This window comes from Salmo trutta, chromosome 24, assembly GCF_901001165.1.
Source record: "Salmo trutta chromosome 24, fSalTru1.1, whole genome shotgun sequence".
In the NCBI taxonomy this organism is placed as follows: Eukaryota; Metazoa; Chordata; class Actinopteri; order Salmoniformes; family Salmonidae; genus Salmo; species Salmo trutta.
The window spans coordinates 48,620,602-48,692,024 of record NC_042980.1 but is presented as its reverse complement, the minus strand read 5'-3'; the positions used below and the strand labels follow the sequence as shown (position 1 = coordinate 48,692,024).

The following is a 71,423-nucleotide window of genomic DNA, read 5'->3' as shown; positions in this document are numbered from 1 at the left end:
ATGGTATTAACTGTATATAGTATGGTATTAACTGACCCTGTTTATAGTATGGTATTAACTGACCCTGTATATAATATGGTATTAACTGACCCTGTTTATAGTATGGTATTAACTGATCCTGTATATAGTATGGTATTAAACTGACCCTGTATATAGTATGTATTAACTGTATATAGTATGGTATTAACTGATCCATGTATATAGTATGGTATTAACTGACCCTTGTATATAGTATGGTATTAACTGATCCTGTATATAGTATGGTATTAACTGATCCTGTATATAGTATGGTTATTAACTGATTCCTGTATATAGTATGGTATTAACTGACCCTGTATAGTATGGTATAACTGGTATATAGTATGGTATTATTTGATCCTGTATAGTATGGTATTAACTGTAATATAGTATGGTATTAACTGACCCTGTATATAGTATGGTATTAACTGATCCTGTATATATTATGGTATTAACTGTATATAGTATGGTATTAACTGATCCTGTATATAGTATGGTATTAACTGTATATAGTATGGTTATAACTGACCCTGTATATAGTATGGTATTAACTGATCCTGTATATAGTATGGTATTAACTGATCCTGTATAGTATGGTATTAACTGTATATAGTATGGTATTTAACTGACCTGTATATAGTATGGTATTAACTGACCCCTGTATATAGTATGGTATTAACTGACCCCTGTATATAGTATGGTATTAACTGATCCTGTATATAGTATGGTATTAACTGTATATAGTATGGTATTAATTGATCCTGTATATAGTATGGTATTTAACTGATCCTGTTATATAGTATGGTATTAACTGATCTGTATACTATAGTATGGATACTGTATATAGGTATTAACTGTATATAGTATGGTATTAACTGTATATAGTATGGTATTAACTGACCCTGTATATAGTATGGTATTAACTGTATATAGTATGGTATTAACTGATCCTGTATATAGTATGGTATTAACTGATCCTGTATATAGTATGGTATTAACTGTATATAGTATGGTATTAACTGACCCTGTATATAGTATGGTATTAACTGACCCTGTATATAGTATGGTATTAACTGACCCTGTATATAGTATGGTATTAACTGATCCTGTATATAGTATGGTATTAACTGTATATAGTATGGTATTAATTGATCCTGTATATAGTATGGTATTAACTGATCCTGTATATAGTATGGTATTAACTGATCCTGTATATAGTATGGTATTAACTGATCCTGTATATAGTATGGTATTAACTGATCCTGTATATAGTATGGTATTAACTGATCCTGTATATAGTATGGTATTAACTGTATATAGTATGGTATTAACTGTATATAGTATGGTTATTACTGACCCTGTATATAGTATGGTATTAACTGATCCTGTATATAGTATGGTATTAACTGACCCTGTATATAGTATGGTATTAACTGATCCTGTATATAGTATGGTATTAACTGACCCTGTATATAGTATGGTATTAACTGACCCTGTATATAGTATGGTATTAACTGACCCTGTATATAGTATGGTATTAACTGACCCTGTATATAGTATGGTATTACCTGACCCTGTATATAGTATGGTATTAACTGATCCTGTATATAGTATGGTATTAACTGATTGTGTATATAGTATGGTATTAACTGTATATAGTATGGTATTAACTGATCCTGTATATAGTATGGTATTAACTGACCCTGTATATAGTATGGTATTAACTGTATATAGTATGGTATTAACTGATCCTGTATATAGTATGGTATTAACTGTATATAGTATGGTATTAACTGATCCTGTATATAGTATGGTATTAACTGATCCTGTATATAGTATGGTATTAACTGGTCCTGTATATAGTATGGTATTAACTGATCCTGTATATAGTATGGTATTAACTGACCCTGTATATAGTATGGTATTAACTGATCCTGTATATAGTATGGTATTAACTGTATATAGTATGGTATTAACTGACCCTGTATATAGTATGGTATTAACTGACCCTGTATATAGTATGGTATTAACTGATCCTGTATATAGTATGGTATTAACTGACCCTGTATATAGTATGGTATTAACTGTATATAGTATGGTATTAACTGTATATAGTATGGTATTAACTGACCCTGTATATAGTATGGTATTAACTGACCCTGTATATAGTATGGTATTAACTGACCCTGTATATAGTATGGTATTAACTGTATATAGTATGGTATTAACTGACCCTGTATATAGTATGGTATTAACTGATCCTGTATATAGTATGGTATTAACTGTATATAGTATGGTATTATCTGATCCTGTATATAGTATGGTATTAACTGATCCTGTATATAGTATGGTATTAACTGATCCTGTATATAGTATGGTATTAACTGACCCTGTATATAGTATGGTATTAACTGTATATAGTATGGTATTAACTGTATATAGTATGGTATTAACTGTATATAGTATGGTATTAACTGTATATAGTATGGTATTAACTGACCCTGTATATAGTATGGTATTAACTGATCCTGTATATAGTCACCTTACTTCTCATGTTCTTCATATTTTTAGTTTTATTTCTCGTGTTTTTGTTCTACCTTGTTATCTTTAATGTTACATTGATATTGATTACTGCATTGTTGGGTTTGGAACTTGCAAGAAAGGCATTTCACTGTACTTGACAGGTGACATGAACTTGAAACTCTCTCTCTCTCTCTCCTCTCTCTCTCCTCTTTCACTTCCCCCTCTCTCTCCTCTCTCTCTCCTCTCTCTCTCTCCTCTTTCACTTCCCCCTCTCTCTCCTCTCTCTCTCCTCTCTCTCTCCTCTCACTTCCTCCTCTCTCTCTCTCCTCTCACTTCCCCCTCTCTCTCACTCTCTCCTCTTTCACTTCCCCCTCTCTCTCCTCTCTCTCTCCTCTCTCTCTCCTCTCACTTCCTCCTCTCTCTCTCTCCTCTTTCACTCCTCTCTCTCTCCTCTCACTTCCCCTCTCTCTCACTCTCTCCTCTTTCACTTCCCCCTCCTCTCTCTCTCTCTCTCTCTCTCTCTCTCTCTCTCCAGGCATGAGGAGTTGCTGTCCCAGGGAGGTTTGTACTCTGCTATGTGGCTGAAACAGCAGCGCAGCACAGCCAAGACAGAGACATACAACTCGAACCCAGAGGGTCAGCAGCAGCCCACTACTCCCCACCACGGTCCCTGAGCCAGTATCCCAGCACAGAGCTAACCAGAGAACAGAGGAGTAGATTGAGCCAGGATAGAGCTCAACCATCTGAAGGAAAAGATTCAACTCATATTGTGGCATTTTGGGCGGGTACGGCGAGGTTCTGAGTCGAGTTTCAAACTTTGCATCCTAAGGACCAAAGCAAGACACATTACTGCTGCTCCAAGAAAAGCTAGTTACACGAGATGGTAAATTTACAAAGCTAGTTACACTAGATGGTAACTTTACAAAGCTAGTTACACTAAATGGTAACTTTACAAAGCTAGTTACACTAGATGGTAACTTTACAACACTAGATGGTAACTTTACAAAGCTAGTTACACTAGCACAGAAAAAAAAAATAATAATGTATGAAAAAAATGTATGAAATTGTATGAAATGTATGCATTCACTACTGTAAGTCGCTCTGGATAAGAGCGTCTGCTAAATGACGTAAATGTAAATGTATGGTAACTTTACAAAGCTAGTTATACAAGATGGTACATTTACAAAGCTAGTTACACTAGATGGTAACTTTACAAAGCTAGTTACACTAGATGGTAACTTTACAAAGCTAGTTACACTAGATGGTAACTTTACAAAGCTAGTTATACTAGATGGTAACTTTACAAAGCTAGTTACACTAGATGGTAACTTTACAAAGCTAGTTGGTAACTTTACAAAGCTAGTTACACTAGATGGTAACTTTACAAAGCTAGTTACACTAGATGGTAACTTTACAAAGCTAGTTACACTAGATGGTAACTTTACAAAGCTAGTTGGTAACTTTACAAAGCTAGTTACACTACATGGTAACTTTACAAAGCTAGTTACACTAGATGGTAACTTTACAAAGCTAATTACAATAGATGGTAACTTTACAAAGCTAATTACACTAGATGGTAACTTTACAAAGCTAGTTACACTAAATGGTAACTTTACAAAGCTAGTTACACTAGATGGTAACTTTACAAAGCTAGTTACACTATATTTAATGATAACATGTGGCTGGTTAAGCTGTGTCAAATACCCTCAGACCAAAGATGATGAATTGTTGTTCATCTGTGTGTTAGAGGAAACACTCCAACTTTAACTGTCAATCTACTGTTGTTTTATTAAACTGATGATGACGGACTTTTATTAAAAACTTGATCAGTTGAACATCATCCATAAGTACATTGCAATAAATACAAACGTACCTCCTGCTGTGTCTACAAAAGTTTATTTATTTTTAATATATTCATCTGCTTACACAAGCTATGGCTTTAAAAAATACACAGAAAATGTATATTTAAAATCCAGTTTCCATTGAAATTCACGAAGCAGTAACACACAGTACACTTTCTGGTATATAGAAAAGCTTGAATTTCAATTTTTTTTTTTAAAGCCGAGTGGAATTTACATGAAAGATATGGGGGGCAGTAACTTATTGCTATCTATTGTGAGACCTCGGGTGAGTCAGTTTTGCCATGTAAAGATCGGCTATGTCCCAGACCTGCTGTTCACCGGACGTGCTACCTGTCCCAGACCTGCTGGAACTCTGACCTGTTCACTGGACGTGCTACCTGTCCCAGACCTGCTGTTTTCAACTCTCTAGAGACAGCAGGAGCGGTAGAGATACTCTCAAAGATTGTCTATGAAAAAGCCAACTGACACTTACTCTTGTGTTACTGACTTGTTGCACCCTCGACAACTACTGTGATTATTATTATCTGACCCTGCTGGTCATTTATGAACATTTTAACATCTTGACCTGTTCTGTTCTGTTATAATCTCCACCCGGCACAGCCAGAAGAGGACTGGCCACCCCTCATAGCCTGGTTCCTCTCTAGGTTTCTTCCTAGGTTTTGGCCTTTCTAGGGAGTTTTTTCCTAGCCACCGTGCTTCTACACCTGCATTGCTTGCTGTTTGGGGTTTTAGGCTGGGTTTCTGTACAGCACTTTGAGATATCAGCTGATGTAAGAAGGGCTATATAAATACATTTGATTTGATTTGATGTATTCATTCAACAATGTATATTAACTTGAACTTGTGACTCTCACATCCATACATCGCCACATAACAACATGTAGATAGAGAGATCGCTAACGTTGTCATGACGTTGCCCTCTTTGGACACAGCGAGCACCATCCCCCTACCTCTGCACCATCTCCCTCTGTCTCCTACACCCAGGCTGCTGTGGTCAGAGAGGTCGTAAATTCCTGGAGGAGATTATCTCCTCATGGCCACAGTATATATAGAGAGAGTGAGTTTTCATAGAGAGAACAAAGGAATTTCTTCCACCTCACAGAACTGGAGGTCTGAACAATATTTATGTTCTGGAGAATGTATAAAAGATCGGTGAAGAATCCAGCTACGAACTGGTCTGTTTGGCACAAGTTTGTGAAACTCATGAGAGACAAAACCGCCACATTACCATAACCATGTTTATAGAAGAGTCTCAGGTATGAGACTTACATCTAATGGTTGTATAAAATGAATGAATAAGGATGAAGCTATTTGTGAGATGATGGGATGCTATGTAATGATGTTAATGTGAGAGAATTGTATTTCTGTTTAAAGTTTCACTAAGTCCTTGGCACGCCCCCAGGGGCACAGACAGGACCTGGCGTCATGAGATACTGTTTTTCTATGTCCCGAATAAAACCCCACCTAGGTTTTCTATCACCAGACCAGCTTACCTTGATACCGAGAGGGCCAAGGTTTGAGAGGAGACCAAGCTTACCTCAATTACGAGATCGCTAAAGGTTGCAGACCATGCATTTCTCTTGCTGAACTTTTAACCATACCTTGTGGTTAAACTCTTAGACTATCGATACCGACAGAATAAGAACAAGTCTTTGATATTAATTACTAGTCTGCAGCTAGGAATTCGGTATCATTGAACGCGAAGACCGACAACCGCCGAAACAGCTATTCTATAACGACATGAATGAATGTTACTCTGAACTATCCATTCTAACCACGAGAGAGAGAGAGAGAGAGAGAGAGAGAGAGAGAGAGAGGGCGGACAGACTCTCCAACAGAAACAAACTTTCCAACAGAGATCCCGATGACACACTGAGCGTAAATATATATATTGATTGCAATTGTTCCCGAATGAGTGAGCGTTCATGTGCAAAGGGTTAGCATTTCAATTGTTATAATATTCAACTCTGTAGTGTCTCCTCAGCTGACCCCCACTCCCCTTTTGTCTAACAAGCCGCCATGCCGGTTTTGCCCACTAGGGCACATTCCTCTATCATTTCCTTGTAACTATATCTACTCTTTGTTTGTGTGCATTTCTGTGAATTACCTAGTTAGTAAATAAATGATTTTAAGACAATTGATGTATGGATGACTCATAGTGAAGACTGGGTTCGTGCAGATAACCAACAATTTACAACGTTTGGAATGAGACCAACGTGAGGTAAAGAATAATTAATTAATTCGAAGACTAATTGATCAGATATTAAAATATCTGAAAGTTATATTAGGAAAATTATAACTTTGTAATCTGAATATTTTCCTTGGTGCCCCGACTTCCTAGTTAATTACAGTTACATGATTAATCAGTTTAATCGCGTAATAATAATTACAGAGAGCTATTTGATAAATAGGTCTTCAGTTTTAATGATGCCAAAGACACAACAACGTCAAAACATGTAGCTAGAGAGATCGTTAACGTCAAAACATGTAGCTAGAGAGATCGTTAACGTGAAAACGTGTAGCTAGAGAGATTGTTAACATCAAAACATGTAGCTAGAGAGATCGTTAACGTCAAAACATGTAGCTAGAGAGATCGTTAACGTCAAAACGTGTAGCTACAGAGATCGTTAACATCAAAACATGTAGCTAGAGAGATCGTGGAGGTGGGGGTATCCCCGACTATTGCCATTCCTGCGTCTGTCTCCCGAATCGTTTATTCCAGCGTGACAAGATATTAAATTCCTTCTCTTTTAGCCAGATCCTCTATTCTAAGCCATTACAATTATAACCGTCTATCCTTATTTCACCAATTACCACAATGAGATAGGTTTTCAATTCTATTCATCACATAATATGTTTATAAACATTTAATTAAAATAGTACCATAATGATTGAGTGTACATATTGTTGTACCATGGTATTTGCACTTTCTACTGAGTAAACCTCCAATTGTTCTCCACTATTCCACCCGCTAAACCCCCCCCCCCCTCCAAGTTGGATTGTCGTCCCAGTGACTGGCAGACCATGTCACGTCCTGACCAGTAAAGGGGTCTATTTGTTATTGTAGTTTGGTCAGGACGTGGCAGAGGGTATTTGTTTTCATGGTTTTGTGTATATGTTTAGATAGAGGGATATTTTGTGTAGAGTGTTTCTGGGGTTTATTGGTGTAGTGTTGATGTAGAGGGGGTAGTTGATTTAGGTGGTTCGGGGTGTGTGTGTATTGTAGATGGGGTATTTGATTTATGTGTTCCGGGGTGTTGGGTATGTTCTTGTGTTTGTATTTCTAAGGGGCTGTTCTAGTTTTGTATTTCTGTGTTGGCCTGGTATGACTCTCAATCAGGAACAGCTGTACATCGTTGTTGCTGATTGAGAGTCATATTTAGGGAGCCTGTTTTCACCTGTCACTTTGTGGGAGGTTATTTCTGTGTTTAGCTTTAGGCCTTACAGGACTGTCTATCGTCGTTGTGTTTTTGTATACGTGTTTGTTTTGATTGACCTTCTTTGTCCTAATAAAAGAAGATGAGTGTACATATATCCGCTGCGTTTCGGTCTCAACCCTACGACAATCATGACAGACCACCCTTGTCCACTTGGATCCTAGGGCCATTGTGAGATTGGGACCTATCCTTTATAAAGAGCATACATTGCCACCTACAGAACAGAAGCGGATTGACTGCCACAAGCATTTCCAACTCCCATACCTCCATTGCATTGTATACAGATATTTGTATATTTTTTTATTTATTTCCAGAATTAACAAATAATATGCCTTGTAATGTTGGCAGGTCATTCAAAGGATTATTACCTATAACCAGGATTGGCATTACAAAAAAATGTATATTTTTTACAAGCAATTATTATTTTGGCAAACAATTAATGTAATTCATCCTGTATTGTCCCTAACATCATTACCCCATAGCAGACAAACACACACACACACACACACACACACACACACACACACACACACACACACACACACACACACACACACACACACACACACACACACACACACACACACACACACACATGTAACCGATGTGAAATGGCTAGTTAGTTGGCGGTGATTCGCGCTAATAGTGTTTCAATCGGTGACGTCACTCGCTCTGAGACCTGAAGTAGGGTTTCCCCTTGCGTTGCAAGGGCCGTAGCTCTTGTGGCGCGATGGGTAACGATGCTTCGCTGGGTGTCAGTTGTTGATGTGTGCAAGGGTCCCTGGTTCGAGCCCGGGTTGGGGCGAAGAGAGGGACGGAACCTGCACTGTTACACACACACACACACACACAGTGCTAACAGTCTTTGTATAATGGGTATTGGTAACAGTGTGTAATGGGTATTGTGAACAGTGTTTGTGTAATGGGTATTGGTAACACGGTGTAACAGGTATTGGTAACAGTCTTTGTGTAATGGGTATTGGTAACAGTCTTTGTGTAACTGGTATTGTGAACAGTGTTTGTGTAATGGGTATTGGTAACAGTCTTTGTCTTATGGGTAACAGTCTTTGTGTAATGGGTATTGGTAACACTGTGTAATGTGTATTGGTAACAGTCTTTGTGTAATGGGTATTGGTAACAGTCTTTGTTTAATGGGTATTGGTAACAGTCTTTGTGTAATGGGTATTGGTAACAGTCTTTGTTTAATGGGTATTGGTAACAGTCTTTGTGTAACATGTATCGGTAATATTTTTGTGTAATGGGTATTGGTAACACTGATTAACGGTATTGGAAACAGTCTTTGTGTAACAGGTATTGGTAACACTGTGTAATGGGTATTGGTAACACTGTGTAATGGGTATTGGTAACACTGTGTAATGGGTATTGGTAACACTGTGTAATGGGTATTGGTAACAGTCTTTGTGTAATGGTTATTGGTAACAATCTTTGTGGAATGGGTATTGGTAACAGTCTTTGTATAATGGGTATTGGTAACACTGTGTAACGGGTATTGGTAACAGTCTTTGTGTAACGGTGTCATGTCGTGTGTGTAGGTGGCAGGGAAGTCAGGCGCTGGAGAATCAAACTTGGTATAAATGGAGTAGTTTAATAACGTAAAACAAAAACTCCAAAACCAAAGTACATAATAAAATAAACATGGGTACAAGAACCCGTCGCCCACCAATCTATAATCACGAGCATAACAACAAACAATCTCTGACAAGGACATGAGGGGAAAACAGAGGGTTAAATACACAACATGTAATGAATGGGATTGGAAACAGGTGTGGTAGGAAGACAAGACAAAACCAATGGAAAATGAGAAACTGATCAGTGAAGGCTAGAAGACCGGTGACGTCGACCACCGAGCGCCGCCCGAACAAGGAGGGGCATCGACTTCGGTAGAAGTCGTGACAAACGGGTATTGGTAACAGTCTTTGTGTAATGGGTATTGGTAACAGTCCTTGTATTGGTCTTTGTGTAATGGGTATTGTTAACAGTCCTTGTGTAATGGATATTGGTAACAGTCTTTGTGTAATTGGTTTTGGTAACAGTCCTTGTGTAATGAGAAGAAAGTGTGTTTTGTTTGGCCATTGTTTGTGTGTAGAAGTGCTTGTAGGTCAGGCATGTAAATCTTAAAACATAGTACGATGTATACCTTCTACTACACATCTTACACATAACCAGAAGTTACCTAACCCCTATGACTATATTGATTCCAATAGGCAGACAAGTGTTGCTATCGTGCAACTTCATCCCTTGAGCACATACACCTACATCATGGAAACTAAGTTCTGTTGTATGTGTCACGCTTGTGTAGAGAGACGGACCAAGGCGCCGCGTGCGTATCGTTCCACGTCTTTATTATATTGTGAAACTTAGCCCAACAAACAATAAACTATAAACAAACAACAAACCGTGACGACAGAGGTGCAACATGCACAAACTCAAAATAATCTCCCACAAACACAGGTGGGAAAAACAACTACTTAAATATGATCCCCAATTAGAGACACCGATGACCAGCTGCCTCTAATTGGGAATCATACAAAAACCCCAACATAGAAAAAAGAAACTAGAACACAACATAGAAAAAAATTAAGTAGATAAACCCCCCCAGTCACACCCTGACCTACTCTCCCATAGAAAACCATTTTCATTTTCACCAGCCTGACTTGACAACTATCAGTAGAATGTGTTATGTTGATGTCAAATTTAGGAAATATTTTCATAATACTGAACACGATACATGATACATAAGGCAGCATAAGGCAGCATGAGGCAGCAGGCAGCATAAGGCAGCAGGTAGCATAAGGCAGCAGGTAGCCTTGTGCGGATGACTAGCAACCCAAAGGTTGTGTGTTTTAATCTCATCATGAACAACTTTAGCATTTTCGCTACTTTACTACTTTTTAGCTACTTTTCAACTACTTAGCATGTTAGCTAACCCTTCTCCTAACCTGAATCATGTTAGCTAACCCTTCCCCTGTCCTGAATCATTTTAGCTAACCCTTCCCCTAACCTAAACCCTTTTAGCTAACCCTTCCCCTAACCTGAATCCTTTTAGCTAACCCTTCCCCTAACCTGAATCCTTTTAGCTAACCCTTCCCCTAACCTAAACCCATTAAGGTAACCCTTCCCCTAACCTAAACCCTTTTAGCTAACCCTTCCCCTAACCTAAACCCTTTTAGCTAACCCTAACCTAAACCCTTTTAGCTAACCCTATCCTGAACCCTTTTAGCTAACCCTTCCCCTAACCTGAATCCTTTTAGCTAACCCTTCCCCTAGCCTGAACCCTTTTAGCTAACCCTTCCCCTAACCTAAACCCTTTTAGCTAACCCTTCCCCTAACCTAAACCCTTTGAGCTAACCCTAACTTAAACCCTTTGAGCTAACCCTAACCTAAACCCTTTGAGCTAACCCTAACCTGAACTCTTTTAGCTAACCCTAACCTGAACCCTTTGAGCTAACCCTAACCTAAACCCTTTGAGCTAACCCTAACCTAAACCCTTTGAGCTAACCCTAACCTAAACACTTTGAGTTAACCCTAACCTAAACCCTTTGAGCTAACCCTAACTTAAACCCTTTGAGCTAACCCTAACCTAAACCCTTTGAGCTAACCCTAACCTAAACACTTTGAGTTAACCCTAACCTAAACCCTTTGAGCTAACCCTAACCTGAACCCTTTGAGCTAACCCTAACCTGAACTCTTTTAGCTAACCCTAACCTGAACCCTTTGAGCTAACCCTAACCTAAACCCTTTGAGCTAACCCTAACCTAAACCCTTTGAGCTAACCCTAACCTAAACACTTTGAGTTAACCCTAACCTAAACCCTTTGAGCTAACCCTAACTTAAACCCTTTGAGCTAACCCTAACCTAAACCCTTTGAGCTAACCCTAACCTAAACACTTTGAGTTAACCCTAACCTAAACCCTTTGAGCTAACCCTAACTTAAACCCTTTGCGCTAACCCTAACCTAAACCCTTTGAGCTAACCCTAGCCTAAACCCTTTTAGCTAACCCTAACCTGAACCATTTTAGCTAACCCTAACCCTTCCCCTAACCTGAACCACCTTAGCTAACCCTAACCTAAACCATTTTAGCTAACCCTAACCTAAACCCTTTTAGCTAACCCTAACCTAAACCCTTTTAGCTAACCCTAACCTAAACCCTTTGAGCTAACCCTAACCTAAACCCTTTGAGCTAACCCTAACCTAAACACTTTGAGCTAACCCTAACTTAAACCCTTTGAGCTAACCCTAACCTAAACCCTTTGAGCTAACCCTAACCTGAACCATTTTAGCTAACCCTAACCTAAACCCTTTTAGCTAACCCTAACCTAAACCCTTTGAGCTAACCCTAACCTTACCCAATAACCCTAACCCATAGAGCTAGCTACCTAGCCACCTAGATCAGTGGTTTCCAACCAGGGGTACTTGGCCTATCCACAGGGGATGAGACCATAGATTTACTGGTAAAATGCACATGGGGATTACTTCAGGGGTACTCCTGGCAGAGCAAAATTCAGTTGGTGGTGCAGTACGCAAAATAACTTTAATAAGACACAACAAATTGCAAATCGTAAAATATCATACAAATTTTATTTCGTAACATATCATACAAATTATATTTCATAACAATATCATACGAATTATATTTCGTAACATGTCATAGGAATTGTATTTCTTAACATATCATAGGAATTATATTTCATAACAATATCATACGAATTATATTTCGTAACAATATCATACGAATTATATTTCATAACAATATTGTAACGACCCTGGGTTTATAAGCGCGGAAATCGACTCTGCCGTGCGAGCATGCTTTTGCGGCACAGTCGATAGCGCGCCGGACTTCGGGCTTGAAGGTCGAGGGTTCGAGACCTGCTCCCTGCCTGTTCATTACAATATCATACGAATTATATTTCATAACAATATCATACGAATTATATTTCATAACAATATCATACGAATTATATTTCATAACAATATCATACGAAATGGACGATGGAAGTCCACCGATGGTTAATACGTACCATATGCGTACGAAACGTAACATTATAATAAACATGATAGTAAATGTTGTGTGTCGGGTTGACCTACCTAGAGGATAACTCGACATGCTCAGAGCCCGACGAGGGAGAGAGCCCCATCTAGTAGAAACACTTTTTATTGTGTGTGAAAACCACCACCACTACTACTGTTGCCACGCCGTCCCGGAGCAGGTAAATACAAACATTAGCAATTGTAACCATGTACCACTTTTAAATATGAAGTAACTAACTAGGTTTCTGATATTCGTTAATGTTATTTCGAGGTTGTTGGGTCTAGTTTATTGTTTTTTGGGGGGGAGGAGGAGGAGGAGGAGGAGGAGAAGTTGTCCTGAACATGTAAAGTTGTCCATATTTCACACCTAGCTAGCTAACGTTGCTAACGTTAAACTAGCTTGTTGCTAAGGCCCTTTTTTTAACGTGCTTCGGGGGAATTCATTTGACCTTTGACGACTTGAGACGAATTTCTAGTCGTCTAAAGTTAATCGATATGACCTATTCCATTGGAATTGATTCTGAATTAATGAATTTAATCTACCGGGTAGCTAACGCTAGCTGGCTAGCGAGTGTTTTGACAGCAAGTGACGGCTAGCTAACGTCAGCTAGCTTCGTGTTGAAACCACATGGCTGCCTACCGGTTCGGCTAACGTTTAGCTGGCGACCGGCTATTTCCCCGTACGGTACCGTCACCGTGCATTTTAAAAGTGCACAGATACATTCGGTCCTATTTAGCCGTGATACTTGTAAACTTGCTAGCGTATTGCTAAGCTAACGTTACCGGTGTTAACTAACTTCTCTCTGCTTACATTGATTGTCAAAGATCTTTAGCCACTTACTAACTAGTTAGCATGTTGGCTAACTTACCAAGCTAACTGTGAACTAGAATTACTTGCAATTTATCTAGCTGTTATTCCACATTCCGTTGTATTTATAGGTTCATATTGTCACTTAATCAGACCACTTGTGTCAACTTTCATTATTCCGTTTTTTTAATTTTTAATTTTTAAAATCTCATCAATGGATTTGTTTTTGTTTCAGTGGCATGGTGATCCCCTGGTTCCCTCAATTCCCTGATGTGTCAGCCAAAGTCCATGCCAGGAGGGTGTGAGATGGCACTTGATGGCCTCCAATGGAGCTGAAGACAAGTTGAATAGAAGGGCCTCTTGCTCCAGGTCATCAACACTCATTATTCGAGCCAAGTCAGCAGTTTTTCATACTACTGAAAGTCACACTAGATCCTTCAGCCCGCATGAGAAGAAGACCCTTCAGCCCTGTGCCAGTGTCCCCCGTACTGCCTCAGGGACCCCTCTACAACGTGCCTATAACCGTTCTGTGCCTCCTGCCGCCTACCTAGCTAACAAGCCACAGCTTTCTAGTAGCGCAGCTGCTAATTTAGCTAATGGTCGCTGTCAACCAACTGTTCTCTCTAAGAGTACACAGATATCCAGTGCTGACATTATCTCATACAGACATAACCCTGGTGTGTTGGAGCCAACCGTAAACGGCTATAGGCCCAGCTGCGACTTGGACTCACTGAAGTTAAGATCACGGATCTTGGCCCGTAAAAGAGCCTTGTCGCCACAGCTTGCTCCCTATCCAACGTGTCCCTGTCCACCAAAAGCAGAACGTGTCCCAGACTCGCAGAACAACGTTGCGGCACAGCCTGCTGAAAGCATCACCACCACCAGCATGCCCACCAATCAGTCAGTACCCTGGACCAGTGACAAGTTGAGAGACAATAGCAAAGGGTTTATGAGGCCCACTATGGGTAAAGTGCCTTCCTGTCCCAGACAGGAGACTACCCAGACAAGAGACTCAGCAAAACCTTTGTCCCCCCAGACCAAATCGGCCTCCTATTGCCGTAGGGGGGACAATGGGGATGGCAAAACCCAGACTAAGTTCACACACTACCCCTCCAACACTGTGCCTTTGCAGGATAGGTCATCCCACCACCAGGATGTGTCACTGGATCAGACATGGAGACTCCAGGACCCGCATCAGTTTGAGAGCCTGTTGGCAACAGACATGGAAGGTCACTCTCAGAGGCTGGGCTTTTGTGCTGCTGTCCACGGGGCTCTTGGAGCTCCTCATAACACATCAACAGAGAGGATCAGAAAGGTCAACTCTGAGGTGGAGTTTACTGAGGCTGTGAGGAAGTTTACAGAGTCACGGAGCGCCCTCACTCCTCATCCCAGGAACGGGACTGTTATTAGTTTTACTACTGGAACACCAGGGTCTAACGTGGATCCAGTCCAGATGGGCAAAGCAATGACTACTAGCCCTGTCAGCCATATCCCTGCTCCAGCCAAACCCTCTGTACCACTCTGCCTTACTATAAAAAACCAGGAGACAGAGCCCTCTGTATCCCCTGTGTCCATGGAGACCTCCAGTGCCTCTGGCCTCGACAGTAACACCACAACAGCCTTCATGGCACCTCTACCCCATGCAGGGATAACTCAGACCCAGTCCCCTACCCAGGCCAGTGCCACAGCTAGTTCTACTGCAGGGATAACTGAGACCCAGTCCTCTACCCAGGCCAGTGCCACAGCTGGTTCTGGTGCAGGGATAACTCCAACCCAGTCCTCTACCCAGGCCAGTGCCACAGCTAGTTCTACTGCAGGGATAACTGAGACCCAGTCCTCTACCCAGGCCAGTGCCACAGCTAGTTCTACTGCAGGGATAACTCAGACCCAGTCCTCTACCCAGGCCAGTGCCACAGCTGGTTCTGGTGCAGGGATAACTCAGACCCAGTCCTCTACCCAGGCCAGTGCCACAGCTGGTTCTGGTGCAGGGATAACTCAGACCCAGTCCTCTACCCAGGCCAGTGCCACAGCTGGTTCTGGTGCAGGGATAACTCAGACCCAGTCCTCTACCCAGGCCAGTGCCACAGCTGGTTCTGGTGCAGGGATAACTCTAACCCAGTCCTCTACCCAGGCCAGTGCCACAGCTGGTTCTGGTGCTAGTTCCTTCCCAGAAAACACCGAGATGGGTTCTGAGTCCGCCTCAGGTTCTTCTCAGAGTCAGAGGCCTTCTGTCACCTCGGTAACCACCCAGATATCAGCCATACACCTGACCAAGGAGAGGAGTGTCCTGTCTCTACAGAGGGGCCACAGCCCCTCCCAGTCCCCACCTTACCTGGGGGAAGAACAGCAGGCTGAGTCACCTCGGCTACCCAGGTCAGTTCTGTTCTCCCACAATACTACGAGCTGTTGTTAGACGAGATCGCGTAGCATGTTTTCAGAGGTGGAACAGGACTATATAAATCCATTCCGTTATTTGTATCAAGTAGATCAGTACTGAATGTATTGTCACGTGAATTTGATGAGAGGTCAGTGTAGGTGATAGGAGGAATTAAGCTCTGTTGTGTTAACTAGCTTTAAGTATTGATGTCTTGAGAGTATGTTCTGTCATGTCTGTTTGTCTAGGGAACTCAGTGAGTCATAGTAAAAAGCTTCACACAACCTATCATGTGTCTAGCTTCGTCTTTGAGTTTCCTGTCTGTCCGTACAGCCCGCAGAGTGTTGCCATGCAGGAGGATGGAGACAGAGGGGAGGAGGACTATCCTGATGATGAGCTGGAGAATGACTGCAGTGGTAGTGATGATGATGATGATGATGATGGTGGTGAGGAAGACCCCTTTAACTATTAATTTAAAGCCTAATCAACTAGACATGTAAAAATTACACCACTTAATTGGACCGCTGTAGCTAGGCTAACGTAGTTGAACCGCCGTAGCTAGGCTAACGTAGTTGGACCGCCGTAGCTAGGCTAACGTAGTTGGACCGCCGTAGCTAGGCTAACGTAATTGGACCGCCGTAGCTAGGCTAACGTAATTGGACCGCCGTAGCTAGGCTAACGTAATTGGACCGCCGTAGCTAGGCTAACGTAATTGGACCGCCGTAGCTAGGCTAACGTAATTGGACCGCCGTAGCTAGGCTAACGTAATTGGACCGCCGTAGCTAGGCTAACGTAGTTGGACCGCCGTAGCTAGGCTAACGTAGTTGGACCGCCGTAGCTAGGCTAACGTAGTTGGACCGCCGTAGCTAGGCTAACGTAATTGGACCGCCGTAGCTAGGCTAACGTAATTGGACCGCCGTAGCTAGGCTAACGTAATTGGACCGCCGTAGCTAGGCTAACGTAATTGGACCGCCGTAGCTAGGCTAACGTAATTGGACCGCCGTAGCTAGGCTAACGTAATTGGACCGCCGTAGCTAGGCTAACGTAGTTGGACCGCCGTAGCTAGGCTAACGTAGTTGGACCGCCGTAGCTAGGCTAACGTAGTTGGACCGCCGTAGCTAGGCTAACGTAGTTGGACCGCCGTAGCTAGGCTAACGTAGTTGGACCGCCGTAGCTAGGCTAACGCAGTTGGACCGCCGTAGCTAGGCTAACGCAGTTGGACCGCCGTAGCTAGGCTAACGCAATTGGACCGCCGTAGCTAGGCTAACGCAATTGGACCGCCGTAGCTAGGCTAACGCAATTGGACCGCCGTAGCTAGGCTAACGCAATTGGACCGCCGTAGCTAGGCTAACGCAATGAATCCAATGCTATACTTTTTTTTTCTCCTCAGAAGGGTCTGACTGCTCCTCCATGAAGGATGCCTCGTCCACAGCCTCCATACCTGTCCTGCCAAAGTAAGTTGAATCGTTTTTCTGTGATTTAAACAAATAAAAAAAAAATGGCGATTAATCGTTGACAATGTTGGAATGCTTTGTGCATTTTGAAGATATGAATTATTATCCTATTGAAATGGACTCTTGCTCTCAGGCATTTTGTTTTAGATTGATTGAGTACCATGTTATTACTGTTCTGTTATTTGTGTTACATATTTTGACAATGTTTACAATTCAACTGTATTTTGGTAATTTACAAGACCACAAGTTCACCTGGGTCAGACCAGAAATCTGAAACAGTTCGTAGAGTAGCCTACATCCCCTCACAGTGAAATGCTGAATACAACAGGTGTAGTAGACCTCACAGTGAAATGCTGAATACAACAGGTGTAGTAGACCTCACAGTGAAATGCTGAATACAACAGGTGTAGTAGACCTTACAGTGAAATGCTGAATACAACAGGTGTAGTAGACCTCACAGTGAAATGCTGAATACAACAGGTGTAGTAGACCTTACAGTGAAATGCTGAATACAACAGGCGTAGTAGACCTTACAGTGAAATGCTGAATACAACAGGTGTAGTAGACCTCACAGTGAAATGCTGAATACAACAGGTGTAGTAGACCTCACAGTGAAATGCTGAATACAACAGGTGTGGTAGACCTCACAGTGAAATGCTGAATACAACAGGTGTGGTAGACCTCACAGTGAAATGCTGAATACAACAGGTGTAGTAGACCTTACAGTGAAATGCTGAATACAACAGGTGTAGTAGACCTCACAATGAAATGCTGAATACAACAGGTGTAGTAGACCTCACAGTGAAATGCTGAATACAACAGGTGTAGTAGACCTCACAGTGAAATGCTGAATACAACAGGTGTAGTAGACCTCACAGTGAAATGCTGAATACAACAGGTGTAGTAGACCTTACAGTGAAATGCTGAATACAACAGGTGTAGTAGACCTTACAGTGAAATGCTGAATACAACAGGTGTAGTAGACCTCACAGTGAAATGCTGAATACAACAGGTGTAGTAGAACTCACAGTGAAATGCTGAATACAACAGGTGTAGTAGACCTCACAGTGAAATGCTGAATACAACAGGTGTAGTAGACCTCACAGTGAAATGCTGACTACAACAGGTGTAGTAGACCTCACAGTGAAATGCTGAATACAACAGGTGTAGTAGACCTTACAGTGAAATGCTGAATACAACAGGTGTAGTAGACCTCACAGTGAAATGCTGAATACAACAGGTGTAGTAGACCTCACAGTGAAATGCTGAATACAACAGGTGTAGTAGACCTCACAGTGAAATGCTGAATACAACAGGTGTAGTAGACCTCACAGTGAAATGCTGACTTACAAGCCCTTAACCAACAATGCAGTTCAAGAAATAGAGTTAAGAAAATATTTACTAATAAAGTAAAACATTTAATAAAAAGTAACATAAAACAATAACGAGGCTATATACAGGGATTTCCGGTTCTCAGACTATGTAAATAGTCTGGGTAGCCATTTGATTAATTGTTTAGCAGTCTTATGTCTCGGGGGGATAGAAGCTGTTAAGGAGCCTTTTGGACCTAGACTTGGCGCTCCGGTACCGCTTGCTGTGTTGTAGTAGAGAGAACAGTCTATGACTTAGGTGACTTGGAAGTCTTAGACCAATTTGACTTGGAAGTCTTTGACAATCATTGTAAGTGTCATTGATTTTTAACAGAAGGTTCAGTTCATTATAGTCTATAACTTAAAGATAACGATGTTTACAATACCAGGAAATCATGTTGTCGATCTGTACACTTGAAACAGAGCAACTTCTGACCAAAAAAAAAACACACACAAATGATTTGAGAGAAGTGCTCATTTATTAATCTGTGAAGACAGTAGTGTCATGATTTGTCCTATTGTGGCTAGATCTCTGTAGAATGACCATTCATAACTCCTATAGCCCTCTCAGTTAGGGCACCTGACATTTCCCTGGTACGATGATGACAAAACCCAAGAGAGAATTGAATTTTTTTCTTTTTTCTAGTGTTTGCTGCCGGTGAAAGGTTGAAAGCACAGAGGCTAGTGGAAAGGTCTCCCAATTGTAAATCGGTGATAAAAGTGGAACTATCCTTCAATAATGGGGACGTGAGTCTCTCTCTCTGTGTGGTCGAATAGTGCTTGGCCTGTGGGATCATTGTCATTCCGTGACGTCCAAGCTGATTGGGTGATTAGTATTAGGCCGTGTTGTGTTTTTCTTCACAGCAAAAGCCCATGTAGAGTAGGTCTATTACCTCCGATTTTAATGCCGCTCACTCTCAGTAGAGAGTCAGACTATAATTGTTGAAGCAGGAGGACCAAGCAGGAGGATCAACAGCGTCCTACATGACTGTCATGTGAGTAAAAAAAAAAAAAAGTATTTATTTTTTGTAGTTTTCTTTTCTTTTTTTCAATTCTTTGCCCAGAGAATTTACCATTTTATCTGACAAATGTTTTTTACTTTGAAGATGATGAAGAAGACTTTTGTAATCGAATGCGATTGGCGGTTTTTTAAATTTTGTATTTTTTTTATTGATTGATCTTGAGGGAATTGGTTTGGTTAGAAAATACTTTTAATTCAAAATGTCTCCTGCTTTTCCAAAGACATGGCCGACCGTGAGTTAAACGGTAGTTTTTCAACCTGTGAATTATCCTGCTAGGTGCCAACTAACATTCTTGTTTTATTCCATTGGACATTGATGACCAGGAAGTAGTCGTTTTGTCTGTGGCACAGTGGCAAAAAATGGAACACTGTGTTGAAAATAATAGTTGACGGGGAAGAAATCTGTTTCCAGACTCATCATGAAATGTTCTGTTCCATATTAATAAACAAGTATCTTTTTTATAGTCTGTTTTGATGATATTCCCACTGTTTGCAGATTTGGTACAGAGTCCTAGCTTTTAATGCCTCTGTGTTCCAGTATAACAGATGAGGAGCTGATGAGGTTACAGAGTCCTAGCTTTTAATGCCTCTGTGTTTCAGTATAACAGATGAGGAGCTGATGAGGTTAGAGTCCTAGCTTTTAATGCCTTTGTTTTTCAGTATAACAGATGAGGAGCTGAAGAGCCCTGAATTAGAGGATGAGGGGGAGATTTGGTACAGAGTCCTAGCTTTTAATGCCTCTGTGTTTCAGTATAACAGATGAGGAGCTGAAGCCAGCTCTGATCCCCAGCTTGTTCCCTTTCACCCCGCCTACACTGTACTTCAGCACTGCCGACCAGAGAGGTAAGATACCCCTTCACTGCCTTTTTATAACGGTAGACTGCTTTAAGGGTGTATCCCAAATGGCACACTATTCCCTATGTAGTGCACTACTTTAGACCAGGGCCCTATGGCACCCTATTCCCTATGTAGTGCGGTATTTTTGACCAGGGCCCTATGGCACCCTATTCCCTATGTAGTGCGGTATTTTTGACCAGGGCCCTATGGAACCCTATTCCCTATGTAGTGCGGTACTTTAGACCAGGACCCTATGGCACCCTATTCCCTATGTAGTGCACTACTTTAGACCAGGGCCCTATGGCACCCTATTCCCTATATAGTGCACTACTTTAGACCAGGACCCTATGGCACCCTATTCCCTATGTAGTGCGGTACTTTTGACCAGGGCCCTATGGCACCCTATTCCTTATGTAGTGCGGTACTTTAGACCAGGGCTCATAGGATGCCATTTGGGAAGCAGCTAGTAAACTGCCTGATAATGTTGGACTGTTTTAGGATTTTTGGGGGAAAATAAGCTTCTACAGAAAATATTTTTTACATTTTATTTCACCTTTATTTAACCAGGTAGGCCAGTTGAGAACAAGTTCTCATTTACAACTGCGACCTGGCCAAGATAAAGCAAAGCAGTTCGACAACATACAACAACACAGAGTTACACATGGAGTAAAACAAACATACAGTCAATAATACAGTAGAAAAATGTCTATATATAATGTGAGCAAAAAGTATTTCCGTCCAATTCTATCAGAGTATGAGTCCTATCCCTTCCAGTATGGAGGCTGCTGCCTCTAGTCCTATCCCTCGCAGTAGGCTGCTGCCTCTAGTCCTATCCCTCCCAGTAGGGAGGCTGCCGACTCTAGTCCTATCCCTCCCGGTAGGGAGGCTGCCGCCTCTAGTCCTATCCCTCCCGGTAGGGAGGCTGCCGCCTCTAGTCCTATCCCTCCCGGTAGGGAGGCTGCCGCCTCTAGTCCTATCCCTCCCGGTAGGGAGGCTGCCGCCTCTAGTCCTATCCCTCCCGGTAGAGAGGCTGCCGCCTCTAGTCCTATCCCTCCCGGTAGGGAGGCTGCCGCCTCTAGTCCTATCCCTCCCGGTAGGGAGGCTGCCGCCTCTAGTCCTATCCCTCCCGGTAGGGAGGCTGCCGCCTCTAGTCCTATCCCTCCCGGTAGGGAGGCTGCCGCCTCTAGTCCTATCCCTCCCGGTAGGGAGGCTGCCGCCTCTAGTCCTATCCCTCGCGGTAGGGAGGCTGCCGCCTCTAGTCCTATCCCTCGCGGTAGGGAGGCTGCCGCCTCTAGTCCTATCCCTCGCGGTAGGGAGGCTGCCGCCTCTAGTCCTATCCCTCGCGGTAGGGAGGCTGCCGCCTCTAGTCCTATCCCTCGCGGTATGGAGGCTGCCGCCTCTAGTCCTATCCCTCCCGGTATGGAGGCTGCCGCCTCTAGTCCTATCCCTCCCAGTAGGGAGGCTGCCGCCTCTAGTCCTATCCCTCGCGGTATGGAGGCTGCCGCCTCTAGTCCTATCCCTCCCAGTATGGAGGCTGCCGTCTCTAGTCCTATCCCTCCCAGTAGGGAAGCTGCTGCCTCTAGTCCTATAGATAGCTCTATTGTGTATATAATTTGAATCCAAATGACACCCTTCTCTCTTCATAGTGCGCTACTTTCTACCAGGGCGTGTAGGCAATGTGCTACCAATATGGGACTCATCCGTAGTCCTATTCCTGTTAGCTGTGTTGTGTTGTTTCAGTGGAGCTCCTGCCACCAGAACAGAGGAAGCTTCTCAAATGGAAGATGAGCACTGTGACTCCCAACATCGTCAAACACACCATCGCCAGGTCACACTTTAAAGTCACCAAGAGTAAGTTCCTCAAGGGGGCGGGGTTTGAAATCCCTCCGTCTTTTTGCCTATTGACTTTTTAAAAAAATATATTTTTAGAAGACGTCGTCTTGTATGTCTGTTCATATATGTGTAAAAGATTTTAATAAAGTTCTTGTTGTTGTTGCAGAAAGTCATGATTGGCTTGGCTGCTGGGGTCACCATATGAAGTCCCCTGGGTTCAAGGCCATCAGGGAATACCAGAAGGTAGGCTGGGAACAGGGTTGGAAATTAACAGCTGCCACTCGCTAAATATGGGTAGATTTTTGTCATTGTTGGATAGAAAAGTCTATTTGACCAGCCATGTTGGCACAGAGCATTTCAGAACTTTTTTGTTGTAGATTTTTGTTTTTGTTTGTTTTTTAAGGCCACATGTAGAAGTTGGTGGAATTGACAAAGTACTACTACAAAAGTGTGACTTTGTCCTTGTGTTTCTTTGCTCGTTACATTGTTTTCTTCACACTCTATAATTTTGTTTTTCAATGTTAGTTTGAGTTTGCTGCGGCGACCTGCTACCTAGGAAGTCATCACAGACAAGTGGGTGCCCGGGTTACCACGGTAACGGCCCCGTCCCTTTTTTTAAAGGGACAGCTGAATATTTGTCTCCGCCTAATGATTGTCTGTGATTTGAGCATGGATCACTCCTAAACTTTTTTATTCATGAACTTTTAGTCATTTGTTATCATTAAAACACTCATACTTTCATTGTTCTAGATTTTATTTGTGTGCGTCTACATAATGTACTCTTTGTAAAGCACGTGAGCGTGGTCCTAAACTCTTGATAATAGGTAGGCTGTAAAATTCAGCGTTTTGTTGCAGGGCCCTTGGTTGATTATTGATGTTCAGTTGTTACAACTGTATCTAAATGATTTATTTTAACATACATTGATGAAATTATGAAGTATACTCGTGAATCTCCCACCGTGGCTGAGAATTGCCAGGGACCTCACGACACGATGTTATCATGATACTGATTCGATATGTATTGATATTCCAAACATATTGCTCACCATACAGTGCATTTGGAAAGTATTCAGACCTCTTGACTTTTTCCACATTTTGTTACGTTACAGCCTTAATCTAAAATGGATTAAATCGTTTTTCCCCCTCATCAATCTACACACAATACCCCATAATGACATCACAATACCCCATAATGACATCACAATACCCCATAATGACATCACAATACCCCATAATGACAAATCAAAAACAGGTTTTTAGAAATGTATGAAAACCTTAAATATTACATTTACATAAGTATTCAGACCCTTTACTCAGTACTTTGTTGAAGCACCTTTGGCAGCGATTACAGCCTCAAGTCTTCTTGGGTATGACGCTACAAGCTTGGCACACCTGTATTTGGGGAGTTTCTCCCATTCTTCTCTGCAGATCCTCTCAAGCTCTGTCAGGTTGGATGGGGAGCGCCGCTGCACAGCTATTTTCAGGTCTCTCCAGAGATGTTCGGCCACTCAAGGACATTCAGAGACTTGTCCCGAAGCCACTCCTGCGTTGTCTTGGCTGTGTGCTTAGGGTTGTTGTCCTGTTGGAAGGTGAACCAGAGAATCTTGTTTCTCATGGTTTGAGAGTCTTGGGTGCCTTTTGGCAAACTCCAAGCGGACTGTCATGTTCCTTTTACTGAGGAGTGGCTTCCGTCTGGCCACTCTTCCATAAAGACCTGATTGGTGGAGTGCTGCAGAGATGGTTGTTCTTCTGGAAGGTTCTCCCATCTCCACAGAGGATCTCTGGAGCTCTGTCAGAATGACGATTAGGTTCTTGGTCACCTCCCTGTCCAAGGCCCTTCTCCTCCGATTGCTCAGTTTGTCCGAGCGACCAGCTCTAGGAAGAGTCTTGGTGGTTCCAAACTTCTTCCATTTAATAATGATGGAGGCCACTGTGTTCTTGGGGACCTTCAATGCTGCAGAATTATTTACTACCCTTCCCCAGATCTGTACCTCGACACAATCCTGTCTCAGAGCTCTACGGACAATTCCATGGGTTGGTTTTTGCTCAGACATGCTCTGTCAACTGTGGGACCTTATATAGACAGGTGTGTGCCTTTCCAAATCATGTCCAATCAATTGAATTTACCACAAGTGGACTCCAATCAAGTTGTAGAAACATCTCAAGGATGATTCATGGAAACAGAATGGACCTGAGCTCAATTTTAAGTCTCATAGCAAACGGTCTGAATACTTATGTAAATAAGGTATTTCTGTTTTTTTACTTTGAATACATTTGCAAAAAATATGGGGTATTGTGTGTAGATTGATGAGTGAAAATGTTTATTTAATCCATTTTTAGAATAAGGCTGTAAATCCTTTATGAATCTACTGTATATCTTCTGTGGACAGACGACTGAGAGAGATATGTTTTTATCATTCATGGAAATTAAATTGCTTAAAAGAAATTGGCTCCATATTTTAAAAATAATCTATGAAGGGATAATGCTAGCCTGGTCCCAGATCATGTCACACCCTAGGGATCTCGGACCAGATAAAAGCACCAGCCGAACAAGAATCATATTGATTATTATTGATTGGATCTGCATATTTACTTGCCTGTCTCTCTCTCCCTGTGTCTCTCTCTGTCTCTCTCTCTCTCTCTCTCTGTCTCTCTGTTCTCTCTAGTTAAACCACTTCCCTGGCTCGTTCCAGATCGGTCGTAAGGACCGTCTTTGGAGGAACCTGTCTAGGATGCAGGCTCAGTTTGGTAAGAGGGAATTCAGCTTCTTCCCTCGCTCCTTCGTTCTTCCTCAGGACATCAAGCTGCTGAGGAAAGCCTGGGAAGACAGTGGTAGCAGGCAGAAATGGATCATCAAGCCGGTAGGTGGATACTTTATCTAAATCAGTTTTGGGCTGCGTCTGAAATGGCTTCCGTTCCCAGGTGACGGTGCGTTTTCTCCTGGCTTCCGTTCCCTGGTGACGGTGCGTTTTTCTCCTGGCTTCTGTTCCCTGGTGACGGTGCCGTTTCTCCTGGGTGCCGTTTCTCCTGGCTTCCGTTCCCTGGTGACGGTGCCGCTTCTCCTGGCTTCCGTTCCCTGGTGACGGTGCGGTTTTCTCCTGGCTTCCGTTCCCTGGTGACGGTGCGGTTTTCTCCTGGCTTCCGTTCCCTGGTGACGGTGCGGTTTTCTCCTGGCTTCCGTTCCCTGGTGACGGTGCGGTTTTCTCCTGGCTTCCGTTCCCTGGTGACGGTGCGGTTTTCTCCTGGCTTCCGTTCCCTGGTGACGGTGCGGTTTTCTCCTGGCTTCCGTTCCCTGGTGACGGTGCGGTTTTCTCCTGGCTTCCGTTCCCTGGTGACGGTGCGGTTTTCTCCTGGCTTCCGTTCCCTGGTGACGGTGCGGTTTTCTCCTGGCTTCCGTTCCCTGGTGACGGTGCGGTTTTCTCCTGGCTTCCGTTCCCTGGTGACGGTGCGGTGCGGTTTTCTCCTGGCTTCCGTTCCCTGGTGACGGTGCGGTGCGGTTTTCTCCTGGCTTCCGTTCCCTGGTGACGGTGCGGTTTTCTCCTGGCTTCCGTTCCCTGGTGACGGTGCGGTTTTCTCCTGGCTTCCGTTCCCTGGTGACGGTGCGGTTTTCTCCTGGCTTCCGTTCCCTGGTGACGGTGCGGTGCGGTTTTCTCCTGGCTTCCGTTCCCTGGTGACGGTGCGTTGCGTTTTCTCCTGGCTTCCGTTCCCTGGTGACGGTGCGGTTTTCTCCTGGCTTCCGTTCCCTGGTGACGGTGCGTTGCGTTTTCTCCTGGCTTCCGTTCCCTGGTGACGGTGCGTTTTTTTTTTTTCCCCTGGCTTCCGTTCCCTGGTGACGGTGCGTTGCGTTTTCTCCTGGCTTCCGTTCCCTGGTGACGGTGCGTTTACTCCTGGGTTTGGACCTTTTTTTTTTTGTTAACCTGTCTGGGAACCTGGGATGCTTGCGTCCCACCCTAGTCAACAGCCAGTGGAATCGCGTCGCGCGAAATACAAATACCTCATAAATGCTATAACTTAAATTTCTCAAACATGACTATTTTACACCATTTTATAGATACACCTCTCCTGAATCGAACCACGTTGTCCAATTTCAAAAAGGCTTTACAGCAAAAGCAAAACATTAGATTATGTTAGAGTGCCATGCCAAAAATAATCACACTGCCATTTTCAAAGCAACTAGCATGCATCACAAATACCCAAAACACAGCTAAATGCAGCACTAACCTTTTGACAATCTTCATCAGATGACACTCCTAGGACATCATGTTACACAATACATGCATTTTTTGTTCGATAAAGTTCATATTTATATATAAAAACAGCATTTTACATTGGCGGGTGACATTCAGAAAATATTTTCCCTCAAATGCTTCCGGTGGATCAGCGCTACAATTTACAAAATTACTATTCGAAAACATTGTTAAAATTTAATATTGTCATTCAAAGAATTATAGATTAACATCTCGTGAATGCAACCGCATTGCCAGATTTAAAAATAACTTTACTGGGAAATCACACTTTGCAATAAACGAGGTGCTATGCTCAGAAAAATAGGCTAGGAGATACAGGTTAGCGCCATCTTGGAACCATCTAAAATCAAATATACAATTGTAAATATTCCCTTACCTTTTGATTATCTTCATCAGAAGGCACTTCTAGGAATCCCAGGTCCACAACAAATGTAGTTTTGTTCGAAAAAGTTAATAATTTATGTCCTAATAGCTCCTTCTTGTTAGCGCGTTCCGAAGGCTACTCATAATGTACTGAAGCGCGCTGGACTTGTCGTCACGAATGTGCAAAAAATATATATTTACGTTCGTTCAAACATGTCAAAAGTTGTATAACATAAATCTTTAGGGCCTTTTTCAACCAGAGCTTCAATAATATTCAAGGCGGACGATTGCATTGTCTTACTAAACGTTTCGGAACGAAGGGGTACCCATGGGCGCCCGCGTCATAGTAGTAATGGCCAACCTTCCAAGCCTCTCTTTCGGTCAGTTTTTACCGGAGAAGACTCAAACCACTTTGTAAAGACTGTTGACATCTAGTGGAAGCCTTAGGAAGTGCTAAATGAATCCTAACTCACGGTGTGTTTCATAGGCAAAGTGTTGAAGGTGATTTCACAAATCAGATTTCCACTTCCTGCATGGAATCTTCTGAGGTTTTGACTGCCATATGAGTTCTGTTATACTCAGACACCATTCAAACAGTTTTATAAACGTTAGTGTTTTCTATCCAAATCTACTAATTATATGCATATTCTAGTTACTGGGCAGGAGTAGTAACCAGATTAAATCAGGTACGTTTTTTTATCCGGTCGTGCAAATACTGCCCCCTATCCCCAACATGTTAAAGGAGTCTAAAGATGCGTCCGAAATTACATTTGGGACATAGCCTTGGTGTTTATGTTGGTGCTGGTGGTATAGGGGGATGTGTGTTGGTATAGGGGGATGTGTGTTGGTATAGGGGGATGTGTGTTGGTATAGGGGGATGTGTGTTGGTATAGGGGATGTGTGGTGGTATAGGGGGTGTGTGTTGTTATAGGGCATGTGTGTGTTGGTGCTGGTGGTATAGGGGATGTGTGTTGGTGGTATAGGGGATGTGTGTTGGTGGTATAGGGGATGTGTGTTGGTATAGGGGATGTGTGTTGGTGGTATAGGGGATGTGTGTTGGTGGTATAGGGGATGTGTGTTGGTGGTATAGGGGATGTGTGTTGGTGGTATAGGGGATGTGTGTTGGTGGTATAGGGGATGTGTGTTGGTGGTATAGGGGATGTGTGTTGGTGGTATAGGGGAGTGTGTTGGTGTATAGGGGATGTGTGTTGGTGGTATAGGGGATGTGTGTTGGTGGTATAGGGGATGTGTGTTGGTGGTATAGGGGATGTGTGTTGGTGGTATAGGGGATGTGTGTTGGTGGTATAGGGGATGTGTGTTGGTATAGGGGATGTGTGCTGGTGGTATAGGGGATGTGTGCTGGTGGTATAGGGGGTGTGTGTTGGTGGTATAGGGGATGTGTGTTGGTGGTATAGGGGATGTGTGTTGGTATAGGGGATGTGTGTTGGTGCTGGTGGTATAGGGGATGTGTGGTGGTATAGGGGGTGTGTGTTATAGGGGATGTGTGTGCTGGTGGTATAGGGGATGTGTGTTGGTATATGGGGATGTGTGTTGGTGCTGGTGGTATAGGGGATGTGTGTGTTGGTGCTGGTGGTATAGGGGGATGTGTGTTGGTGCTGGTGGTATAGGGGGATGTGTGGTGGTACTGGTGGTATAGGGGGATGTGTGTTGGTGCTGGTGGTATAGGGGGATGTGTGTTGGTATAGGGGGATGTGTGTTGGTGCTGGTGGTATAGGGGGATGTGTGTTGGTGCTGGTGGTATAGGGGGATGTGTGTTGGTGCTGGTGGTATAAGGGGATGTGTGCTGGTGGTATAGGGGATGTGTGTTGGTACTGGTGGTATAGGGGATGTGTGTTGGTATAGGGGATGTGTGGTGGTACTGGTGGTATAGGGGATGTGTGTTGGTATAGGGGATGTGTGGTGGTATAGGGGGATGTGTGTTGGTGCTGGTGGTATAGGGGGATGTGTGGTGGTATAGGGGATGTGTGTTGGTGCTGGTGGTTTAGGGGGATGTGTGTTGGTTCTGGCGGTATAGGGGATGTGTGTGGTGGTGCTGGTGGTATAGGGGATGTGTGTTGGTACTGGTGGTATAGGGGATGTGTGTTGGTGCTGGTGGTTTAGGGGGATGTGTGTTGGTACTGGCGGTATAGGGGATGTGTGTTGGTGCTGGGGGTATAGGGGGTGTGTGTTGGTGCAGGCAGTATAGGGGATGTGTGTTGGTGCTGGGGATATAGGGGGTGTGTGTTGGTGCTGGCGGTATAGGGGACTTTGTTGAAGCACCTTTGGCAGCGATTACAGCCTCCAGTCTTCTTGGGTATGACGCTACAAGCTTGGTACACCTGTATTTGGGGAGTTTCTCCCATTCTTCTCTGCAGATCCTCTCAAGCTCTGTCAGGTTGGATGGGGAGCGTTGCTGCGTAGCTATTTTCAGGTCTCTCCAGAGATGTTCGATCGGGTTCAAGTCCGGGCTCTGGCTGGGCCACTCAAGGACATTCAGAGACTTGTCCCGAAGCCACTCCTGCGTTGTCTTGGCTGTGTGCTTAGGGTCGTTGTCCTGTTGGAAGGTGAACCTTCCCCCCCAGTCTGAGGTCCTGAGCGCTCTGGAGCAGATTTTCATCAAGGATCTCTCTGTACTTTCCTCCGTTCATCTTTCACTCAATCCTGACTAGTCTCCCAGTCATCCCCACAGCATAATGCTTCACCGTAGGGATGGTGCCAGGTTTAACAATCCTTCCATCTCTCTGTCTTGTAACCTGCGTCTGCTCTGGGTAAAATAATCCTTCCATCTGTCTCCTCTCCTGTAGCCTGCGTCTGCTCGGGGTATTGGAATCCAGGTTATTCACAAGTGGAGTCAGATGCCATGCAAGAGACCACTACTGGTTCAGAAGTACGTCAGCACCCTGAGAATGATACTTCTAGTGGCGTGAATGGGATTTTATCCTGGTCCCAGATCTGTTTGTGCCGTCTTGCAATCTCATGACTATAGGAGTTGGCAAGACGGAGCAAAGCAGACCTGGGGACCAGGTAGTCTAGTCGGTGTGATTGACCAGTAAACTGAAAAGGATTATTATGACGGCATACCGTTGTTTCAGGATTGTCTCTTGAGTCTAAACGTTGTTGTTGTTATCTCTCTCAGGTATCTCCACAAGCCCTATCTCATCAGCGGGAATAAGTTTGACCTGCGTATCTACGTCTACGTGACCTCTTACGACCCGCTACGTGTTTACATCTTCCAAGACGGACTTGTCCGCTTCGCCAGCTGCAAGTAAGTCATTTGTGGTTTTTTAATATGTTACCCCCTATTTTCATTCTGTCACCCCGTTTTCAGTTATTTATCTCCGTTTTATTTTTGAAAGATTTCCATAAAGCCTGCAGGTATAAGGCTTCATAGCATGTTATAGATATGTTATGTAGCATGTATGAACTTTTTATAATGGCTCGTCTCTATCAACATGTTCCATTGGTCACTGGGACGGGTGTTCAGTGTAATGATTGGTCACTGGGACGGGTGTTCAGTGTAATGATTGGTCACTGGGACGGGTGTTCAGTGTAATGATTGGTCACTGGGACGGGTGTTCAGTGTAATGATTGGTCACTGGGACGGGTGTTCAGTGTAATGTTTGGTCACTGGGACGGGTGTTCAGTGTAACGATTGGTCACTGGGACGGGTGTTTCAGTGTAACGATTGGTCACTGGGACGGGTGTTTCAGTGTAACGATTGGTCACTGGGACGGGTGTTTCAGTGTAACGATTGGTCACTGGGACGGGTGTTTCAGTGTAACGATTGGTCACTGGGACGGGTGTTTCAGTGTAACGATTGGTCACTGGGACGGGTGTTTCAGTGTAACGATTGGTCACTGGGACGGGTGTTCAGTGTAACGATTGGTCACTGTGTTTGTTCTCCTCTGTAGGTACTCGTCTTCTATGAAAAGCCTTGGCAACAAGTTCATGCACCTGACCAACTACAGCGTAAACAAGAAGAACACAGACTACCAGAGCAATGACAGTGACAAGGCCTGCCAGGGACACAAGTGGTAACGATGTTTTATTGGATATTACAAACTGGGTGGTTCCAGCCCTGAATGCTGATTGGCTGACATCCGTGGTATATCAAACCGTATACCACGGGTAGGACAAAACTTTTTTATTTTTACTGCTCTAATTATGTTGGTAAAACAGGTTATAACAGCAATAAGGCACCTCGGGGGGGGGGTGTGATATATGGGCAGTATACCACGGCTAAGGGCTGTATCCAGGCACTAAGAACAGCCTTTAGCCGTGGTATATTGGCCATATACCACACCCCCTCGTGCCTTATTGCTTAAATATAAACCATTTGGCTGACTCTTTTGTCCAAAGCGACATACATTCATGCCTGCGTACATGCATAACATTACATATATAACATTACATACATGCATACATAACATACATAACATTAAATGCATAACATAACATTACATACATATAACATTACATACATATAACATTACATACACATAACATTACATACATACATGACATACCTACAGTTGAAGTGGGAAGTTTTACACACACCTTAGCCAAATACATTTCAACTCAGTTTTTCACAATTCCTGACATTTAATCCTAGTAAAAATTCCCTGTCTTAGGTCAGTTAGGATCACAACTTTATTTTAAGAATGTGAAATGTCAGAATAATAGTAGAGAGAATGATTTATTTCAGCTTTTATTTCTTTCATCACATTCCCAGTGGGTCAGAAGTTTACATACACTCAATTAGTATTTGGTAGCATTGCCTTTAAATTGTTTAACTTGGGTCAAACATTTCGGGTAGCCTTCCACAAGCTTCCCACAATAAGTTGGGTGCCTTTTGGCCCATTCCTCCTGACAGAGCTGGTGTAACTGAGTCAGGTTTGTAGGCCTCCTTGCTCGCACACGCTTTTTCAGTTCTGCCCACAGATTTTCTATAGGATTGAGGTCAGGGCTTTGTGATGACCACTCCAATACCTTGACTTTGTTGTCCTTAAGCCATTTTGCCACAACTTTGGAAGCATGCTTGGGGTCATTGTCCATTTGGAAGACCCATTTGCGACCAAGCTTTAACTTCCTGACTGATGTCTTGAGATGCTGCTTCAATATATCCACGTAATTTTCCATCCTCATGATGCCATCTATTTTGTGAAGTGCACCAGTCCCTCCTGCAGCAAAGCACCCCCACAACATGATGCCGCCACCCCCGTGCTTCACTGTTGGGATGGTGTTCTTCGGCTTGCAAGCCTCTCCCTTTTTCCTCCAATCATAACGATGGTCATTATGGCCAAACAGTTCTATTTTTGTTTCATCAGACCAGAGGACATTTCTCCAAAAAGTACGATCTTTGTCCCCATGTGCAGTTGCAAACCGTAGTCTGGCTTTTTTATGGCGGTTTTGGAGCAGTGGCTTCTTCCTTGCTGAGCGGCCTTTCAGGTTATGTCAATATAGGACTTGTTTTCCTGTGGATATAGATGCTTTTGTACCTGTTTCCTCCAGCATCTTCACAAGGTCCTTTGCTGTTGTTCTGGTATTGATTTGCACTTTTCTCACTAAAGTACGTTCATCTCTAGGAGACAGAATGCGTCTCCTTCCTGAGCGGTATGACAGCTGCGTGGTCCCTTGGTGTTTATACTTGCGTACTATTGTTTTGTACAGATGAACGTGGTACCTTCAGGCGTTTGGAAATTGCTCCCAAGGATGAACCAGACTTGTGGAGGTCTACAATATGTTTCTGAGGTCTTGACTGATTTCTTTAGATTTTCCCATGATGTCAAGCAAAGAGGCACTGAGTTTGAAGGTAGGCCTTGAAATACAGGTACACCTCCAATTGACTCAAATGATGTCAATTAGCCTATCAGAAGCTTCTAAAGCCATGACAACATTTTCTGTAATTTTCCAAGCTGTTTAAAGGCACAGTCAACTTAGTGTATTTAAACTTCTGACCAACTGGAATTATGATACAGTGAATTATAAGTGAAATAATCTGTCTAAACAATTGTTGGAAAATTTACTTGTCATGCACAAAGTAGATGTCCTAACCGACTTGCCAAAACTATAGTTTGTTAACAAGAAATTAGTGGAGTGGTTGAAAAACGAGTTTTAATGACTCCAACCTAAGTGTATGTAAACTTCCTACTTCAACTGTTACATAAGACACACACTACCAGTCAAAAGATTCAAAAGACCTACAACACCTTCTCATTCCAGGGTGTTTCTTTAGTTTGACCGTTTTCTACATTGTAGAATAACTGAAGACAACAAAACTATGAAATAACACATATGGAATCATGTAGTAACCAAAAATATATATATATATATATATATATATATATATATATATATATATATATATATATATATATATTATATTAGAGATTCTTCAAATTGCCACCCTTTGCCTTGATGACAGCTTTGCACACTCTTCCATAAACAAGGACATTTGTAAGTGACCCCAAACGTTTGAACGGTAGCACATGACAGGGTTTTCATTCTGAAAGGAGACTAACGTGTGTGTGTGTGTGTGTGTGTGTGTGTGTGTGTGTCCGTGCGCGTGGCAGGGCTCTGAAGGCGCTGTGGCACTACCTGGGTTGTAAGGGAGTCAACACTACGCTGATCTGGGAGAAGATCAAGGACATTGTCATGAAGACCATCATTGCGTAAGTCAGAGTTAAATACTGCCTTATTATAGTACATCTATAGTGTAAGTCAGAGTTAAATACGACAGTATATGTATGGTGTAAGCCTTTTTAATGAGGCACTGTATGTCCCAGAATAAGTTGCCCAATGACTAAAAAAAAGAAAAAAAAAAGGGACAAAGCATGGATCACGTGACACCGTTCATTCCTATGTGAAGACTCAATAGCTCATTGGAGCTAAATGAAGACAGATGGCGTCTCATGGGGACAGGCACAGTTTGAGCCACTGCAGGAAGTGATGGTGGAGGCTAGCTCATTGCTGCCCCCTGTCAGTGTGTAAAGGCAGCTACACACATCACGCAAACGGAGTAAACGGACCGTCGAATACAGTCTGTTACAAAATTTGAGCCACACATATGTACGCATGACTATACCACATGACCAAAAGTATGTGGACACCCGCTCATCAAACATCTCATTCCAAAATCGTGGGCATTAATATGGAGTTGGTCCCCCCTTTGCAGCTATAACAGCCTCCACTCTTCTGGGAAGTCATTAATATGGAGTTGGTCCCCCCTATGCTGCTATAACAGCCTCCACTCTTCTGGGAAGTCATTAATATGGAGTTGGTCCCCCCTATGCTGCTATAACAGCCTCCACTCTTCTGGGAAGGCTTTCCACTAGATGGTGGAACATTGCTGCTATAACAGCCTCCACTCTTCTGGGAAGGCTTTCCACTAGATGGTGGAACATTGCTGCTATAACAGCCTCCACTCTTCTGGGAAGGCTTTCCACTAGATGTTGGAACATTGCTGCTATAACAGCCTCCACTCTTCTGGGAAGGCTTTCCACTAGATGATGGAACATTGCTACTATAACAGCCTCCACTCTTCTGGGAAGGCTTTCCACTAGATGTTGGAACATTGCTGCAGGGACTTGCTTCCATTCAGCCACAAGAGCGTTAGTGAGGTCGGGCACTGATGTTGGGCGATTAGGCCCTGGCTCTCAGTCGGCGTTCCAATTCATCCCAAAGGTGTTCGATGGGGTTGAGGTCAGGGCTCTGTGCAGGCCAGTCAAGTTCTTCCACACCGATCTCGACAAACCATTTCTGTATGGACCTCGCTTTGTGCACGGGGGCATTGTCATGCTGAAACAGGAAAGGGCCTTCCCCAAACTGTTGCCACAAAGGTGGAAGCACAGAATCGTCTAGAATGTCATTGTATGCTGTAGCATTAAGAATTCCCTTCACTGAAACTAAGGGGCCCAAACCATGAGAAACAGCCATAGACCATTATTCCTCCTCCACCAAACTTTACAGTTGGCACTATGCATTGGGGCAGGTAGTGTTCTCCTGGAATCCGCCAAACCCAGATTCGTCCGTCGGACTTCCAGATGGTGAAACGCATTTCCACTGCTCCAGAGTCCAATGGCGGCGAGCTTTACACCACTCCAGCCGACGCTTGGCATTGAGCATGGTGATCTTAGGCTTGTGTGCGGCTGCTCGGCCATGGAAACCCATTTCATGAAGCTCCCGACGAACAGTTCTTGTTTGGAACTCGGTGGTGAGTGTTGCAACCAAGGACAGACGATTTTTACACGCTACGGGCTTCAGCATTCGGCGGTCCTGTTCTGTGAGCTTGTGTGGCCTACCACCTCACGGCTGAGCCATTGTTGCTCCTAGATGTTTCTACTTCACAATAACAGCCCTTACAGTTGACCAGGGCAGCTCTAGCAGGGCAGAAATGTTAAGAACTTACTTGTTGGAAAGGTGGCATCCTATGACAGTGCCACATTGAAAGTCATTAAGCTTTCAGTACGACCATTCTACTGTCAGTGTTTGTCTGTGGAGATTGCATGGCTGTGTGCTCGATTTTTATACACCTGTCAGCTCCTCCAAACGTGATCTCACACTGTCTAAACGTGGTCTCACATCAATCCCAATGCCGTTCCGGTATGCAGCAGGGGGTCTGGGCAGGGGGGGAATCACTTTACATGAAGATTACAATTTTCTCATTCGCTATAATGAGGGATCCTGTTTTCTGCAAACAACAATACCTGCAATACTGCGGTCGGCTTTGACCTTCCGTGGCTTCGATTGGGGGGGTAGTCGGTCTCCTCTGGGCATTTATGTCATTAATTATGCGTGTCTTGGTAAGCATGCAGGTGTAACGCTTTAGCTTGTTATAGGGCATATGAGTCTTTATAATGTCTTCTACAATGTTCTCTCTCTATCTATCATGTCTGACTTGTATGTACAGTTAACGCTTTATAGATTGATATGAGCCTTTCTAATGTTTTGTGTGTCTCTATGTATCAGGTCTGACCCGTATGTCAACACGCTGGTCAAGCTTCACCTGCGCTCCCCTTACAGCTGTCACGAGCTGTTTGGCTTTGACATCATGCTGGATGAGAACCTCAAGCCTTGGGTCCTGGAGGTCAATATTTCACCAAGGTAACAAACGGTACAGACCAGACGTTCTGTCTGATCGGAAGATTCCCTCCCTGTGGTAGGTAGCCGGACCTTTACCCGGAAAGGTATTTGGTTCAAATCTCAAGGCAGGTGCTGGGGGGAAAAAATAGGGGGGAATTGATCTGGGAACTGGGGTACTGCTGGGTTTACATCCTAAAGACATTTCATTCCCATATCGTTGGGCCCTTGACCCCACAACATGCTGTCTGTCCAGGGGCAACAGAACAGAAGATGGGTGTTCTCTGTCTGAGGGAGGGGGGTTGGAGAACAGTAGATGGGTGTTCTCTGTCTGAGGGGGGGTTGGAGAACAGAACAGAAGATGGGTGTTCTCTGTCTGAGGGGGGGGGGTTGGAGAACAGAACAGAAGATGGGTGTTCTCTGTCTGAGGGGGGGGGGGGTTGGAGAACAGAACAGAAGATGGGTGTTCTCTGTCTGAGGGGGGGGGGGTTGGAGAACAGAACAGAAGATGGGTGTTCTCTGTCTGAGGGGGGTTGGAGAACAGAACAGAAGATGGGTGTTCTCTGTCTGAGGGGGGGTTGGAGAACAGAACAGAAGATGGGTGTTCTCTGTCTGAGGGGGGTTGGAGAACAGTAGATGGGTGTTCTCTGTCTGAGGGAGGGGGGTTGGAGAACAGAAGATGGGTGTTCTCTGTCTGAGGGGGTTGGAGAACAGAACAGAAGATACCTGTACCAGGTATTCTATTTCCTGCTGATTCCAGAAAACCTCCAACAGGTTTTCTAGAAAACTTGGGGTTGTATTGGGAATTTTTGCAACCCTCGACACTTGTAATGGAGGCATCACTAGCGTTATTTATAGTCCCATCCCTGTACCTCTCACTGACTGTGCCGGTACTGTCTTCCTGACTTTCCGCTCTCCTGTCCTCTGTCAGTCTCCACTCCAACACCGCTCTGGACGTGGCCATTAAGGGCCAGATGATCAGAGATGTTTTGAACCTGGCGGGTTTCCTTCTGCCTCAGAGAGAAGAGGTGCTTCCCTCCTGCAGCTCAGCCGGCAGCTCCGCCAGCAGGTATGTAGAGAGTGTGTTATATGCTGGCTTCCACCATATCTTCTAGACAGTGTTTCTCTTATTTATGGTCCTGGGGACCTAAATGTTGACACCTTTTTACTGTTTGCCTTGACTCAACATCAAAACCATTGATTAGTGGAATCAGTTTTTTCTCACTAGGAACCAAACGGAAGCAAATGGAACGAAACCTACCTGAATTTGTCCAATAGAAACTGTTGTTTTTGTTTCACAACATTTTCTGTTTGGAGCAAACGGTTTCCGTGGCAAAAACGTTTTCTGTTTGGAGCAAACGGTTTCCGTGGCAAAAACGTTTTCTGTTTGGAGCAAACGGTTTCCGTGGCAAAAACGTTTTCTGTTTGGAGCAAACGGTTTCCGTGGCAAAAACGTTTTCTGTTTGGAGCAAACGGATTGCGTTGCATTGCGTTTTCTGTTTGGAGCAAACGGATTGCGTTGCATTGCGTTGTGGGTAATGATTCCACCCCAGGTGTGTAGTGTTAGGACCCTTTAATAAACACTGGACTGGAGTCCTCAGACAGAGACCACAGCCGGTTCCGTTTAGCTCCTTGGCCCCAATCCTTCAACGTCAAATCTGAAGGGTCTGGATTGGTTTAAACAGTGTAATCTGGAGGGTCTGGATTGGTTTAAACAGTGTAATCTGGATTGGTTTAAGCAGTGTAATCTGAAGGGTCTGGATTGGTTTAACCTCTATGGGACCCCCTTCCCGTTCTCATCCCGGTAACGGGATTGCTTGACAAGATAGCAAAAATCGAATAATTTCAATTTCTCAAGCAATCAACTATTTTACACCATTTGAAAGATAAACATCTCCTTAATCCAACCACGTTGTCCGATTTTCAAAAGGCTTTACGGCGAAAGCATAAAGTTAGATTATGTTAGGACAGTACATAGACAAAAAATTACACACAGCCATTTTCAATGCAAGGACAGGCGTCACCAAAAGCAGAAAACCAGCTAAAATTATGCACAAACCTTTGACAATCTTCATCAGATGACACTCCTAGGACATTATGTTAGACAATACATGCATTTTTAGTTCTATCAAGTTCATATTTATATCCAAAAACAGCATTTTACATTGGCGCGTGACGTTCAGAAAATGTATTTCCCCCAAAACTTCCGGTGAATCGGTACTACAATTTACAAAAATACTTGTCATAAACGTTGATAAAATATTAAACTGTTATTCAAAGAATTATAGATTAACATCTCCTGAATGCAACCGCATTGACAGATTTCAAAATAACTTTACTGGGAAAGCACACTGCAATAATCTGAGTACTGCGCTCAGAAAAATACACTACGCAATACAGATAGCCGCCATTTTGGAGTCATCTAAATGCATAAATAACATTAGAAATATTCACTTTAATAATCCTCATCAGAAGGCACTTCCACGAATCTCAGGTACACAACAAATGTTGTTTTATTTGATAAAGTTCATAATTTATGTCCAAATAACTCCATGTTGTTTGCGCGCTCAGTAAGCTACTCAAAATGTAGGATGCGCGAGGAAAATGTCACGACGAAAAGTCAATAAATATATATATATATATATATTTACGTTCGTTCAAACATGTCAAACGTTGTATAGCATCAATCTTTAGGGCCTTTAGAACGTGAAGGTTCAGTAATATTCCAACCGGACTCATGCATTGAAAAACGTTTTGGAACAGAGCTACCTCTCGCGTGAACACGCGCGCCAATGAACTGACATCCTTCCCTGGGTCACCAACTTCCCAGCCTTCTCAGTCTCTGTTCATCATAGACGCCTCAAACAACTTTCTAAATACTGTTGACGTCTAGTGGAAGCCTTAGGAAGTGCAAAATGAATCCTTACATTTAACATTTACATTTTAAGTCATTTAGCAGACGCTCTTATCCAGAGCGACTTACAAATCCTTAGTCACTGTGTGTTCCATTGGCAATGACTTGAAAAACCTACAGGCACCAGATTTTTCATTTCCTGGTTGTATTTTTCTCAGGTTTTTGCCTGCCATATGAGTTCTGTTATACTCACAGACATCATTCAAACAGTTTTAGAAACTTTTGTGTTTTCTATCCAAATCTACTGATAATATGCATATTCTAGTTTCTGGGACAGAGTAGTAACCTGTTTTAAATTGGGTACGTTTTTCATCCGGCCGTGAAAATACTGCCCCCTCGCCCAGACAGGTTAAACAGTATAATCTGAAGAGTCTGGATTAGTTTAAACAGTGATTGAGATTTTCACCTTTTCTTTAATTTGACCGATGTACAAACATTGAAGGGTTAGAGGGCAAAGGAGTGAATTGGGACCCGGCAGGGTCTCTCTCTCTCTCACACTCTGGACTCAAATCAACATCATCCGTGAACAAAAGTCATTTCAGAGTTGTTCCTTGATGCCTTGTTGTTTCTGCTGTATGGATTGGTAATAATGGGTTGAATTCTGCTGTGTAGTCTGTGTGGAGGGACACGGGAGAGATCCAGACCTGAGATTTCAACTGATGAGAAAGTCAAGCGGGCCTTCTACCTGAGCCAGCGCTTCGCAGACCAGGTACAGTCATGCAGCCGTCTGAAGAGCCAAGGAACTACTGGGAAGTTTCCCAGACAGGAAGTCGTAAGTCCCGACATGATTGTGTTCAAGTCCCGTTATGAAGTCGTAAATCCCGACACGATTGTGTTCAAGTGTTTTTTTTTTATTTTATTTTTTTTATATAATTTATTTTTATATACCATTTTTCTTCCCAATTTCGTGATATCCAGTTGGTAGTTAGTCTCGTCCCATCGCTGAAACTCCCGTACGGACTCGGGAGAGGCGAAGGTGGAGAGCCGTGCGTCCTCCGAAACACAACCCGTCCAAGCCGCGCTGTTTCTTGACACCGACAGTTTAACCCGGAAGCCAGCCGCACCAATGTGTCGGAGGAAACACCGTGTCAGCGTGCACTGCGCCCGGCCCGCCACAAGGAGTCGCTAGAGCGCGATGGGACAAGAACATCCCTGCCGGCCAAACCCTCCCTAACCCGGACGACGCTGGGCCAATTGTGCGCCGCCCCATGGGTCTCCCGGTCGCGGCCGGCTGCGACAGAACCTGGGCTCGAACCCAGAATCTCTAGTGACACAGCTAGGACTGTGATGCAGTGTCTTAGACCGCTGCGACTCTCGGGAGGCCTCAAGTGCTTTTAAAGTGTGAATAATTCTTCAGCTAGATAGATGAGCTAGCTAACATTGCTAAAAAAAAAAACGTTAATTAGTTTGCTTAACGTTGACAATATGGTCAAACGAGCTACATTATTCACATTTGAGGAGTTTAAAATCTTTTCCTTGAAATGGTTCAAGGTCAGTGATGAAACGTCACAACTTGTTAATAACTCCGGCGTCGTCTCCATCTCCTCCGTCTCCATCTCCTCCGTCTCCATCTCCTCCGTCTCCATCTCCTCCGTCTCCTCCGTCTCCGTCTCCTCCGTCTCCATCTCCTCCGTCTCCGTCTCCTCCGTCTCCATCTCCTCCGTCTCCATCTCCTCCGTCTCCATCTCCGTCTTTCCCACTCAAAAGTCCCTCTTCGGAGGGTCGTTCCACTGCTTCTTTCTCAGTCAGAACCTCCGTATTATGAAGTTAGGATGAGAGTGAGAGACACACACCAGCTTTATGACACGATATTGAATGTACCTGCCGATGGAAATCAATCTGCAGTTTTAAAATATAACCAGCCAACTCGGTCTCTGTAGGACTTCTTCTCCTCCGTCCTGGACGTTATGACTCCTGAGGACGTCCGTGTCCTGGCTGAGACGGAGGACGAGCTGAGCAGGAAGGGAGAGTTTGAACGAGTGTTCCCCTCTCACTGCTCCTCACGATACCTGCGCTTCTTCAAACAACCACGCTACCTCAACATCCTGCTCAACCAGTGGGAGACCAAGTACGGACAGAACAGGATAGAAGGTAGGTCTCTGTTTCTCTGTCTGTTTCTCTCTCTCTGTTTCTATGTCTCTCTCTGTCTCTCTCTCTCTCTCTCTCTCTCTCTCTCTCTCTCTCTCTCTCTCTCTCTGTTTCTATCTCTCTCTTCTATCTCTCTCTCTCTCTGTTTCTATCTCTCTCTCTCTCTGTTTCTATCTGTCTCTGTCTCTCTCTGCTCTTGTTCAGACAGACCGAGAGAGAGAGACAAAGGTACTGTTTTTTTCTCTTCTATGTCTTAAATATAAACTCTGGTCTAAAGCTAGTTGACAGTATGGCTGAATGCTTATTGCACTTCCACCTGCAACCACTAGGGGGCCCCACTACTCGTTACCATTTGTCTTGTTGTTTTGTAGGAGTCCGTGTGCTGAGGAGTCTGTGTCAGAAAGGAGTCCACCTAGGAACCACAGACCCTGCACATCTAGTGAGTATTGTCTCTCTCTCTGAGAATGCTTTTCATTTAGATGTGTATTTATGGATGACTTTACACAGTCATCCTGATGGCCCGGATTCAATCCCCTCGCGGGTTGAAAACAATCCTTACAAGTCTATTGATGCACCCGTGCGCCAATCTAAGTAACAATAATAAAATCTAAATCTGTAAATTTAACCTTTAATCTGTTGTTTCCCCCGTGGGCTGTGTTTCAATCCACCTAGAGATATCTGTTGTTTCCCCCGTGGGCTGCGTTTCAATCCACCTAGAGATATCTGCTGTTTCCCCGTGGGCTGCGTTTCAATCCACCTAGAGATATCTGTTGTTTCCCTGTGGGCTGTGTTTCAATCCACCTAGAGATATCTGTTGTTTCCCCCGTGGGCTGTGTTTCAATCCACCTAGAGATATCTGTTGTTTCCCCCGTGGGCTGCGTTTCAATCCACCTAGAGATATCTGTTGTTTCCCCCGTGGGCTGCGTTTCAATCCACCTAGAGATATCTGTTGTTTCCCCCGTGGGCTGTGTTTCAATCCACCTAGAGATATCTGTTATTCCATGGGCTGCGTTTCAATCCACCTAGAGATATCTGTTGTTTCCCCGTGGGCTGTGTTTCAATCCACCTAGAGATATCTGTTGTTTCCCCCGTGGGCTGCGTTTCAATCCACCTAGAGATATCTGTTGTTTCCCCCGTGGGCTGTGTTTCAATCCACCTAGAGATATCTGTTGTTTCCCCCGTGGGCTGTGTTTCAATCCACCTAGAGATATCTGTTGTTTCCCCCGTGGGCTGCGTTTCAATCCACCTAGAGATATCTGTTGTTTCCCCCTTCGGCTGTGTTTCAATCCACCTAGAGATATCTGTTGTTTCCCCCGTGGGCTGCGTTTCAATCCACCTAGAGATATCTGTTGTTTCCCTGTGGGCTGCGTTTCAATCCACCTAGAGATATCTGTTGTTTCCCCGTGGGCTGTGTCTCAATCCACCTAGAGATATCTGTTGTTTCCCCGTGGGCTGTGTTTCAATCCACCTAGAGATATGTTATTCCATGGGCTGCGTTTCAATCCACCTAGAGATATCTGTTATTTTATGGGCTGCGTTTCAATCCACCTAGAGATATGTTATTCCATGGGCTGCGTTTCAATCCACCTAGAGATATCTGTTATTTCCTCGTGGGCTGTGTCTCATCCACCTAGAGATATCTGTTATTACCCCCGTGGGCTGTGTCTCAATCCATGATTTGGCCTATTAACTAATGACCACTATGGAAAGATGAGACTCTCGAACACTTATTTTTATTTATTTATTTTATTTAACTAGGCAAGTCAGTTAAGAACAAATTCTTATTTACAATGACAGCCTACCCCGGCCAAACACGGATGACGCTGGACCAACTGTGCGCCGCCCTATTGGAAGGAGAACACCACCTGTTCTACGTTTTGCTCTATGACCCCCCCCCCCCCCCCCCCACCCACGGGACTCATCTGAAGTCAGTACCGCCGATGTGCCAACTTCTGCCTGTAGCGTTTGGACCGTTACAAACTGTGACCCCACTGTGGAAAGGGGACTCTAACGAACACGATGGTGTTCTCCGTTTTGCGCTACGACCCCCACAAGTGTCACGGGACAAAATAAAATACATATTTTTTTTTTTAGCTTCTATCTCCTCGATAGGACAGACACTTCAAAACCTTTTATTCCTTATGATTTCTTTGTTATTTTCTAGTGGTCCAAGTCAACCTACGTTCCCAAGTCTGATCACCCCAGGCAGGAGCCAAGCCGATCGAGGTGAGTGGACACACACACAGACACACAGACAGACAGACAGACAGACAGACTGTCCCATAGCTAGTACAGGGTCTGTCTGTCTGTCTGACAGCTACAGGGAAAAGGACTACATTTCTCCACAATTGGAATTGTTTCCTTTTTAATCTCTAATCCCAAGTCTCTGTGTCCACCTCCTCTATTCCAGTGTGGTGGTGAGTCACAGAACCAGGTCCCAACCAGACCAGGAGGAGTACCGTTTCTCCCAGGAGGTCACCACCTCCTCCCTCCCAGACCTCTCTCTCCTGGGCTCCTCTACCTCTTCGCCCAGCCTCAGCCCCAGCCTCAGCCTGGCCACCGAGTCTACAGCCAGCCTGCCACCCAGAGATGAGGAGTTCGAGGGTTAACCTGCACCGTAACACTGACTTCCGAAAGAAGGCACAAACACATCTCCGTTTGGGGAGGGGATTTGTCGGCCGTTGGTGGGATGGAGGCTCAAGGAAACATGAACACCTTTCTCGCTCTCTCTCTCGCTCGCTTTTGTTTCTCTTTCTTTCTCTCTCGCTTTCTTTCTCTCTCTCTCTCTGCATATTCCTCTTTTCACTACCATAGTCTGAACTAGAGGGACAAACGGCTGTATCTGATGTGATAAAGATCAGAGTTTTCTGATGGTTTATTTTCTTCATAACGTGGAGTGTTAACGCTGGATAGGAGGGAGGGGCTTCTCTGGACCGGGTGGACAGACGGCAGCTTTGGCCAATCGGCCGAGGATAATCCAAGGCTGCCCTGCCTACTTAGAGCCAGTCCAATCAGATTCCACTCCTAAGTGTGTTTACATCAAATCTAAATCAAAGTTTATTGGTACACAGATTTTATTATTGCAGGTGCAGTGAAATGCTTGTGTTTCTAGCATTTCAGCCTTGTTACTATGGGGTGGGTATATATCTGCATTTCAGCCTTGTGGGTATATACCTGCATTTCAGCCTTGTGGGTATATATCTGCATTTCAGCCTTGTGGGTATATACCTGCATTTCAGCCTTGTGGGTATATATCTGCATTTCAGCCTTGTGGGTATATATACCTGCATTTCAGCCTTGTGGGTATATATATCTGCATTTCAGCCTTGTGGGTATATATATCTGCATTTCAGCCTTGTGGGTATATATACCTGCATTTCAGCCTTGTGGGTATATATACCTGCATTTCAGCCTTGTGGGTATATATACCTGCATTTCAGCCTTGTGGGTATATATCTGCATTTCAGCCTTGTGGGTATATATACCTGCATTTCAGCCTTGTGGGTATATATACCTGCATTTCAGCCTTGTGGGTATATATCTGCATTTCAGCCTTGTGGGTATATATACCTGCATTTCAGCCTTGTGGGTATATATACCTGCATTTCAGCCTTGTCGGGGTATATATACCTGCATTTCAGCCTTGTGGGGGTATATATACCTGCATTTCAGCCTTGTTACTATGGGGATGGGTATATATCTGCATCCGTTTGGCTTGTCATTTTACATATGCTTTATAATATATGTAAACAATTTTTACAATTTTGAAGTTGTAGTAGTAATTGTTCTGAATAAATAATTGTATTAACAGTTGTTCTATTAGTCCCAGATTAGGGAAATAACTGCTCAGGTTCACATTAAAGCTGATATTTGAAGAGTGACTAATTTCAGTCTTTTCCTTTTTTAAATAATTCAAAAGGGATTTATGGACCTTTAAGTTGTGACATTGCAGGTTAGTTTTCAACATTTTAAAGAATAAATCTACTGCATGTTTAAATAAAAAGGACTTAACATATATTTATTATTATATATATATATATTTATATTATTTTTTTATTTTTTTATTTTTTTACAACAATTTACCAACCAAGAAACTATTTAAAGGTCAAAGTTGACCCCCCCCCCCCTGTGGATGCTTGATACAAAGGCTGTGTGGAATGCCCCTGGTCACCCTGGGTGGGAAACATACTTAACTCTCAGCGGTGTGGCAAGTCAACATCCCAGTCTCTGCAAGCTGCCAAGCCAACAGGGCTTAACTCAAAATAATTCACTACTTCTCTCTCGACCTTCTCATGAGACGGACATTGACGTGACTCAGCAGCAGAAGCCAATGGGGTTGAAAGACAATCTAGTTCAAGGAGGTTGAATCAAATCTAAGTGTATTAGTCACATGCGCCGAATACAACAGTGAAATGCTTATTTACGAACCCTTAACCAACAAGACAGTTTGAAAAATACGAATAAGAAATAAAATAACAGTAGCGAGGCTATATACAGGGTATTACGGCACAGAGTCAATGTGGAGGCTATATATACAGGGGGGTACTGCTACAGAGTCAATGTGGAGGCTATATACAGGGTATTACGGTACAGAGTCAATGTGGAGGCTATATACAGGGGGTACCGGTACAATGTGGAGGCTATATACAGGGTATTACGGTACAGAGTCAATGTGGAGGCTATACACAGGGGTACCGGTACAGAGTCAATGTGGAGGCTATATACAGGGGGTACCGGTACTGAGTCAATGTGGAGGCTATATACAGGGGGTACCGGTACAGAGTCAATGTGGAGGCTATATACAGGGGGACTGGTACAGAGTCAATGTGGAGGCTATATACAGGGGGTACCGGTACTGAGTCAATGTGGAGGCTATATACAGGGGGTACCGGTACAGAGTCAATGTGGAGGCTATATACAGGGGGTACCGGTACAGAGTCAATGTGGAGGCTATATACAGGGGGTACCGGTTGGGCTAGGCTACTGGTTGGGCTAGGCTACTGGTTGGGCTAGTCAACTGGTTGGGCTAGGCTACTGGTTGGGCTAGGCTACTGGTTGGGCTAGGCTACTGGTTGGGCTAGGCTACTGGTTGGGCTAGTCAACTGGTTGGGTTAGGCTACTGGTTGGGTTAGTCTACTGGTTGGGCTAGGCTACTGGTTGGGTTAGGCTACTGGTTGGGTTAGGCTACTGGTGGGCTAGGCTACTGGTTGGGCTAGGCTACTGGTCGGGCTAGGCTACTGGTCGGGCTAGGCTACTGGTTGGGTTAGTTTACTGGTTGCGTTAGTTTACTGGTTGGGTTAGTTTACTGGTTGGGCTAGGCTACTGGTTGGGCTAGGCTACTGGTTGGGTTAGTTTACTGGCTGGGCTAGGCTACTGGTCGGGCTAGGCTACTGGTCGGGCTAGGCTACTGGTCGGGCTAGGCTACTGGTTGGGTTAGTTTACTGGTTGGGTTAGTTTACTGGTTGGGCTTGGCTACTGGTTGGGCTAGGCTACTGGTTGGGTTAGTTTACTGGTTGGGCTGGGCTAGGCTACTGGTCGGGCTAGGCTACTGGTTGGGCTAGGCTACTGGTTCTAAAGCTATAAGATGAATACAAAAGAAGATGGAAGAGAGAGATGCCAGTAGAGATGTCAGCAGAGATGCAGGAATTGTGCAACAAGGGAACAGTGAAGACCGAAAGAATGAACATTGTTAAATTAACTCATAGGCTGGGATATTAATCTACCATTCGTATGCTATAGCCTAAACATTAGGCCTAGCCTACATTACATTTAGGCCACCACCACCTGTGCTATCTATGCAAGTCAGAAACAAACAAATGTTTTTGTCTGACTCACGTTTTGTGCCAATTCGTCAGTTTATTAATTAAATGCGCAATAAAAACTAAAAAGGTAGCCTATAGCGCCTGTATCACTGGGCACAGACGTCAATTCAACGTCTATTCCACGTTGGTTCAATGTAGGCTAATTTCATTGAGATGTCATGTAAAAAAACGTTGATTCAACCGGTGTGTGCCCAGTGGGTATGATTAATGAAACCCTGGCTGTTGAAGTAACATATTACAAAGCAGAGAATCCCTATTCTCCAATGAGTTCATCATACAGCTGTCCAGCAGATCACATACCTTTTCATTAGGAAGTCTAACGTGGAATCCCTAAAATAATGATTATGATCACACTTCCTCAATTTAAATATGGGGTTCCTATGGCGACACCTATTTTGGCAGTCGATCATGAGTGATCATTGTAGCCAAGCCTTTTATCATCTACACATGATATAGACTTAATGAAATATATAGACTTAATTGAATTAAATAAAATAAAGAATTACAGGGGGCAGTTTGGAAAAGACGAATCCCGTGTAAATATTCCTCTGGAATAAGACACATACTGGGCTAATAATGACATAATAACCAACGTCTCTAGTAATAATATAGCTGTTGCTCTCCCCCCCACTACAAACTTTCCATCTCAATGAATTTGATAGGAAACATTATTTTTAACATTATGCTATAACCTGGCTAGTTTCTGATGGACTACAGCCAAGATTTAAAGGTGATCCGAATAGTTTTTTAGGAAAGAAGAAATGTGATTTGTGTGTGTCCGAGGTGCGCTTTGATAAATGGGTCATTTTACTGTGTGTGTGTGTGTGTTTGCGCTAATTATCAATATGTCCATTCAGAAAGTCTCCTAAAGTAGCCTGTCTGGACTCCATCTCTTAATAAGAGAGGGCCAAATAATATCATTGAAATAAGCATAACAAACTTGTAAACATGTGTTTGTCATGATGACAGGTGCCAGTTTTGCGTTTCTTTCCTCTCGTTCATCGGATGTAACTGAAGCGAACGGAGCTCGATTGAATGTTGTAGGATAATATTTTCCGTATCATTATTTCTGTCATTGTGGATTCCTCTCTGGCTACAGCAGCCACTTTGATGAACAACATGCTCTTGCATTGACAGCAGGTCGTAACTGTATTGTTTGTTGTTCTTAAAATTATAATTCTATATTGCGCCAAAAATGTGCACGTTCCATAATGTTGTCATGGAAAATATGAATGTTGTTTCCTTAAATCCTCATATTGAACGTTGAGACTGTCAAAGAGACTGGCCTTTCGGCAATGACAAGGAGTAGCAAGGATGGAAATGTTATCTAAAGGCTACTGGCCTGTGGCTGGTGTCGTGGAACGGGCAAAAGCGGGGACAGAGGAGCGCAACATGATGCATCGTCCACAAACATACAACATCGCTTTTCCATTAAATATATTTATTTATTAATTTATTTCACCTTTATTTATTTAAATATATGTTTGAATATATGTCAAAACACAGAATCCTACTCATTACTACACGTGCTAATTACATCACTTTTGTTTGGAGTAGACTTTGCTTGAACGGTGCACCTGGATCACACCCGGGAGCAACGCCCTCTTCCCAAAACCAATGGAATCAAACTTCAACCTGTGCAAATCACACCTAAACGGGCGCCCAGGCCAGGTTAATCGAATCCCCTCATTCACCACGCGTGCATGGTTCATGCATGAGCACCAATAACATTAACTGCATCTTTTGAAATAACCAATAGTATGACCCCTTTTAAAATGTTAAAATATGACGTATGGTTCAAGTAACCAATAGCCTGTCTAGAAATTAGTTTTTTTTTTAAAAGCAACGCTCTGATCAACCGTTAGTTACTGAAAAGACAAAGATCGGTTTTGGTGGTTGATAGATTTAGCAAGCATTTAATTAAATATTTTCACGAGTATTTATCGTCACATATAGTACAATGAGGGAAATTGTTCACCTACAAGCGGGTCAATGTGGAAATCAGATCGGCGCCAAGGTGGGTAAATGTAGCGATCTGCTGTTTGCTAATAATGTGTTAGCTAAAGGCCGCGCTAACATCAACTTAGCTAACGGTTAACGTTATTTGATCTTGAGCTCGCTAGCTAGCAAACATTTAGTTAGCTAATCACAGGTAACTAACGTTAGCTACCTACCTAGTTTACCACATTGATTAAAGTTAGCTAGCTATGTCTGTTCAGTTTGCCACAGTAACGTTAGCTAGCTACGTCTGTTCAGTTTGCCACAGTAACGTTAGCTAGCTACGTCTGTTCAGTTTGCCACAGTAACGTTAGCTAGCTATGTCTGTTCAGTTTGCCACAGTAACGTTAGCTAGCTACGTCTGTTCAGTTTGCCACACTAACATTAGCTAGCTATGTCTGTTCAGTTTGCCACACTAACATTAGCTAGCTATGTCTGTTCAGTTTGCCACACTAACATTAGCTAGCTATGTCTGTTCAGTTTGCCACACTAACATTAGCTAGCTATGTCTGTTCAGTTTGCCACATTAACATTAGCTAGCTATGTCTGTTCAGTTTGCCACATTAACATTAGCTAGCTATGTCTGTTCAGTTTGCCACATTGACTAACATTAGCTAGCTATGTCTGTTCAGTTTGCCACATTAACATTAGCTAGCTATGTCTGTTCAGTTTGCCACATTAACATTAGCTAGCTATGTCTGTTCAGTTTGCCACATTAACATTAGCTAGCTATGTCTGTTCAGTTTGCCACATTAACATTATCTAGCTATGTCTGTTCAGTTTGCCACATTAGCTAGCTATGTCTGTTCAGTTTGCCACCATCCAAGCTAACTAACGTAGCCAACTGATTGTGTTTTTGTATTAGTTTTGGGAGGTGATTAGTGATGAACATGGGATAGATCCAACCGGGACATACCATGGGGACAGCGACCTTCAGCTGGAGAGAATAAATGTTTACTACAATGAAGCAACTGGTCGGTTAAAAAACACACAACAAATAAAACTTTGTCCGCAGTTCACAAAATGTAACATTGTAGTTTGAGTATCTGACATTGATTCTATTGTATTTGTGTCCCGACAACAGGAGGAAAATATGTCCCCAGAGCCATCCTGGTGGATCTTGAGCCTGGCACCATGGATTCAGTTCGGTCTGGACCATTTGGACAAATATTTAGACCAGATAACTTTGTCTTTGGTAAGTGGATTTTGTAAGTAACGTTAGCTAAACTACTAGCTAGCTAAGGTAGATATCATGGGGGTAGATATCATCTGTCAAAGATGTTCAATGTGTAGTCTAATCATTCAGGTCATACAACACAAACGGCTTCAACTAGCAAGCTAAGTTGGGGGGAAAATGTACAAGTGGCCTCTACCTCTAAATAACTATTGAAAATGTGTAACATTTATTTAATTTGTGGGGTTTTTTTTCTGCTCACAGGGCAGAGTGGTGCTGGTAACAACTGGGCTAAAGGCCACTACACAGAGGGAGCAGAGCTGGTGGACTCTGTTCTGGATGTGGTGAGGAAAGAGGCAGAGAGCTGTGACTGTCTACAGGGATTTCAACTCACTCACTCCCTGGGTGGAGGCACAGGATCCGGCATGGGAACTCTACTGATCAGCAAAATCCGTGAAGAATACCCAGACCGAATCATGAACACCTTTAGCGTGGTGCCCTCTCCAAAAGTATCGGATACTGTTGTTGAGCCTTACAATGCTACCCTCTCAGTTCACCAGCTTGTAGAGAACACGGATGAAACCTATTGCATAGACAATGAAGCCTTGTATGATATCTGCTTCCGTACCCTGAAGCTGACCACCCCCACATATGGTGATCTAAATCACCTGGTATCAGCCACCATGAGTGGAGTCACTACCTGCCTGAGGTTCCCTGGCCAGCTGAATGCTGACCTACGTAAGCTAGCCGTCAACATGGTCCCCTTCCCCCGCCTGCACTTCTTCATGCCTGGCTTCGCCCCCCTCACCAGCAGAGGCAGCCAGCAGTACCGTGCCCTGACTGTCCCCGAGCTCACCCAGCAGATGTTTGATGCTAAGAACATGATGGCCGCCTGCGACCCCCGCCACGGTCGTTACCTCACCGTGGCCGCCATCTTCCGAGGCCGCATGTCCATGAAGGAGGTGGATGAGCAGATGCTGAACGTCCAGAACAAGAACAGCAGCTACTTTGTGGAATGGATCCCCAACAACGTGAAGACCGCAGTCTGCGACATCCCACCCCGCGGCCTCAAGATGGCCGCCACCTTCATCGGCAACAGCACGGCCATCCAGGAGCTGTTCAAGCGTATCTCTGAGCAGTTCACAGCCATGTTCCGTCGTAAGGCCTTCCTGCACTGGTACACCGGGGAGGGCATGGACGAGATGGAGTTCACTGAGGCAGAGAGCAACATGAACGACCTGGTGTCAGAGTACCAACAGTACCAGGATGCCACTGCTGAGGAGGAGGGAGAGTTTGAAGAGGAGGGAGAGGAGGATATGGGCTGAAGACGCCCTGTCCCTCGGTTCACCCCTGTCCCTTGGTTCACCACAGAAAATCGTTATTTTTTTTGTTGCATTCTGGGTTTTGCGCATTTGCTTGTCATTTTCTCAAAGAAAAAACAAGTTTAAGGATGAACACAGCCTTATGCTTGTGAATAAACACTAGTTATTCAGTGGGAACAATTTATTAAAATGGTAAGAGTTCAGTAAGGAAAGGTGAAATGACAACCCATAAAGCGTTTACATATTACCCTAATAAATACTGTTTGTTAATTCACAGTGGTATGTTTTCCATTTCTGGATGATTGGTTTGCAATGAATAACAATGGATGTAATATGATTTTTGCATGAAGAACAAACAAGAAGGCAGAAACATAATACTAAAGATTGTTACTTTTCATTACCTCGCAAGAGGGACTCAACCCAACGACAACATGAAATAGTTCTGCTGTTATCAGACTCAACCAGAGATGTGTGTGTGTGTATATACACTAGATGACTGCCAGGGGGTGCTGTTGAGGCCACCGCGCCTCCATCTTGGCTCTCCCCCACCGTAGTCATTGTATTTTGAAAGCTGTAGAAATGCATTAATGACTATTTGTTTTTGTCATGTTTATTATATTACAGACACCTTCATGCCTTCTGTTAAATGAAATTGCCAGCTAAAATGTTTAAATAAATTGAATTTTCTATCAAATGTATTTATATAGCCCTTCTTACATCAGCTGATATCTCAAAGTGCTTTACAGAAACCCAGCCTAAAACCCCAAACAGCAAGCAATGCAGGTGTAGAAGCACGGTGGCTAGGAAAAACTCCCTAGAAAGGACAAATCCTAGGAAGAAACCTAGAGAGGAACCAGGCTATGAGGGGTGGCTAGGAAAAACTCCCTAGAAAGGCCAGAACCTAGGAAGAAACCTAGAGGAACCAGGCTATGAGGGGTGGCCAGTCCTCTTCTGGCTGTGCCGGGTGGATATTATAACAGAACATGGTCAAGATGTTAAAATGTTCATAAATGACCAGCAGGGTCAGATAATAATAATCACAGTAGTTGTTGAGGGTGCAACAAGTCAGTAACACAAGAGTAAGTGTCAGTTGACTTTTCATAGCCGAGCATTCAGTTTTTATTTTTTATTTCACCTTTATTTAACCAGGTAGGCCAGTTGAGAACAAGTTCTCATTTACAACTGCGACCTGGCCAAGATAAAGCAAAGCAGTGCGAAACAAACAGTTACACATGGAGTAAAACAAACAGTCAATAATACAGTAGAAAAAGTATATACAGTGTGCAAATGAGGTAGGATAAGGGAGGTAAGGCAATAAATAGGCCATGGTGGCAAAGTCATTACAATATAGCAATTGAACACTGGAATGGTAGATGTGCAGAAGATGAATGTGCAAGTAGAGATACTGGGGTGCAAAGGAGCAAAATAAATAAATACAGTATGGGGATGAGGTAGATGGATGGGCTGTTTACAGGTGGGCTATGTACAGGTGCAGTGATATGTGAGCTGCTCTGACAGCTGGTGCTTAAAGCTAGTGAGGGAGATATGTGTCTCCAGCTTCAGTGATTTTTTTTAGTTCGTTCCAGTCATTGGCAGCAGAGAACTGGAAGGAAAGGCGGCCAAAGTAGGAATTGGCTTTGGGGGTGACCAGTGAAATATGCCTGCTGGAGCGCTTGCTACGAGTGGGTGTTGCTATGGTGACCAGTGAGCTGAGATAAGGCGTGGCTTTACCTAGCAGAGACTTATAGATGACCTGGAGCCAGTGGGTTTGGCGACGAATATGAAGTGAGGGTCAGCCAACTAGAGCATACAGGTCGCAGTGATGGGTGGTATATGGGGCTTTGGTAACAAAACGGATTGCACTGTGATAGACTACATCCAGTTTGCTGAGTAGAGTGTTGGAAGCTATTTTGAAAATGACATCGCCGAAGTAAAGGATCGGTAGGATAGTCAGTTTTACGAGGGTATGTTTGGCAGGATGAGTGAAGGATGCTTTGTTGTGAATTCGGAAGCCAATTCTAGATTTAATTTTGGATTGGAGATGTTTGATGTGAGTCTGAAAGGAGAGTTTACAGTCTAACCAGACACCTAGGTATTTGTAGTTGTCCACATATTCTAAGTCAGAGCCGTCCAGAGTAGTGATGCTGGATGGGCGGGCAGGTGCGGGCAGCGATCGGTTGAAGAGCATGCATTTAGTTTTACTTGCATTTAAGAGCAGTTGGAGGCCACGGAAGGAGAGTTGTATGGCATTGAAGCTCGTCTGGAGGTTAGTTAACACAGTGTCCAAAGAGGGGCCAGAAGTATACAGAATGGTGTCGTCTGCGTAGAGGTGGATCAGAGAATCACCAGCAGCAAGAGCGACATCATTGATGTATACAGAGAAGAGAGTTGGCCCAAGAATTGAACCCTGTTGCACCCCCATAGAGACTGCCAGAGGTCCGGACAACAGGCCCTCTGATTTGACACACTGAATTCTATCTTAGAAGTAGTTGGTGAACCAGGCGAGGCAGTCATTTGAGAAACTCAGGCTGTTGAGTCTGCCGATAAGAATGTGGTGATTGACAGAGTCCAAAGCCTTGGCCAGGTCGATGAATACGGCTGCACAGTAATGTCTCTTATCGATGGCGGTTACGATGTCGTTTAGGACCTTGAGCGTGGCTGAGGTGCACCCATGACTAGCTCGGAAACCAGATTGCATAGCGGAGAAGGTACGGTGGGATTCAAAATGGTCGGTGATCTGTTTGTTCACATGGCTTTCGAAGACCTTAAGAGAGGCAGGGTAGGATAGATATAGGTCTGTAACAGTTTGGGTCTAGAGTGTCTCCCCCTTTGAAGAGGGGATGACCGCGGCAGCTTTCCAATCTTTGGGGATCTCAGACGATACGAAAGAGAGGTTGAACAGGCTAGTAATAGGGGTTGCAACAATTTTGGCGGATCATTTTAGAAAGAGAGGGTCCAGATTGTCTTGCCCAGCTGATTTGTAGGGGTCCAGAGACAGCGAGTTAAGAGTTAGAGACAGCAGGTGCGGTAGAGAGAGAGATTTGAAAACAGCAGGTCCGGGACAAGGTTGCACGTCCGGTGAACAGGTCAGGGTTCCATAGCCGCGGGCATGACCTGGTGGACTGGGGACAGCAAGGAGTCATCAGGCCAGGTAGTCGTGAGGCATGGTCCCATTTTCCGCCATCCACTTCCTTATGTCTGAAACACAGGCTTCCAGGGAGGGCAATTTTGGGGCTTCACCATGTTTCATCGAAATGTACAGCTGTGTATCATCCACATAGCAGTGAAAGTTAACATTATGTTTCCGACTGACATCACCAAGAGGTAAAATATATAGTGAAAACAATAGTGGTCCTAAAACGGAACCTTGAGGAACACCAACATTTACAGTTGATTTGTCAGAGGACAAACAATCCACAGAGACAAACTGATATCTTTCCAACAGATAAGATCTAAACCAGGCCAGAACTTGTCCGTGGAGACCAATTAGGGTTTCCAATCTCTCCAAAAGAATGTGGTGATCGATGGTATCAAAAGCGGCACTAAGATCTAGGAGCATGAGGACAGATGCAGAGCCTCGGTCTGACGTCATTAAAAGGTCATTTACCACCTTCACAAGTGCAGTCTCAGTGCTATGATGGGGTCTAAAACCAGACTGAAGCGTTTCGTATACATTGTTTGTCTTCAGGAAGGCAGCTTGAAGGTTTAGAGACCATGACTATTTTCATCAATGTGTCAAGAGATATAGTATTAAAAAACTTGAGTGTCTCCCTTGATCCTGGTAGTTCTGTGCAGACTCAGGACAACTGAGCTGTGGAGAAATACGCAGATTCAAAGAGGAATCCGTAATTTGCTTTCTAATGATCATGATCTTTTCATCGAAGAAAATCATGAATTTATCCCTGCTGAAGTGAAAGCCATCCTCTCTTGGGGAATGCTGCTGTATTTTAGTTAGCTTTGCGACAGTATCAAAAATAAATGTTGGGTTGTTCCTATTCTCCTCAATTAAGTTGGAAAAATAGGATGATTTAGAAGCAGTGAGGGCTCTTCGATACTGCACGGTACTGTCTTTCCAAGCTAGTCGGAAGACTTCCTGTTTGGTGTAGCGCCATTTCCTTGCCAATTTTCTGGAAGCTTGCTTCAGAGCTCGGGTATTTTCTGTATACCGGGGAGCTAGTTTCTTATGACAAAAGTTTCTTGTTTTTAGGGGTGCGACTGCATCTAGGGTATTACGCAAGGTTAAATTGAGTTCCTCAGTTAGGTGGTTAACCGATTTTTGTACTCTGACGTCCTTGGGTAGGTGGAGGGAGTCTGGAAGGGCATCTAGGAATCTTTGGGTTGTTCGAGAATTTATAGCACAGCTTTTGATGATCCTTGGTTGGGATCTGAGCAGATTATTTGGTGCGATTGCAAACTTAACAAAATGGTGGTCCGATAGTCCAGGATTATGGGGAAAAACATTAAGATCCACAACATTTATTCCACGGGACAAAACTAGATCCAGAGTATGATTGTGGTAGTGAGTCGGTCTGGAGACATGTTGGACAAATCCCACTGAGTCGATGATGGCTCCGAAAGCCTTTTGGAGTGGGTCTGTGGACTTTTCCATGTGAATAATAAAGTCACCAAAAATGTGAATATTATCTGCCTTGACTACAAGGTCCAATAGGAATTCAGGGAACTCAGTGAGGAACTCTGTATATGGCCCAGGAGGCCTGTAAACAGTAGCTATAAAAAGTGATTGATTGGCTGCATAGATTTCATGACTAGAAGCTCAAAAGAAGAAAACAGTATTTTTTGGGGGGGGGGGGTAAATTGAAATCTGCTATCGTAAATGTTAGCAACACCTCCTCCTTTGCGGGATGCGCGGGGGATATGGTCACTAGTGTAACCAGGGGGTGAGGCCTCATTTAACACAGTAAATTCATCAGGCTTAAGCCATGTTTCAGTCAGGCCAATCACATCCAGATTATGATCAGTGATTAGTTCATTGACTATAACTGCCTTGGAAGTGAGGGATCTAACATTAAGTAGCCCTATTTTGAGATGTGAGGTATCACGATCTCTTTCAATAATGGCAGGAATGGAGGAGGTCTTTATACTAGTGAGATTACTAAAGCGAACACCGCCATCTTTAATTTTGCCCAACCTAGGTCGAGGCACAGACACGGTCTCAATGGGGAAAGCTGAGCTGACTACACTGACTGTGCTAGTGGCAGACTCCACTAAGCTGGCAGGCTGGCTAACAGCCTGCTGCCTGGCCTGCACCCTATTTCATTGTGGAGCTAGAGGAGTTAGAGCCCTGTCTATGTTCGTAGATAAGATGAGAGCACCCCTCCAGCTAGGACGGAGTCCGTCATTCCTCAGCAGGCCAGGCTTGGTCCTGTTTGTGGGTGAGTCCCAGAAAGAGGGTCAGTTATCTACAAATTCTATCTTTTGGAAGGGGCAGAAAACAATTTTCAACCAGCGATTGAGTTGTGAGACTCTGCTGTAGAGCTCATCACTCCCCCTAACTGGGAGGGGGCCAGAGACTCTCTGCTGTAGAGCTCATCACTCCCCATAACTGGGAGGGGGCCAGAGACTCTCTGCTGTAGAGCTCATCACTCCCCCTAACTGGGAGGGGGCCAGAGACTCTCTGCTGTAGAGCTCATCACTCCCCCTAACTGGGAGGGGGCCAGAGACTCTCTGCTGTAGAGCTCATCACTCCCCCTAACTGGGAGGGGGCCAGAGACTCTCTGCTGTAGAGCTCATCACTCCCCCTAACTGGGAGGGGGCCAGAGACTCTCTGCTGTAGAGCTCATCACTCCCCATAACTGGGAGGGGGCCAGAGACTCTCTGCTGTAGAACTCATCACTCCCCCTAACTGGGAGGGGGTCAGAGACTCTCTGCTGTAGAGCTCATCACTCCCCCTAACTGGGAGGGGGCCAGAGACTCTCTGCTGTAGAGCTCATCACTCCCCCTAACTGGGAGGGGGCCAGAGACTCTCTGCTGTAGAGCTCATCACCCCCCCTAACTGGGAGGGGGCCAGAGACTCTCTGCTGTAGAGCTCATCACTCCCCCTAACTGGGAGGGGGCCAGAGACTCTCTGCTGTAGAGCTCATCACTCCCCCTAACTGGGAGGGGGCCAGAGACTCTCTGCTGTAGAGCTCATCACTCCCCCTAACTGGGAGGGAGCCAGAGACTCTCTGCTGTAGAGCTCATCACTCCCCCTAACTGGGAGGGGGCCAGAGACTCTCTGCTGTAGAGCTCATCACTCCCCCTAACTGGGAGGGGGCCAGAGACTCTGCTGTAGAGCTCATCACTCCCCCTAACTGGGAGGGGGCCAGAGACTCTGCTGTAGAGCTCATCACTCCCTCTAACTGGGAGGGGGCCAGAGACTCTCTGCTGTAGAGCTCATCACTCCCCCTAACTGGGAGGGGGCCAGAGACTCTCTGCTGTAGAGCTCATCACTCCCCCTAACTGGGAGGGAGCCAGAGACTCTCTGCTGTAGAGCTCATCACTCCCTCTAACTGGGAGGGGGCCAGAGACTCTCTGCTGTAGAGCTCATCACTCCCCCTAACTGGGAGGGGGCCAGAGACTCTCTGCTGTAGAGCTCATCACTCCCCCTAACTGGGAGGGGGCCAGAGGCTCTCTGCTGTAGAGCTCATCACTCCCTCTAACTGTCTCTCCTCCTCCTCCCAGGTTCACCCTCTCTCCTCCTCCTCCCAGGTTCACCCTCTCTCCTCCTCCTCCCAGGTTCACCCTCTCTCCTCCTCCTCCCAGGTTCACCGTCTCTCCTCCTCCCAGGTTCACCCTCTCTCCTCCTCCTCCCAGGTTCACCCTCTCTCCTCCTCCTCCCAGGTTCCCCGTCTCTCCTACTCCTCCCAGGTTCACCCTCTCTCCTCCTCCTCCCAGGTTCCCCGTCTCTCCTCCTCCTCCCAGGTTCACCCTCTCTCCTCCTCCTCCCAGGTTCCCCGTCTCTCCTCCTCCTCCCAGGTTCACCCTCTCTCCTCCTCCTCCCAGGTTCCCCGTCTCTCCTCCTCCTCCCAGGTTCACCCTCTCTCCTCTTCCTCCCAGGTTCACCCTCTCTCCTCTTCCTCCCAGGTTCACCCTCTCTCCTCTTCCTCCCAGGTTCACCCTCTCTCCTCTTCCTCCCAGGTTCACCCTCTCTCCTCTTCCTCCCAGGTTCCCCGTCTCTCCTCCTCCTCCCAGGTTCCCCGTCTCTCCTCCTCCTCCCAGGTTCACCCTCTCTCCTCTTCCTCCCAGGTTCACCGTCTCTCCTCCTCCTCCCAGGTTCACCGTCTCTCCTCTTCTGCCTATATTCACAGTCTCTATTCTCCCTCCTCCTCTTCCTCCCAGGTTCACCATCTAGTGCTGGTGGATCAAGATGACGTGGTGGGGGGATTGTCTCGATCTCTGACCTCCTCCAGACCCAGGTCTTGATGCCCTTTTCTCTTAGTACCCAACAGTGGGGGTGTGAGTCCATCCACCACCACCTCCCATGCCCTCCCAAGCCCCAACCTCAGGTAGGCCCCTGGACCCCAGCCTTCCACCTTGCAGTTCGCCCTCTAGATCTGCTCTGGCCTCCAGGCTGCTGCCATAGATACACTGTATACAGCAATATGTGTACACCCTTTCAAATGAGTGGATTCAGCTATTTCAGCCTCACCCGTTGCTGACAAGTGTATAAAATCGACATACATTGGCAGTATAATGGCTGTACTGAAGAGCTCAGTGACTTAAAACGTGGCACCGTCATAGGATGCCGCCTTTCCAACAAGTCAGTTCATCACATTTTTGCCCTGCTAGAGCTGCCCCGGTAAACTGTAAGTGCTGTTATCCTGAAGTGATAGGCCACACAATCTCACAGAACAAGACCGCTGAGGCGTGTAAAAATGATCTGTCCTCGGTTACAACTACTGAGTTCAAAACCACCTCTGGTAGAAGAACTGCTCGTCGGGAGTTTCATGAAATGGGTCTCCACGGCAGAGCAGAAGCACACAAGCATAAGTTCACCATGCACAATGCCAAGCGTCGGCTGCGGTGGTGTAAAGCTCGCCGCCATTGGACTCTGGAGCAGTGGAAACACGTTCTCTGGAGTGATGAATCACTGTTCACCATGTGGCAGTTTGACAGACTAATCTTGGTTTGGCGGATGCCAGGAAAACGCTACCTGGCCGAATGCATGTTTGGTGGAGGAGGAATAATGGTACGGACCCCTTAGCTCCAGTAAAGGGAAATCTTAATGCTACAGCATACAATGACATTCGAGGTGATTCTGTGCTTCCAACTTTGTGGCAACGGTTTTGGGAAGGACTTTTCCTGTTTCAGCATGACAATGCCCCCGTGCACAAAGCGAGGTCCATACAGAAATGGTTTGTTGAGATCAGTGTGGAATAACTTGACTGGCCTGCACAGAGCCCTGACCTCAACCCCATCGAACACATTGGAAAAAGTAGAAACAAATAGATGTAGAAATACCCATGGTTGGTCTGTGGTGTAATGTTTGGTAGAAGGTGAGTGGTAAGGAGTCTGCCAGGACAGGAGTCCCCTAGCTGACCCTACCCCCTGGCCTTCAGATACGTCCCATGGATGCTGAGTGTTTGTGCCTCATGTCAGTCATGAAATAACTGTTAAAAATAGTCATTCTTTTATCTGGATCAATGTACTGTATTTTCAGACATAAATTAAACATGTAACTGAACTGAACTTCAAATAGCCTTACAATTAGATTGTCATAGCAATATTCATAAAAGCTGAAACATTTCATTTTGTAGTGGGTTGAGTCCAGTGACGTATTTAAACCCTGGATTGCTGATTATGTTTTGGCCATTGAGAGGCTTTATAGCCACCGGTCGGCCATATTGGCACTTCCCCAGTAGTAGCAATCCACCACAGGAATGAGTGGAATACTACAGTATTTCAATTAAATGTTTCAAGGGCAAAATTACATGTATTTTTTTGCTGTAGTGGGGGGACAGTAACATTACTACTATCCCCAAAAATTATATCCTACCTGTTTGGCCCTGTCCGGGGGTTTCATCGGATGGGGCCAGTGTCTCCTGACCCCTCCTGTCTCAGCCTCCAGTATTTATGCTGCAGTAGTTTGTGTCGGGGGGCTAGGGTCAGTCTGTTTCATCTGGAGTATTTCTCTTGTCTTTTCCAATGTCCTGTGTGAATTTAAATATGCTCTCCAAAATTCTCTCTTTCTCTCAGAGGACCTGAGCCCTGGGACCATGCCTCAGGACTACCTGGCTTGATGACTCCTTGCTGTCCCCAGTCCACCTGGCTGTGCTGCTGCTCCAGTTCCAACTGCGGCTATGGAACCCTGACCTGTTCACCGGACGTGCTACCTGTCCCAGACCTGCTGTTTTCAACTCTCTAGAGACAGCAGGAGCGGTAGAGATACTCTCAAAGATCGTCTATGAAAAAGCCAACTGACACTTACTCTTGTGTTACTGACTTGTTGCACCCTCAACAACTACTGTGATTATTATTATTTGACCCTGCTGGTCATTTTTGAACATCTTGGCCATGTTGTTATAATCTCCACCCGGCACAGCCAGAAGAGGACTGGCCACCCCTCATAGCCTGGTTCCTCTCTAGGTTTCTTCCTAGGTTTTGGCCTTTCTAGGGAGTTTTTCCTAGCCACCGTGCTTCTACACCTGCATTGCTTGCTGTTTGGGGTTTTAGGCTGGGTTTCTGTAAAGCACTTTGAGATATCAGCTGATGTAAGAAGGGCTATATAAATACATTTGATAGAAAATTCAATTTATTTAAACATTTTAGCTGGCGATTTCATTTAACAGAAGGCATGAAGGTGTCTGTAATATAATAAACATGACAAAAACAAATAGTCATTAATGCATTTCTACAGCTTTCAAAATACAATGACTACGGTGGGGGAGAGCCAAGATGGAGGCGCGGTGGCCTCAACAGCACCCCCTGGCAGTCATCTAGTGTATATACACACACACACATCTCTGGTTGAGTCTGATAACAGCAGAACTATTTCATGTTGTCGTTGGGTTGAGTCCCTCTTGCGAGGTAATGAAAAGTAACAATCTTTAGTATCATGTTTCTGCCTTCTTGTTTGTTCTTCATGCAAAAATCATATTACATCCATTGTTATTCATTGCAAACCAATCATCCAGAAATGGAAAACATACCACTGTGAATTAACAAACAGTATTTATTAGGGTAATATGTAAACGCTTTATGGGTTGTCATTTCACCTTTCCTTACTGAACTCTTACCATTTTAATAAATTGTTCCCACTGAATAACTAGTGTTTATTCACAAGCATAAGGCTGTGTTCATCCTTAAACTTGTTTTTTTCTTTGAGAAAATGACAAGCAAATGCGCAAAACCCAGAATGCAACAAAAAAAATAACGATTTTCTGTGGTGAACCAAGGGACAGGGGTGAACCGAGGGACAGGGCGTCTTCAGCCCATATCCTCCTCTCCCTCCTCTTCAAACTCTCCCTCCTCCTCAGCAGTGGCATCCTGGTACTGTTGGTACTCTGACACCAGGTCGTTCATGTTGCTCTCTGCCTCAGTGAACTCCATCTCGTCCATGCCCTCCCCGGTGTACCAGTGCAGGAAGGCCTTACGACGGAACATGGCTGTGAACTGCTCAGAGATACGCTTGAACAGCTCCTGGATGGCCGTGCTGTTGCCGATGAAGGTGGCGGCCATCTTGAGGCCGCGGGGTGGGATGTCGCAGACTGCGGTCTTCACGTTGTTGGGGATCCATTCCACAAAGTAGCTGCTGTTCTTGTTCTGGACGTTCAGCATCTGCTCATCCACCTCCTTCATGGACATGCGGCCTCGGAAGATGGCGGCCACGGTGAGGTAACGACCGTGGCGGGGGTCGCAGGCGGCCATCATGTTCTTAGCATCAAACATCTGCTGGGTGAGCTCGGGGACAGTCAGGGCACGGTACTGCTGGCTGCCTCTGCTGGTGAGGGGGGCGAAGCCAGGCATGAAGAAGTGCAGGCGGGGGAAGGGGACCATGTTGACGGCTAGCTTACGTAGGTCAGCATTCAGCTGGCCAGGGAACCTCAGGCAGGTAGTGACTCCACTCATGGTGGCTGATACCAGGTGATTTAGATCACCATATGTGGGGGTGGTCAGCTTCAGGGTACGGAAGCAGATATCATACAAGGCTTCATTGTCTATGCAATAGGTTTCATCCGTGTTCTCTACAAGCTGGTGAACTGAGAGGGTAGCATTGTAAGGCTCAACAACAGTATCCGATACTTTTGGAGAGGGCACCACGCTAAAGGTGTTCATGATTCGGTCTGGGTATTCTTCACGGATTTTGCTGATCAGTAGAGTTCCCATGCCGGATCCTGTGCCTCCACCCAGGGAGTGAGTGAGTTGAAATCCCTGTAGACAGTCACAGCTCTCAGCCTCTTTCCTCACCACATCCAGAACAGAGTCCACCAGCTCTGCTCCCTCTGTGTAGTGGCCTTTAGCCCAGTTGTTACCAGCACCACTCTGCCCTGTGAGCAGAAAAAAAAACCCACAAATTAAATAAATGTTACACATTTTCAATAGTTATTTAGAGGTAGAGGCCACTTGTACATTTTCCCCCCAACTTAGCTTGCTAGTTGAAGCCGTTTGTGTTGTATGACCTGAATGATTAGACTACACATTGAACATCTTTGACAGATGATATCTACCCCCATGATATCTACCTTAGCTAGCTAGTAGTTTAGCTAACGTTACTTACAAAATCCACTTACCAAAGACAAAGTTATCTGGTCTAAATATTTGTCCAAATGGTCCAGACCGAACTGAATCCATGGTGCCAGGCTCAAGATCCACCAGGATGGCTCTGGGGACATATTTTCCTCCTGTTGTCGGGACACAAATACAATAGAATCAATGTCAGATACTCAAACTACAAAGTTACATTTTGTGAACTGCGGACAAAGTTTTATTTGTTGTGTGTTTTTTAACCGACCAGTTGCTTCATTGTAGTAAACATTTATTCTCTCCAGCTGAAGGTCGCTGTCCCCATGGTATGTCCCGGTTGGATCTATCCCATGTTCATCACTAATCACCTCCCAAAACTAATACAAAAACACAATCAGTTGGCTACGTTAGTTAGCTTGGACGGTGGCAAACTGAACAGACATAGCTAGCTAATGTGGCAAACTGAACAGACATAGCTAGATAATGTTAATGTGGCAAACTGAACAGACATAGCTAGCTAATGTTAATGTGGCAAACTGAACAGACATAGCTAGCTAATGTTAATGTGGCAAACTGAACAGACATAGCTAGCTAATGTTAATGTGGCAAACTGAACAGACATAGCTAGCTAATGTTAATGTGGCAAACTGAACAGACATAGCTAGCTAATGTTAATGTGGCAAACTGAACAGACGTAGCTAGCTAATGTTAGTCAATGTGGCAAACTGAACAGACATAGCTAGCTAATGTTAATGTGGCAAACTGAACAGACGTAGCTAGCTAATGTTAGTCAATGTGGCAAACTGAACAGACATAGCTAGCTAATGTTAGTCAATGTGGCAAACTGAACAGACGTAGCTAGCTAATGTTAGTCAATGTGGCAAACTGAACAGACGTAGCTAGCTAATGTTAGTCAATGTGGCAAACTGAACAGACGTAGCTAGCTAATGTTAGTCAATGTGGCAAACTGAACAGACGTAGCTAGCTAATGTTAGTGTGGCAAACTGAACAGACGTAGCTAGCTAACGTTACTGTGGCAAACTGAACAGACGTAGCTAGCTAACGTTACTGTGGCAAACTGAACAGACGTAGCTAGCTAACGTTACTGTGGCAAACTGAACAGACGTAGCTAGCTAACGTTACTGTGGCAAACTGAACAGACGTAGCTAGCTAACGTTACTGTGGCAAACTGAACAGACGTAGCTAGCTAACGTTACTGTGGCAAACTGAACAGACGTAGCTAGCTAACTTTAATCAATGTGGTAAACTAGGTAGGTAGCTAACGTTAGTTACCTGTGATTAGCTAACTAAATGTTTGCTAGCTAGCGAGCTCAAGATCAAATAACGTTAACCGTTAGCTAAGTTGATGTTAGCGCGGCCTTTAGCTAACACATTATTAGCAAACAGCAGATCGCTACATTTACCCACCTTGGCGCCGATCTGATTTCCACATTGACCCGCTTGTAGGTGAACAATTTCCCTCATTGTACTATATGTGACGATAAATACTCGTGAAAATATTTAATTAAATGCTTGCTAAATCTATCAACCACCAAAACCGATCTTTGTCTTTTCAGTAACTAACGGTTGATCAGAGCGTTGCTTTTAAAAAAAAAACTAATTTCTAGACAGGCTATTGGTTACTTGAACCATACGTCATATTTTAACATTTTAAAAGGGGTCATACTATTGGTTATTTCAAAAGATGCAGTTAATGTTATTGGTGCTCATGCATGAACCATGCACGCGTGGTGAATGAGGGGATTCGATTAACCTGGCCTGGGCGCCCGTTTAGGTGTGATTTGCACAGGTTGAAGTTTGATTCCATTGGTTTTGGGAAGAGGGCGTTGCTCCCGGGTGTGATCCAGGTGCACCGTTCAAGCAAAGTCTACTCCAAACAAAAGTGATGTAATTAGCACGTGTAGTAATGAGTAGGATTCTGTGTTTTGACATATATTCAAACATATATTTAAATAAATAAAGGTGAAATAAATTAATAAATAAATATATTTAATGGAAAAGCGATGTTGTATGTTTGTGGACGATGCATCATGTTGCGCTCCTCTGTCCCCGCTTTTGCCCGTTCCACGACACCAGCCACAGGCCAGTAGCCTTTAGATAACATTTCCATCCTTGCTACTCCTTGTCATTGCCGAAAGGCCAGTCTCTTTGACAGTCTCAACGTTCAATATGAGGATTTAAGGAAACAACATTCATATTTTCCATGACAACATTATGGAACGTGCACATTTTTGGCGCAATATAGAATTATAATTTTAAGAACAACAAACAATACAGTTACGACCTGCTGTCAATGCAAGAGCATGTTGTTCATCAAAGTGGCTGCTGTAGCCAGAGAGGAATCCACAATGACAGAAATAATGATACGGAAAATATTATCCTACAACATTCAATCGAGCTCCGTTCGCTTCAGTTACATCCGATGAACGAGAGGAAAGAAACGCAAAACTGGCACCTGTCATCATGACAAACACATGTTTACAAGTTTGTTATGCTTATTTCAATGATATTATTTGGCCCTCTCTTATTAAGAGATGGAGTCCAGACAGGCTACTTTAGGAGACTTTCTGAATGGACATATTGATAATTAGCGCAAACACACACACACACACAGTAAAATGACCCATTTATCAAAGCGCACCTCGGACACACACAAATCACATTTCTTCTTTCCTAAAAAACTATTCGGATCACCTTTAAATCTTGGCTGTAGTCCATCAGAAACTAGCCAGGTTATAGCATAATGTTAAAAATAATGTTTCCTATCAAATTCATTGAGATGGAAAGTTTGTAGTGGGGGGGAGAGCAACAGCTATATTATTACTAGAGACGTTGGTTATTATGTCATTATTAGCCCAGTATGTGTCTTATTCCAGAGGAATATTTACACGGGATTCGTCTTTTCCAAACTGCCCCCTGTAATTCTTTATTTTATTTAATTCAATTAAGTCTATATATTTCATTAAGTCTATATCATGTGTAGATGATAAAAGGCTTGGCTACAATGATCACTCATGATCGACTGCCAAAATAGGTGTCGCCATAGGAACCCCATATTTAAATTGAGGAAGTGTGATCATAATCATTATTTTAGGGATTCCACGTTAGACTTCCTAATGAAAAGGTATGTGATCTGCTGGACAGCTGTATGATGAACTCATTGGAGAATAGGGATTCTCTGCTTTGTAATATGTTACTTCAACAGCCAGGGTTTCATTAATCATACCCACTGGGCACACACCGGTTGAATCAACGTTTTTTTACATGACATCTCAATGAAATTAGCCTACATTGAACCAACGTGGAATAGACGTTGAATTGACGTCTGTGCCCAGTGATACAGGCGCTATAGGCTACCTTTTTAGTTTTTATTGCGCATTTAATTAATAAACTGACGAATTGGCACAAAACGTGAGTCAGACAAAAACATTTGTTTGTTTCTGACTTGCATAGATAGCACAGGTGGTGGTCGCCTAAATGTAATGTAGGCTAGGCCTAATGTTTAGGCTATAGCATACGAATGGTAGATTAATATCCCAGCCTATGAGTTAATTTAACAATGTTCATTCTTTCGGTCTTCACTGTTCCCTTGTTGCACAATTCCTGCATCTCTGCTGACATCTCTACTGGCATCTCTCTCTTCCATCTTCTTTTGTATTCATCTTATAGCTTTAGAACCAGTAGCCTAGCCCGACCAGTAGCCTAGCCCAACCAGTAGCCTAGCCCAACCAGTAGCCTAGCCCAACCAGTAGCCTAGCCCGACCAGTAGCCTAGCCCAACCAGTAGCCTAGCCCGACCAGTAGCCTAGCCTGAACAGTAGCCTAACCCGACCAGTAGCCTAGCCCGACCAGTAGCCTAGCCCAACCAGTAGCCTAGCCCAACCAGTAGCCTAGCCCAACCAGTAGCCTAGCCCAACCAGTAGCCTAGCCCAGCCTAGCCCAACCAGTAAACTAACCCAACCAGTAGCCTAGCCCAACCAGTAGCCTAGCCCAACCAGTAGCCTAGCCCAACCAGTAAACTAACCCAACCAGTAAACTAACCCAACCAGTAGCCTAGCCCAACCAGTAGCCTAGCCCAACCAGTAGCCTAGCCCACCAGTAGCCTAGCCCAACCAGTTGACTAGCCCAACAAGTAGCCTAGTCCAACCAGTTGACTAGCCGAACCAGTTGACTAGCCCAACCAGTAGCCTAACCCAACCAGTTGACTAACCCAACCAGTAGACTAGCCCAACCAGTTGACTAGCCCAACCAGTAGCCTAGCCCAACCAGTAGCCTAGCCCAGCCTAGCCCAACCAGTAAACTAACCCAACCAGTAAACTAACCCAACCAGTAGCCTAACCCAACCAGTAGCCTAGCCCACCAGTAGCCTAGCCCAACCAGTTGACTAGCCCAACCAGTAGCCTAGTCCAACCAGTTGACTAGCCGAACCAGTTGACTAGCCCAACCAGTAGCCTAACCCAACCAGTTGACTAACCCAACCAGTAGCCTAGCCCAACCAGTAGCCTAGCCCAACCAGTAGCCTAGCCCAACCAGTAAACTAACCCAACCAGTAGCCTAACCCAACCAGTAGCCTAACCCAACCAGTAGCCTAGCCCAACCAGTAGCCTAGCCCAACCAGTAGCCTATATTACCATTAGAATATTACCATTAGAATATTACCATTAGAATATTACCATTAGTATATTACCATGTATATATTACATTAGTATATTACCATTAGTATATTACCATGTATATATTACCATTAATATATTACCATTAGTATATTACCATTAGTATATTACCATTAGTATATTACCATGTATATATTACATTAGTATATTACCATTAGTATATTACCATTAGTATATTACCATGTATATATTACATTAGTATATTACCATTAGTATATTACCATCAGTATATTACCATGTATATATTACATTAGTATATTACCATTAGTGTATTACCATTAGTATATTACCATTAGTATATTATATTACTATCGCCCCGTACCAGTGCTTTGAGAGACTAGTCAAGGATCATATCACCTTACCTGAGACCCTAGACCCACTTACCGCCCCAACAGGTCCACAGACAATGCAATCGCACTGCACACTGCCCTATCCCATCTGGACAAGAGGAATACCTATGTAAGAATGTTCACTGACTACAGCTCAGAATTCAACACCATAGTGCCCTCCAAACTCATCATTAAGCTGGAGACCCTGGGTCTCGACCCCGCCCTGTGCAATTGGGTCCTGGACTTCCTGACGGGCCGCCCCCAGGTGGTGAAGGTAGGAAACAACACCTCCACTTCGCTGACCCTCAACACTGGGGCCCCACAAGGGTGCGTGCTCAGCCCTCTCCTGTACTCCCTGTTCACCCACGACTGCATGGCCATGCACGCCTCCAACTCAATCATCAAGTTTGCAGACGACACAACAGTAGTAGGCTTGATCACCAACAGGGACCAGACAGCCTACAGGGAGGAGGTGAGGGCCCTCGGAGTGTGGTGTCAGGAAAATAACCTCACACTAAACGTCAACAATATGAAGGAGATGATCGTGGACTTCAGGAAACAGCAGAGGGAGCACCCCCCTATCCACATCGACGGGACAGTAGTGGAGAGGGTAGAAAGTTTTAAGTTCTTCGGCGTACACATCATGGACAAACTGAAATGGTCCACCCACACAGACAGTGTGGTGAAGAAGGCGCAGCAGCGCCTCTTCAACCTCAGGAGGCTGAAGAAATTTGGCTTGTCACTTTAAACCCTGACAAACTTCTACAGATGCACAATTGAGAGCATCCTGTCGGGCTGTATCACCGCCTGGTACGGCAGCTGCTCCGCCCTCAACCGTAAGGCTCTCCAGAGAGTGGTGAGGTCTGCACAACGCATCCCCGGGGGCAAACTACCTGCCCTCCAGGACACCTACACCACCCGATGTCACAGGAAGGCCAAAAAGATCATCAAGGACAACAACCACCCGAGCCACTGCCTGTTCACCCCGCTATCGTCCAGAAGGCGAGGTCAGTACAGGTGAATCAAAGCTGGGACCGAGAGACTGAAAAACAGCTTCTATCTCAAGGCCATCAGACTGTTAAACAGCCATCACTAACATTGAGTGGCTGCTGCCAACATACTGACTCAAATCTCTAGCCACTTTAATAATGCCACTTTAATAATGTTTACATGTCTTACATTACTCATATCACATGTATATACTGTATTTTATACCATCTACTGCACCTTGCCTATGCCGCTCGGCCATCACTCATCCATATATTTATATGTACATATTCTCATTCACCCCTTTAGATTTGTGTGTATTAGGTAGTTGTTGGGGAATTGGGGATTACTTGTTGTTGTTGGTGATTACTTGTTAGATATTACTGCACTGTCGGAACTAGAAGCACAAGCATTTCGGTACACTCACATTAACATCTGCTAACCATGTGTATGGACCAATAACATCTGCTGACCATGTGACCAATAACATCTGCTGACCATGTGACCAATAACATCTGCTGACCATGTGACCAATAACATCTGCTGACCATGTGACCAATAACATCTGCTAACCATGTGTATGGACCAATAACATCTGCTAACCATGTGTATGGACCAATAACATCTGCTAACCATGTGACCAATAACATCTGCTAACCATGTGTATGTGACCAATAACATCTGCTAACCATGTGACCAATAACATCTGCTAACCATGTGACCAATAACATCTGCTGACCATGTGACCAATAACATCTGCTGACCATGTGACCAATAACATCTGCTGACCATGTGACCAATAACATCTGCTAACCATGTGTATGTGACCAATAACATCTGCTAACCATGTGACCAATAACATCTGCTAACCATGTGTATGTGACCAATAACATCTGCTAACCATGTGACCAATAACATCTGCTAACCATTTATTTATTTATTTATTTTATTTCACCTTTATTTAACCAGGTAGGCAAGTTGAGAACAAGTTCTCATTTACAATTGCGACCTGGCCAAGATAAAGCAAAGCAGTTCGACAACATACAAAAACACAGAGTTACACATGGAGTAAAACAACATACAATCAATGATGCAGTAGAAAAAAATAAGACTATATACAATGTGAGCAAATGATGTGAGATAATGGAGGTAAAGGCAAAAAAATGCCATGGTGGCAAAGTAAATAAAGTATGGCAAGAAAAAACACTGGAATGGTAGATTTGTAGTTTGAAGAAAGTTAAAAGTTAAAATATAAATAATATGGTGCAAAGGAGCAAAATAAATAAAATAAATAAATACAGTAGGGGAAAAGGTAGTAGTTTGGGCTCAATTAAAGATGGGCTATGTACAGGTGCAGAGATCTGTGAGCTGCTCTGACAGCTGGTGCTTAAAGCTAGTGAGGGAGATAAGTGTTTCCAGTTTTAGAGATTTTTGTAGTTCGTTCCAATCATTGGCAGCTGAGAACTGGAAGGAGAGACGACCAAAGGAGGAGTTGGCTTTAGGGGTGACCAGAGAGATATACCTGCTGGAGCGCGTGCTACAGGTGGGTGCTGCTATGGTGACCAGTGAGCGGAGATAAGGGGGGACTTTACCTAGCAGGGTCTTGTAGATGACCTGGAGCCAATGTGTTTGGCGACGATGATGAAGTGAAGGCCAGCCAACGAGAGCATACAGGTCGCAGTGGTGGGTTGTATATGGGGCTTTGGTGACAAAACGGATGGCACTGTGATAGACTGCATCCAGCTTGTTGAGTAGGGTATTGGAGGCTATTTTGTAAATGACATCGCCGAAGTCGAGGATTGGTAGGATGGTCAGTTTTACGAGGGTATGTTTGGCAGCATGAGTGAAGGATGCTTTGTTGCGAAATAGGAAGCCAATTCTAGATTTCACTTTGGATTGGAGATGATTGATGTGAGTCTGGAAGGAGAGTTTACAGTCTAACCAGACACCTAGGTATTTGTAGTTGTCCACAAATTCTAAGTTAGAACCGTCCAGAGAAGTTATGCTGGATGGGCGGGCAGGTGCAGGCAGCGATCGGTTGAAGAGCATGCATTAAGTTTTACTTGTGTTTAGGAGCAGTTGGAGACCACGGAAGGAGAGTTGAATGGCATTGAAGCTCGTCTGGAGGGTTGTTAACAC

At 44.3% G+C, this 71,423-nt stretch overlaps 4 protein-coding genes across 10 annotated transcripts in view; 3 read left to right on the top strand and 1 right to left on the bottom strand.

Annotated features, from left to right (window-relative positions):
* Positions 1–3,575, top strand: part of abcb6b (ATP binding cassette subfamily B member 6 (LAN blood group) b) — a 48,857-nt gene extending 45,282 nt beyond the window's left edge. For both annotated transcript variants that reach the window (XM_029712427.1, XM_029712428.1), the window contains exon 18: positions 3,077–3,575. In XM_029712427.1, the coding sequence (XP_029568287.1) occupies positions 3,077–3,215 (139 nt within the window). In that variant the 3' untranslated portion in view covers positions 3,216–3,575. The remainder of the gene's footprint in view (positions 1–3,076) is intronic.
* A 9,211-nt stretch (positions 3,576–12,786) lies between these two features.
* Positions 12,787–45,159, top strand: ttll4 (tubulin tyrosine ligase-like family, member 4). Of its 6 annotated transcripts, none has more exons than XM_029712422.1 (20): positions 12,787–13,069; positions 13,934–16,071; positions 16,406–16,518; positions 17,463–17,526; positions 20,669–20,760; positions 22,495–22,605; positions 22,754–22,830; positions 25,254–25,448; positions 30,002–30,084; positions 30,334–30,462; positions 31,109–31,231; positions 33,770–33,868; positions 36,165–36,299; positions 37,207–37,344; positions 39,802–39,961; positions 41,070–41,280; positions 41,649–41,716; positions 43,442–43,503; positions 43,688–43,813; positions 43,850–45,159. In XM_029712422.1, exons 2-20 carry the CDS (start codon positions 14,015–14,017, stop codon positions 43,884–43,886), a joined length of 4,080 nt encoding a protein of 1,359 aa, XP_029568282.1. In that variant the 5' UTR covers positions 12,787–13,069; positions 13,934–14,014; the 3' UTR covers positions 43,887–45,159. The 6 variants fall into 6 exon arrangements, with proteins under 6 accessions (XP_029568282.1, XP_029568281.1, XP_029568285.1 ...); XM_029712425.1 differs by having other exon boundaries at positions 12,788–13,069; positions 13,934–15,373; positions 15,545–16,071; positions 43,688–45,159; XM_029712421.1 differs by having other exon boundaries at positions 16,406–16,515; positions 43,688–45,159.
* A 3,771-nt stretch (positions 45,160–48,930) lies between these two features.
* On the top strand, positions 48,931–52,287 carry LOC115161439 (tubulin beta-4B chain-like). Its single transcript, XM_029712426.1, has 4 exons — positions 48,931–49,116; positions 49,963–50,071; positions 50,182–50,292; positions 50,536–52,287. The coding sequence occupies exons 1-4, from the start codon at positions 49,060–49,062 to the stop codon at positions 51,594–51,596; spliced, it is 1,338 nt and encodes a 445-aa protein (XP_029568286.1). The 5' UTR covers positions 48,931–49,059; the 3' UTR covers positions 51,597–52,287.
* A 9,457-nt stretch (positions 52,288–61,744) lies between these two features.
* LOC115161436 (tubulin beta-4B chain) lies at positions 61,745–64,891 on the bottom strand. The gene is made up of 4 exons (XM_029712418.1): positions 64,704–64,891; positions 63,544–63,652; positions 63,323–63,433; positions 61,745–63,079 (listed from the first exon to the last, which is right to left on the bottom strand). The coding sequence occupies exons 1-4, from the start codon at positions 64,758–64,760 to the stop codon at positions 62,019–62,021; spliced, it is 1,338 nt and encodes a 445-aa protein (XP_029568278.1). The 5' UTR covers positions 64,761–64,891; the 3' UTR covers positions 61,745–62,018.
* Between the last annotated feature and the right edge of the window lie 6,532 nt (positions 64,892–71,423).

Coding starts and splice junctions, on each gene's coding strand:
- ttll4 (XM_029712419.1), top strand. CDS start 14,015: ATGGCCTCCAATGGAGCTGAAGACAAGTTGAATAGAAGGGCCTCTTGC. Junction 17,527..20,668: donor TCCATACCTGTCCTGCCAAA/GTAAGTTGAATC, acceptor TCTGTGTTTCAG/TATAACAGATGAGGAGCTGA. Junction 22,831..25,253: donor CCATCAGGGAATACCAGAAG/GTAGGCTGGGAA, acceptor TGTTCTCTCTAG/TTAAACCACTTCCCTGGCTC.
- LOC115161439 (XM_029712426.1), top strand. CDS start 49,060: ATGAGGGAAATTGTTCACCTACAAGCGGGTCAATGTGGAAATCAGATC. Junction 49,117..49,962: donor GAAATCAGATCGGCGCCAAG/GTGGGTAAATGT, acceptor TTTTTGTATTAG/TTTTGGGAGGTGATTAGTGA. Junction 50,293..50,535: donor ACCAGATAACTTTGTCTTTG/GTAAGTGGATTT, acceptor TTCTGCTCACAG/GGCAGAGTGGTGCTGGTAAC.
- LOC115161436 (XM_029712418.1), bottom strand. CDS start 64,760: ATGAGGGAAATTGTTCACCTACAAGCGGGTCAATGTGGAAATCAGATC. Junction 63,653..64,703: donor GAAATCAGATCGGCGCCAAG/GTGGGTAAATGT, acceptor TTTTTGTATTAG/TTTTGGGAGGTGATTAGTGA. Junction 63,080..63,322: donor ACCAGATAACTTTGTCTTTG/GTAAGTGGATTT, acceptor TTCTGCTCACAG/GGCAGAGTGGTGCTGGTAAC.